This window comes from Pseudophryne corroboree, unplaced genomic scaffold (assembly GCF_028390025.1).
Source record: "Pseudophryne corroboree isolate aPseCor3 unplaced genomic scaffold, aPseCor3.hap2 scaffold_1484, whole genome shotgun sequence".
Lineage (NCBI taxonomy): Eukaryota > Metazoa > Chordata > Amphibia > Anura > Myobatrachidae > Pseudophryne > Pseudophryne corroboree.
This window is the reverse complement of record NW_026968114.1, coordinates 1,651-73,739: the sequence shown is the minus strand read 5'-3', so window position 1 is coordinate 73,739 and position 72,089 is coordinate 1,651. Positions and strand designations below refer to the sequence as shown.

The following is a 72,089-nucleotide window of genomic DNA, read 5'->3' as shown; positions in this document are numbered from 1 at the left end:
GGGGCTGATGGCTCCTGATGTATGAGATACACCAGAGAGTGTAGGGAGGAGACTGCTCAGATCTCTGGGCTGGTGACACACAGTGACATGATGTGAGGGGGGAGAGCAGGAGTATAATAGGGGCTGATGGCTCCTGATGTATGAGATACACCAGAGAGTGTGGGGAGGAGACTGGTCAGATCTCTGGACTGGTAACACACAGTGACATGATGTGAGAGGGACAGCAGGAGAATAATAGGGGCTGATGGCTCCTGATGTATGGGATACACCAGAGCATGTGGGTAGTAGAATGTTCAGATCTCTGGGCTGGTAACACACAGTGACATGATGTGAGGGGGAGAGCAGGAGTATAATAGGGGCTGATGGCTCCTGATGTATGAGATACACCAGAGCGTGTGGGGAGGAGACTGGTCAGATCTCTGGGCTGGTAACACACAGTGACATGATGTGAGGGGGAGAACAGGAGTATAATAGGGGCTGATGGCTCCTCATGTATGAGATACACCAGAGGGTGTGAGGAGGAGACTGGTCAGATCTCTGGGCTGGTAACACACGGTGACATGATGTGAGGGTAGAGCAGGAGTATAATAGGGACTGATGGCTCCTGATGTATGAGATACACCAGAGAGTGTGGGGAGGAGATTGGTCAGATCTCTGGGCTGGTAACACACAGTGACATGATGTGAGGGGGAGAGCAGGAGTATAATAGGGGCTGATGGCTCCTGACTCCCCTACTGGGCAGATACATTTCCCTCATTAGTCTGTACTGACAGAGGAGGGTGTAGGATAAGAGATTGTTGTAGTGACTGAGCAAGGAGAATATGTGACTCTTTTCTGTAATAAGTGTTTATTACTCACCTGTGCTGATATCTGTAGGGATCTCCTCCTCCTTACACTGCTGATCACCCTTCAGATACGTCTCTTCTTCTCCCTCTATATCTTCTGCCTTTATATCAGTCACATACGTCTCTTTTTCTCTCTCTATATCTTCTGCCTTTATATAAGTCACATACGTCTCTTCTTCTCCTTCTATATCTTCTGCCTTTATATCAGTCACATACGTCTCTTCTTCTCCCTCTATATCTTCTGCCTTTATATCAGTCACATACGTCTCTTCTTCTCCCTCTGTATCTTCTGCCTTCATATCAGTCACATACGTCTCTTCTTCTCCCTCTATATCTTCTGCCTTTATATCAGTCACATACGTCTCTTCTTCTCCCTCTGTATCTTCTGCCTTTATATCAGTCACATACGTCTCTTCTTCTCCCTCTATATCTTCTGCCTTTATATCAGTCACATACGTCTCTTCTTCTCCCTCTATATCTTCTGCCTTTATATCAGTCACATACATCTCTTTTACTCCCTCTATATCTTCTTCCTTTATATCAGTCACTTCTTCTCCTTCTATGTCTTCTGTTTTAATATCAGACAGATGTTCTACCTAAAACACAAAAAAAACCCCACTATAATGATATTTGCATACAGTCAGTTTAAACTGAGGTGAAAAATAGTTATGGTAGACTTACCGTTGATAACTCTATTTCTCCTAAGTCCACAGTATCCACAGAATATACATTTGGATATGAGGTAGCGTCAGCGGATTGGCACCAACAATCAAAAGCTTTCGGCCTCCCAGAATGCAACAGGCCATTCCCCTAAATCCCCACTATCACTGACCTGGTTTGGGAGTGTTGTGGACTCGGGGCTTCTTCCGATGACCGGGAAGAGGAACCGCCACTGGGTCGTAGTAGAGATGGCCGGATGTAGGTCTTCCTCATGCAGGACTAAGACGGCAGGCGGGAGGCCCAGAGGAATTCTTGAAGGTCTCCTGTAAGACAAGACTTGTAGAAATACTGAAGGCTGGGGTACTGAGATATTGGAGACACTGTGGTATTGGAGGCACTGAGGTGCTGGGAGTACAGGGAGTGCAGGGAGGCCCTTGGAGGCACGGAGGTGCTTGGAGGCACGGAGGTGCTTGGGGGCACGGAGGTGTTTGGAGACACCGAGGTGTTCGGAGGGATGAGGTGCTTGGAGGCACGAGGTGCTTGGAGACACGGAGGTAACTGGAGGCACGGAGGTGCTTGGAGGCACGGAGGTGCTTGGAGGCACGGAGGTGCTTGGAGTCACGGAGGTGTTTGGAGTCACGGAGGTGTTTGGAGACACCGAGGTGTTTGGAGGGATGAGGTGCTTGGAGGCACGAGGTGCTTGGAGGTAACTGGAGGCACGGAGGTGCTTGGAGGCACGGAGGTGCTTGGAGGCACAGAGGTGCTTGGAGGCACAGAGGTGCTTGGAGGCACGAGGTGCTTGGAGGCACGGAGATAATTGGAGGCACGGAGATAATTGGAGGCACGGAGATAATTGGAGGCACGGAGATAATTGGAGGCACGGAGGTAATTGGAGGCACGGAGATAATTGGAGGCACGGAGGTGCTTGGAGGCTCAGGATGCTTGGAGGCACAGGATGCTTGGAGGCTCAGGATGCTTGGAGGCACAGGATGCTTGGAGGCACAGGATGCTTGGAGGCACAGGATGCTTGGAAGCACAGGATGCTTGCAGGGACGAGGGAGCTCTGGAATCACAGCTTCCGCAGGAGAAACGAAGATACTCAGGCACCGGATCTCTGCCTGGTATCTGATTTTAAATTCCCCGCCCTAGCCTGATTGGCGGAGCAGGCAGGTGACGTCAGACCTGCTCCGCCTCCTTGCCCTCGCTTGTGATGGCGGCGTCCTTGCTTCCGGGAAGCCGCCGGAGAGCAGCGCCGACCCGCCGCTGAAGCCGGAGACCGTCAGGGGAAGAGAGGCGCCGGGCAGACCAGGCCACCCGCAGGGACAAGCGCGGTCGCCGCTGCCCGAGGTTCATGACAGTACCCCCTCCTCCAGGAGTGGCCCCTGGACACTTCCCGGGCTTAGTCGGATGTCTGGAGTGGAAGATCCGAATCAGACGAGGAGCCGTTACTTCAGTAGCCCCAATCCAACTTCTCTCCTCAGGACCATAACCCTTCCAGTCCACCAAGTACTGTAATTTTTTATGAAGATAACGAGAGTCAAGAATAGTTTTGATTTCAAACTCCGCTCCAGCTTCTGCCACTACGGACGTTGGCCTAGGGAGTGCTGAGTGGAACCGATTCAGAATGAGGGGACGGAGTAGAGAAACATGAAAGGCGTTAGGTATTCGAAGATGGGCAGGCAAACCCAGTTTAAAGACCACAGGATTTAAGACTTGTAGCACAGGGTAAGGACCGATGAACCTTGGAGCGAATTTCATGGTGGGCACCTTCAACCGGAGATTCCGTGTGGACAGCCATACCCTGTCCCCAACTTTATATTGAGGTGCGGCTTGCCGTTTCTTATCTGCGAAGAACTTGTACCGAACAGAAACCTGCTTAAGATTAGCATGAACCTTTCTCCAAATTTGTCCAAAGTGTCGTAGAGTGGACACTACAGCAGGAACCTCTATTATCGGAAGGCTTGGAAATTCCGGAACACGGGGATGGAACCCGTAGTTGACGAAAAATGGTGATTCCCCAGTGGAAGAATGAAACAAATGGTTATGGGCAAACTCCGCCCAAGGCAACAACTCCACCCAGTTGTCCTGTGAAGGAGAGAGATACAAACGAAGAAAAGTCTCTAGATCTTGATTGACTCGTTCCGTTTGCCCATTAGTTTGGGGATGATAAGCAGACGAAAACTTAAGTTTAATGTGTAGAGTTGAACAAAGGGCTTTCCAAAACCTGGCGGTGAACTGTACTCCACGGTCAGAAACAATCTCTTGTGGCAACCCATGCAAACGAAAATGTTCTCGGATAAACAATAGAGCCAGTTTCGGTGCTGTCGGGAGACCAGTCAAGGGCACAAAGTGTGCCATCTTCGAAAAACGGTCAACGATAACCCAAACGGTGTTGCAACCCTTGGAACAGGGCAAGTCAGTGATGAAGTCCATGGAAATGTGAGTCCATGGTCTCACAGGGATAGGCAGAGGACGAAGTAACCCTGCAGGAGGCAGACGAGGAGATTTATGTTGTGTACATTGGGGACACGAATTAACGCAATCTTGTACATCCTTCCTCATGGTGTTCCACCAGTAAGACCTTTGCAGAAACTTGTACATCTTCTGAGCGCCGGGATGACCGGAAAACTTGGAGTTATGGGCCCACAGTAGTATTCCTGGGCGGAATCTAGCTGGCACGGACATTCTTCCAGGAGGAGGAGCTGGAGTAGTTAAAGCAGCAGAGACAGAAACTGGATTCAGAATTAAACCCCGCTCCGGAGGTTCATCCTCGTCTGTGGGAACTTGTGAACGAGAAAGCGCATCTGCTTTAACATTGAGAGTCCCGGCCCGGTACTTGATAATGAACGAGAATCGGGAAAAGAAAAGTGCCCATCTCGCCTGGCGAGGATTCAAGCATTGTGCGGATTTGATGTACAGCAAATTCTTGTGATCCGTGTAGATGGTAAACACATGTTTAGCCCCTTCTAGAAGATATCTCCATTCTTCCAAGGCAGATTTGATTGCCAAGAGTTCCTGGTCTCCAATAGTGTAATTTCGTTCGGCTGGAGAGAATTTACGAGAATGGAAGCCACACGGATGTAATTTTTTATCAGAGGAATACTGGGAGAGAACAGCCCCAACCCCGACTGAAGATGCATCAACTTCTAAGAAGAAGGGTTCCTCGAAATTTGGTTGTTGGAGAACTGGAGCCGTCATGAAAGCTAACTTTAAGCGAGAAAAAGCTACAATGGCTTCCGGAGGCCACAAACTAGGATTAGAACCCTTCCTCGTCAGGGCAGTAATGGGCGCAACAATGGTGGAGAAACCCTTAATGAATTTCCTGTAGTAGTTCGCAAAGCCCAGGAACCTTTGTATTGCTTTCAGGGAAAGAGGCTGAGTCCAGTCACGAATGGCCGACAACTTTTCCGGATCCATGCGAAGCTCCGTCCCCGAGATGACATAACCGAGGAACGGAATAGATGTTACTTCAAAGGTACATTTGGAAAGCTTGGCGTAGAGATGATTCTCTCGTAAACGGTGTAGCACCTCTTTGACTTGAGTCCTGTGTTCGACAAGATTCTTGGAAAAAATCAGTATGTCGTCCAGATATACCACAACGCTCTGATACAGCATATCACGAAAGATTTCGTTGACGAACCCCTGGAAAACCGCGGGAGCATTACTAAGACCAAACGGCATCACCAAGTATTCGTAATGCCCATCTCGGGTATTAAAGGCAGTCTTCCATTCATCCCCCTCTCGGATGCGTATAAGATTGTAAGCTCCTCTCAAGTCGAGTTTTGAAAAAATGCGGGCACGACGAACCCTATCAAATAACTCTGTGATTAGTGGCAAGGGGTATTTATTCTTAATAGTAATGTCGTTTAGGCCGCGGTAGTCGATGCATGGTCTCAACCCCCCGTCCTTTTTCTTCACGAAAAAGAAGCCTGCACCGGCAGGGGAGGAAGAGGGGCGAATGAATCCCTTGAGCATATTGGACTTAATATACTCCGACATGGCTTGAGTCTCGGGAAGAGACAGAGGATATGTGCGACCACGAGGTGGCGTCTTCCCTGGGACAAGGTCAATAGGGCAGTCCCAAGGCCTGTGAGGTGGTAACAGGTCAGCAGCTTGTTCCGAAAATACGTCCTTGTACCCTTGATATGCCTCCGGAATGTGCTCTTCATCCGTTTTGGAGGTAACACGGAGCGGACAAACAGGAGTAAGACAATTAGTGTGACAAAAGGGACTCCAGGACAGAATTTGTGACGACTTCCAGTCGATGTGGGGATTATGACTTTTCAGCCAAGGCATTCCAAGAACCAGATCATGAGGCATTTCTGGGATTACCAAGAGTTCCAAATCTTCCTGATGTAGAGCCCCGACCTGCAGCTTAACTGGCCCCGTGCGCCACATTATAAGACCTTTGGAAATTCTAGTCCCGTTGATAGCCGTCAGTGAAATTGGCCGCTCAATAGGCCGTAACTTTAAACCCAAACTTTGGGCACAGAAAGAAGAAACGAAGTTCCCTGCAGCTCCGGAATCCAATAGGGCTTCACAAGACCTGGAGACTGAATTGGAGACTAGAGTTACTGGAAGCAAGCAGTCCGAAGTTGGAGAAGCTTTTGTCGTAACTCCCAGCTTGACTCCTCCGGAACAAGCTAGGCCTGCCCGTTTCCCGGACGGGCTTTACAAGATTTAAGAAAATGATCTGCGGCTCCACAGTAAAGGCAGAGTTTACCCTCACGACGACGCTGTCGTTCTTCCGGAGACAGTCGGGAGCGGTTAATTTGCATGGGCTCATCTGAGCTGGGTGAGGCCACCGGCCTAGGAGTAGGATTCCGGAACCTGGAACGATCCGAACGGCTACGTTCTCTTCCACGCTCCTGCATCCGAAGATCCACCTTGACGCAAAGGGAAATCAAATCTTCTAATGGATCCGGCAGATCTCTAGTAACCAGCTCATCTTTCAGCCGGTCGGAAAGACCGTTCCAGAAGGCAGCTCTCAGGGCGTCATTATTCCAGCGTAGTTCGGAAGCAATGGTCTGGAAATGAACCACGTACTGGCCCACGGAACGGGCGCCCTGCCGAACACGGAGCAAATCGGAAGAAGCAGTGGTCATTCTGCCGGGCTCGTCGAAAATCCTTCGAAAGGACGAGATGAAGTTGGTGTAGTTGGAAACCATGGGATCAGATCGTTCCCATAATGGAGACACCCAATCCAAAGCAGAACCTTCCAACAGAGAAATAATATATGCTACCTTGGACCGGTCTGTAGGAAAGTTGTGTGCAAGTAGCTCGAAATGTACCTCGCATTGGTTCAAGAAACCACGACAATTTTTGGGATTCCCATTATAGCGGGACGGAGTAGGCAACTGAAGGCGTGGAGTGACACCGGCCGATGGTTGAACATTGCTGGCAACGGCAACTGGTGCGACTACTGGAACAGGTGCCGGAATTACTGAGGCCAGAGACGCCTGAATCTGATCCAGACGCCCGGACAACTGCTGGAGGTACTGCATCACCTGGCCTTGCGCTGCTTCCTGACTTTGCACTCGAGAAGCCAGGTTCTGAATGGCACTCGAGTCCGTGTTCCGATTCCCCGAGTCCATGTGGCCTGAGTATACTATCACTGACCTGGTTTGGGAGTGTTGTGGACTCGGGGCTTCTTCCGATGACCGGGAAGAGGAACCGCCACTGGGTCGTAGTAGAGATGGCCGGATGTAGGTCTTCCTCATGCAGGACTAAGACGGCAGGCGGGAGGCCCAGAGGAATTCTTGAAGGTCTCCTGTAAGACAAGACTTGTAGAAATACTGAAGGCTGGGGTACTGAGATATTGGAGACACTGTGGTATTGGAGGCACTGAGGTGCTGGGAGTACAGGGAGTGCAGGGAGGCCCTTGGAGGCACGGAGGTGCTTGGAGGCACGGAGGTGCTTGGGGGCATGGAGGTGTTTGGAGACACCGAGGTGTTCGGAGGGATGAGGTGCTTGGAGGCACGAGGTGCTTGGAGACACGGAGGTAACTGGAGGCACGGAGGTGCTTGGAGGCACGGAGGTGCTTGGAGGCACGGAGGTGTTTGGAGACACCGAGGTGTTTGGAGGGATGAGGTGCTTGGAGGCACGAGGTGCTTGGAGGTAACTGGAGGCACGGAGGTGCTTGGAGGCACGGAGGTGCTTGGAGGCACAGAGGTGCTTGGAGGCACAGAGGTGCTTGGAGGCACAGAGGTGCTTGGAGGCACGAGGTGCTTGGAGGCACGGAGATAATTGGAGGCACGGAGGTAATTGGAGGCACGGAGGTAATTGGAGGCACGGAGATAATTGGAGGCACGGAGGTGCTTGGAGGCTCAGGATGCTTGGAGGCACAGGATGCTTGGAGGCTCAGGATGCTTGGAGGCACAGGATGCTTGGAGGCACAGGATGCTTGGAGGCACAGGATGCTTGGAAGCACAGGATGCTTGCAGGGACGAGGGAGCTCTGGAATCACAGCTTCCGCAGGAGAAACGAAGATACTCAGGCACCGGATCTCTGCCTGGTATCTGATTTTAAATTCCCCGCCCTAGCCTGATTGGCGGAGCAGGCAGGTGACGTCAGACCTGCTCCGCCTCCTTGCCCTCGCTTGTGATGGCGGCGTCCTTGCTTCCGGGAAGCCGCCGGAGAGCAGCGCCGACCCGCCGCTGAAGCCGGAGACCGTCAGGGGAAGAGAGGCGCCGGGCAGACCAGGCCACCCGCAGGGACAAGCGCGGTCGCCGCTGCCTGAGGTTCGTGACAGTACCCCCTCCTCCAGGAGTGGCCCCTGGACACTTCCCGGGCTTAGTCGGATGTCTGGAGTGGAAGATCCGAATCAGACGAGGAGCCGTTACTTCAGTAGCCCCAATCCAACTTCTCTCCTCAGGACCATAACCCTTCCAGTCCACCAAGTACTGTAATTTTTTATGAAGATAACGAGAGTCAAGAATAGTTTTGATTTCAAACTCCGCTCCAGCTTCTGCCACTACGGACGTTGGCCTAGGGAGTGCTGAGTGGAACCGATTCAGAATGAGGGGACGGAGTAGAGAAACATGAAAGGCGTTAGGTATTCGAAGATGGGCAGGCAAACCCAGTTTAAAGACCACAGGATTTAAGACTTGTAGCACAGGGTAAGGACCGATGAACCTTGGAGCGAATTTCATGGTGGGCACCTTCAACCGGAGATTCCGTGTGGACAGCCATACCCTGTCCCCAACTTTATATTGAGGTGCGGCTTGCCGTTTCTTATCTGCGAAGAACTTGTACCGAACAGAAACCTGCTTAAGATTAGCATGAACCTTTCTCCAAATTTGTCCAAAGTGTCGTAGAGTGGACACTACAGCAGGAACCTCTATTATCGGAAGGCTTGGAAATTCCGGAACACGGGGATGGAACCCGTAGTTGACGAAAAATGGTGATTCCCCAGTGGAAGAATGAAACAAATGGTTATGGGCAAACTCCGCCCAAGGCAACAACTCCACCCAGTTGTCCTGTGAAGGAGAGAGATACAAACGAAGAAAAGTCTCTAGATCTTGATTGACTCGTTCCGTTTGCCCATTAGTTTGGGGATGATAAGCAGACGAAAACTTAAGTTTAATGTGTAGAGTTGAACAAAGGGCTTTCCAAAACCTGGCGGTGAACTGTACTCCACGGTCAGAAACAATCTCTTGTGGCAACCCATGCAAACGAAAATGTTCTCGGATAAACAATAGAGCCAGTTTCGGTGCTGTCGGGAGACCAGTCAAGGGCACAAAGTGTGCCATCTTCGAAAAACGGTCAACGATAACCCAAACGGTGTTGCAACCCTTGGAACAGGGCAAGTCAGTGATGAAGTCCATGGAAATGTGAGTCCATGGTCTCACAGGGATAGGCAGAGGACGAAGTAACCCTGCAGGAGGCAGACGAGGAGATTTATGTTGTGTACATTGGGGACACGAATTAACGCAATCTTGTACATCCTTCCTCATGGTGTTCCACCAGTAAGACCTTTGCAGAAACTTGTACATCTTCTGAGCGCCGGGATGACCGGAAAACTTGGAGTTATGGGCCCACAGTAGTATTCCTGGGCGGAATCTAGCTGGCACGGACATTCTTCCAGGAGGAGGAGCTGGAGTAGTTAAAGCAGCAGAGACAGAAACTGGATTCAGAATTAAACCCCGCTCCGGAGGTTCATCCTCGTCTGTGGGAACTTGTGAACGAGAAAGCGCATCTGCTTTAACATTGAGAGTCCCGGCCCGGTACTTGATAATGAACGAGAATCGGGAAAAGAAAAGTGCCCATCTCGCCTGGCGAGGATTCAAGCATTGTGCGGATTTGATGTACAGCAAATTCTTGTGATCCGTGTAGATGGTAAACACATGTTTAGCCCCTTCTAGAAGATATCTCCATTCTTCCAAGGCAGATTTGATTGCCAAGAGTTCCTGGTCTCCAATAGTGTAATTTCGTTCGGCTGGAGAGAATTTACGAGAATGGAAGCCACACGGATGTAATTTTTTATCAGAGGAATACTGGGAGAGAACAGCCCCAACCCCGACTGAAGATGCATCAACTTCTAAGAAGAAGGGTTCCTCGAAATTTGGTTGTTGGAGAACTGGAGCCGTCATGAAAGCTAACTTTAAGCGAGAAAAAGCTACAATGGCTTCCGGAGGCCACAAACTAGGATTAGAACCCTTCCTCGTCAGGGCAGTAATGGGCGCAACAATGGTGGAGAAACCCTTAATGAATTTCCTGTAGTAGTTCGCAAAGCCCAGGAACCTTTGTATTGCTTTCAGGGAAAGAGGCTGAGTCCAGTCACGAATGGCCGACAACTTTTCCGGATCCATGCGAAGCTCCGTCCCCGAGATGACATAACCGAGGAACGGAATAGATGTTACTTCAAAGGTACATTTGGAAAGCTTGGCGTAGAGATGATTCTCTCGTAAACGGTGTAGCACCTCTTTGACTTGAGTCCTGTGTTCGACAAGATTCTTGGAAAAAATCAGTATGTCGTCCAGATATACCACAACGCTCTGATACAGCATATCACGAAAGATTTCGTTGACGAACCCCTGGAAAACCGCGGGAGCATTACTAAGACCAAACGGCATCACCAAGTATTCGTAATGCCCATCTCGGGTATTAAAGGCAGTCTTCCATTCATCCCCCTCTCGGATGCGTATAAGATTGTAAGCTCCTCTCAAGTCGAGTTTTGAAAAAATGCGGGCACGACGAACCCTATCAAATAACTCTGTGATTAGTGGCAAGGGGTATTTATTCTTAATAGTAATGTCGTTTAGGCCGCGGTAGTCGATGCATGGTCTCAACCCCCCGTCCTTTTTCTTCACGAAAAAGAAGCCTGCACCGGCAGGGGAGGAAGAGGGGCGAATGAATCCCTTGAGCATATTGGACTTAATATACTCCGACATGGCTTGAGTCTCGGGAAGAGACAGAGGATATGTGCGACCACGAGGTGGCGTCTTCCCTGGGACAAGGTCAATAGGGCAGTCCCAAGGCCTGTGAGGTGGTAACAGGTCAGCAGCTTGTTCCGAAAATACGTCCTTGTACCCTTGATATGCCTCCGGAATGTGCTCTTCATCCGTTTTGGAGGTAACACGGAGCGGACAAACAGGAGTAAGACAATTAGTGTGACAAAAGGGACTCCAGGACAGAATTTGTGACGACTTCCAGTCGATGTGGGGATTATGACTTTTCAGCCAAGGCATTCCAAGAACCAGATCATGAGGCATTTCTGGGATTACCAAGAGTTCCAAATCTTCCTGATGTAGAGCCCCGACCTGCAGCTTAACTGGCCCCGTGCGCCACATTATAAGACCTTTGGAAATTCTAGTCCCGTTGATAGCCGTCAGTGAAATTGGCCGCTCAATAGGCCGTAACTTTAAACCCAAACTTTGGGCACAGAAAGAAGAAACGAAGTTCCCTGCAGCTCCGGAATCCAATAGGGCTTCACAAGACCTGGAGACTGAATTGGAGACTAGAGTTACTGGAAGCAAGCAGTCCGAAGTTGGAGAAGCTTTTGTCGTAACTCCCAGCTTGACTCCTCCGGAACAAGCTAGGCCTGCCCGTTTCCCGGACGGGCTTTACAAGATTTAAGAAAATGATCTGCGGCTCCACAGTAAAGGCAGAGTTTACCCTCACGACGACGCTGTCGTTCTTCCGGAGACAGTCGGGAGCGGTTAATTTGCATGGGCTCATCTGAGCTGGGTGAGGCCACCGGCCTAGGAGTAGGATTCCGGAACCTGGAACGATCCGAACGGCTACGTTCTCTTCCACGCTCCTGCATCCGAAGATCCACCTTGACGCAAAGGGAAATCAAATCTTCTAATGGATCCGGCAGATCTCTAGTAACCAGCTCATCTTTCAGCCGGTCGGAAAGACCGTTCCAGAAGGCAGCTCTCAGGGCGTCATTATTCCAGCGTAGTTCGGAAGCAATGGTCTGGAAATGAACCACGTACTGGCCCACGGAACGGGCGCCCTGCCGAACACGGAGCAAATCGGAAGAAGCAGTGGTCATTCTGCCGGGCTCGTCGAAAATCCTTCGAAAGGACGAGATGAAGTTGGTGTAGTTGGAAACCATGGGATCAGATCGTTCCCATAATGGAGACACCCAATCCAAAGCAGAACCTTCCAACAGAGAAATAATATATGCTACCTTGGACCGGTCTGTAGGAAAGTTGTGTGCAAGTAGCTCGAAATGTACCTCGCATTGGTTCAAGAAACCACGACAATTTTTGGGATTCCCATTATAGCGGGACGGAGTAGGCAACTGAAGGCGTGGAGTGACACCGGCCGATGGTTGAACATTGCTGGCAACGGCAACTGGTGCGACTACTGGAACAGGTGCCGGAATTACTGAGGCCAGAGACGCCTGAATCTGATCCAGACGCCCGGACAACTGCTGGAGGTACTGCATCACCTGGCCTTGCGCTGCTTCCTGACTTTGCACTCGAGAAGCCAGGTTCTGAATGGCACTCGAGTCCGTGTTCCGATTCCCCGAGTCCATGTGGCCTGAGTATACTATCACTGACCTGGTTTGGGAGTGTTGTGGACTCGGGGCTTCTTCCGATGACCGGGAAGAGGAACCGCCACTGGGTCGTAGTAGAGATGGCCGGATGTAGGTCTTCCTCATGCAGGACTAAGACGGCAGGCGGGAGGCCCAGAGGAATTCTTGAAGGTCTCCTGTAAGACAAGACTTGTAGAAATACTGAAGGCTGGGGTACTGAGATATTGGAGACACTGTGGTATTGGAGGCACTGAGGTGCTGGGAGTACAGGGAGTGCAGGGAGGCCCTTGGAGGCACGGAGGTGCTTGGAGGCACGGAGGTGCTTGGGGGCATGGAGGTGTTTGGAGACACCGAGGTGTTCGGAGGGATGAGGTGCTTGGAGGCACGAGGTGCTTGGAGACACGGAGGTAACTGGAGGCACGGAGGTGCTTGGAGGCACGGAGGTGCTTGGAGGCACGGAGGTGTTTGGAGACACCGAGGTGTTTGGAGGGATGAGGTGCTTGGAGGCACGAGGTGCTTGGAGGTAACTGGAGGCACGGAGGTGCTTGGAGGCACGGAGGTGCTTGGAGGCACAGAGGTGCTTGGAGGCACAGAGGTGCTTGGAGGCACGGAGATAATTGGAGGCACGGAGATAATTGGAGGCACGGAGATAATTGGAGGCACGGAGGTAATTGGAGGCACGGAGATAATTGGAGGCACGGAGGTGCTTGGAGGCTCAGGATGCTTGGAGGCACAGGATGCTTGGAGGCTCAGGATGCTTGGAGGCACAGGATGCTTGGAGGCACAGGATGCTTGGAGGCACAGGATGCTTGGAAGCACAGGATGCTTGCAGGGACGAGGGAGCTCTGGAATCACAGCTTCCGCAGGAGAAACGAAGATACTCAGGCACCGGATCTCTGCCTGGTATCTGATTTTAAATTCCCCGCCCTAGCCTGATTGGCGGAGCAGGCAGGTGACGTCAGACCTGCTCCGCCTCCTTGCCCTCGCTTGTGATGGCGGTGTCCTTGCTTCCGGGAAGCCGCCGGAGAGCAGCGCCGACCCGCCGCTGAAGCCGGAGACCGTCAGGGGAAGAGAGGCGCCGGGCAGACCAGGCCACCCGCAGGGACAAGCGCGGTCGCCGCTGCCCGAGGTTCGTGACACCCGCCTCATGGCTCAGGTAATTCAGTTGTTTTCCAAAGCTCAAGGCAGAAGCATCATAGAGAGCCCTAATCAGGTGAGAAGAACACACATATACACCCTTCCCTACAAGAAGGAAGAGGTTAGTAGGTGAAAGGATCCTCAAATTAGGTGCGTCAGGGTGGGATCCCTGTGGATACTGTGGACTAAGGAGAAATAGAGTTATCAACGGTAAGTCTACCATAACTATTATTTCTCCTGCAGGGTCCACGGGTTATCCACAGGATAACATTGGGATGTCCCAAAGCAAATTTAGTGGTTGGGACGCTCCTGATTGAACAGGAGAATCTTTTGCCTAAATTCAGCGTTCTGAGGTATCAAAGGCATAATGTCTAATGAATGTGTTAATGGAAGACGATGTGGCTGCCTTACATATCTATTTAGGTGAAGCACCATGTTGTGTTGCCCATGACGGACCTACCTTACGAGTAGAGTGAGCAGAGATATTAGCCGGAATAGGGAGTTCATCTTGAGAAACTTCATCCGAAGCCACCTCGCCAGTGTCTGCTTGTCAGCAGGCCATCCTCTCTTGTAAAATCCGTAGAGAACAAAGAGAGTGTCTGTCTTTCTGATGGTCCTGATATGATCCACGTAGATCCTTAAGGCACAAACTATGTCCAATGATGCATCTTCCGCAGAAAAGTCCGTCCCTTGGAAGGCCGGGACAACAATTTCTTCGTTAAGGTGGAATTTAGACACCACCATAGCAAGATAACAAGATTTGTTTCTAAGAACCGTTTATCTGGATGAAAAATCAGAAATGGAGGACGACATAATAATGCCCGTATCTGACACTCTTCTAGCTGAAGCAACAACCAGTAGAAAGAGAGCTTTAGCTGTCAACCATTTAAGATCCACCTGCTTTAGTGGTTCAAACGGAGCAACTTGAAGTGCCTTTAGGACTAAACTTATATCCCAAGGCACTGCAGGGAGGTTGGATGTGAAGCGTTTCCTGGAAGAAAGTGCAAACATCCTGTAGGTTAGCAATTTTCTTTTGGAACCATACAGTCAATGCGGACACCTGCACTTTCAAGGAAGCCACATGTGGTCCTTTGTCCATTCCTGCCTGAAGGAATGTTAGGACTCTGGAAACTCTGAAAGACCAAGGGTCAAATTTCCGGTCACTGCACCACTGAATATAGGCTTGCCATATTCGGTGATAAATGCGAGCTGAGGAAGGTTTCCTTGCTCTAAGCATTGTTTGAATTACCTGTTGTGAGAATCCTCTTGCTTTCATAATGGAAGTCTCAAGAGCCACGCCATCAAAGACTGTCGATCCACATGTTTGTGAAAAAAAAGACCCTGAGACAGCAGATCTGGACGTTGAGGGAGTAGAAATGAAGCATCCATCGACATCCTCTGCAGATCTGTGTACCAATGTCTTCTGTGCCAAGCCGGAGCTATTAGTATCACGGCGCCCTTTCCCTGTTTTGCCTATCGCATCACCCTAGGTAACAGGGCGATTGGTGGAAACACATAGGCCAGACGAAATTCCCATCTCACTGACATCCACAAAGGTCGTCCTGGGATCCTTTGTTCTTGACCCGTACGCGTGAACTTTATTCTTCTGACGGGATGCCATGAGATCTATCTCCGGTAACATCCATTTGTCTACCAGAATCTGGAACACCTCGGGGTGTAAGGCCCATTCGTTTGCATGAATGGCATGTCGACTGAGAAAATCTGCTTCCCAATTTAGGACTCCCGGAATAAACACTGCAGACAAGGCTGGATGATGAAGTTCTGCCCACCTTAACGTGCGGCTTACATCCTTCACTGCTTTTTGGCTACGACTTCCTCCTTGATGATTGAGGTACGCTACTATTGTTGCACTGTCCGAGCGAATTTGAACTGGTTTCCCTTGAAGAATGTCCTTTGCCTGAATGAGTGCTATATAAATGGCCTGAAGTTCCAATATATTTCTTGTCAGGCAACTGTCTTTCTTGGTCCACTGCCCTTGGAAGCAACTTCTTCCTGACACTGCTCCCCAACCCTGAAGACAGGCATCTGTTGTCCGAATTTCCTAATATGATATCCAAAAGGGTCTCCCTTTGTCCAGATGGGTTGTCTGTAGCCACCAGGCTAATGACCTCCTTAATTCCAGAGGAAGGACTATAGTCTGAGTTTTTATTGTCTGATGAAAACCATTCCATTTGGAAAGGATCAGACGTTGTAGAGGCCTCGAATGGAACTGAGCATACTTCACCATGTCGAATGTCAACACCATCAAACCCATCACACGCATTGTGGATACCCTTTGACTGTGTAGTAGCTCCTGAATCCTTTACTGAATTTTGTACGTTTTGTTCAGAGGTAAAATTATTCTCTGAAGACCCGAATCCAACACAGCCCCCAAGTGAGTCATCCGCTGTGACGGAACCAGGGACGACTTTGCCCAATTTATGAGCCAACCGTGTCTCTGTAAACAAGCTATCGTCTGTTGCAGATGACACTGAAGCAATTCCTCAGATTGTGCCAGGATTAATAGGTTGTAGAGGTATGGAAAACTCCTTATCCCTTGTCGACGGAGATAAGCCGCCATTACCACCATTATTTTGCTGAATACTCTGGGAGCTGTGGCCAGTACAAATGGTAGGGCCTGAAACTGAAAATATTGCTGGAGGATAGCAAACCTGAGATAGCACTGATAGGACAGTGCTATAGGAACATGCAGGTAATCATCCTGGATATCTAGAGATACCATAAAATCCTTCAGCTCCATGGCCAAAATAATAGAACGTAAAGTTTCCATATGAAACCGAAGCACCCAAATGTACTTGTTCAGCATCTTGAGAATGAGTATGGTCAATCTCAAGTTTCTGTTTCTGAACTAGAAACAGGTTGAAATAAAAACCTTGTCCTCGTTGTGCAGGGGAACTGGAATTATCACTCCTGACTGAATCAACTCCTGAAATAGCCCTGGTCTTTGTTTCCAATGAAGACGGGCTGGTACAAAAGAACCTTTGTGGAGGGTGTTTCTTGAAAGCAAACGCATAACCGTGAGATACCGCTTCTTGCACCCAGGCATCTGTGGTGGACTGCTTCCAGACATGTGCAAAATGAAGAAGTCTGCCTCCCACCCTGGGGTCCTCTCCAGGTGGAGGACCACACCATCAGGCTGATGGCTTATCTTCTGACTCTGGTAGCCCAACGCTTTTTAGTTTTCCCAGACTTGTCAGATTGGGACTGTTTAGCATAACCCTTTCCTTTTCCTTGAGTCCAAAAGGGCAGAAAAGCTGGAAACCTAGGTTTGGATTTGTGTGTGGAAGGAAACTTCACTTTCTTGGAGTCTGCCTCCGACTACAAAATAATGTTTAATTTTTTACCAAAAAGAATATCTTCAGTAAAAGGCAAAGACTCTAGAACCTCCTTGGACTCTGAGACAGCTTCCCATGTACGTAGCCAGACCGCTCTGCGAGCTGCTACTGCTGAGGCTGATGCCTGAGAGACAATAGTACCCATGTCCAAGGCTGCTTCTTCCATAAACATAGCCGCCTGTTTAATATGTGCAAAATGGGATTTTTGCTCTCTAGATGCCAATGAGAGATCATCCTCCAATGCATCAGCCCAGGCTGCCACTGCTTTTGCCATCCAGGCTGAAGCCATGGCTGGTCTTATGACTGCCTCAGACAGGAAGAAAATGGTTTTAAAAAACCCCATCTATTTTCCTATCCATGACATCATTTAATGATGTTGAAGGCAGAGGTAATGTAGATTTTCGCACCAGTTGAACGACGTGTATCAACTTTGAGAGCCACCTCTCTTTTTAAACAGTCCCCACCTGGAAGAGGATAATTGGATTTCCTTTTCTTTGGAATTCTAAACTTCTTACTGGGTGTTACCCAATCCTCTTGCATAATTTCCGTCAGCTGCTCTGACCCAGGAAATTCGGTCCTGTTTTGGGACGTTTAAACACAGGTGCCTTGAATTTTAACAAAGGCTCTGCTGCTTCTTCTAAGGATAGAAAGGCGTTCATAGCACTAATTAGCTCAGGTTTGTCCGCTGGGCTGAGACCTTTATCCTCATCTCTGTATGCAGACCCAGAGTGCGATGAGTTCTCATCCTCCGAAGTATCCCCATCTGGAACATGTGTAGACTGTGAAGATGTTGTTTCATGTCTATGTGATTTACTTTCCATCAGCCTTTCAGCCTGTTTTTGTTGAAAGGCTGCAAATACCTGTACTGATATGATAAACCCCAGGTGGAATGTTGCATGTAAGGGTTAATAGGATAACCTAACCCTGGTATGGGAGATGGCATTATCCTCTCAGCTATACTGGGTAATGACTGTGCAAACGTAGCACATGGGGGTTCCATTTCAACCTGTGCCTGCTTTGGTGAGAGCTAAAACAATTTGCACATAATCCATTTTGAACCAAATCCTGAGAGGTTAACCCAGCTTTACAAGACAAACATGAAATTAGTGTTGGTGCTGCTGTGGAGAGTGTATCCTCCTCACACTTGCCTCTTTTAGACATGATAAACAAATCACACACCTGTACAGTGTTATCTACACAATTTGTGACTGAAATCACTTTAAAACTTATTAAAGTGACATACAATCCTATCCCTCCCTGCTTTGCACCAGCATTGAGGATTGAAATACACAGAAAACTGACAGAATTATAGTAAAGTCAGCAATCATACAAGCAATCAGTCACAGGTTATACTTCGGTATAGTAAGCAATATGAGCACATATTCAACTACAGATACATTTCAGGTATATAGGAGAAACATTACTGCATTACCTTATATAGGACTTTAAACGTATTCTCGCACAGCGAAAGAAACAGCAGCAATAGTTTACAGACTCATATGCATCAAGAACTTACAGTATCCAAATATTCGTACTCAAAGGTAAATAGAGACTCAGTGCTGTATCACCTGGCTCAGGAGAGTGGGATACAGGGAGACTTCACCCCGCTTCCAGGATCGATCAATACGTTAGTGAACGCTGAGTGGATCTAGACGCTATTAGTGACCTACAGTGAACACAGACGCCCAAATGAACACCGACGCACAAGTCACACAGCCGCCTAAACTGCGACTGGGTCCTTTAGATACACAGCGTCTCAGACGGAAGCGGGAAATCAATTCATGGTGGGAAACTCGGAGGAAACTGGTCATGAACTGGGAGAGTGTCTTACTCCCCACTGCTGACATCAACCCCAGGGATCCCGGCCTCATATTACTCCTGGAGCCTATAATACCTGAGGCCTAGCGCTGGTGCACCCAGGGTGGCAGCATGTTTGGTAGTCTCCTCCCAAAACAGTGCGGCTGTGTCTCGCGTTTCCCCGCTTAACAGAACCGATGCCTTACCTATTCCCTGTGCTCCGGGTACAGCCTGGTAACGTCTGCTGCACTTGCTAGTACATCCTACACAGACACCCGCCGAAACAGCACTGTACTCATGGGTAAGCGTTTTTGAGACCCGGCGGGAATTGTTGGAGCGACTCTTTCTAAGGTACGAATCACTCAAAAAAGAGTAAAACTCTAAAAATAAAAAAACAGAAGCCCTCTGACCATGGTCCGGCTCCAGCCGCACCAAACAAAAAACTGATTTGCCTGAGCTAGGAGGCGGGGATATAGGAGATAGAATAGGATATAGGCCCATTGCATTCTGGAAGGCCAAAAGCTTTGATCGCTGGTGCCAATCCGCTGTCGCTACCTCATGTCCCAAAGTTATACTGTGGATAACCTGTGGACCCTGCAGGAGAAAGTATAACATCAGTGCATAATACACACACAGCGTCTTTACAGATCAGAGGGACAGTAACTTTGGTATATGGGTCAGACCCTAAATCCCACCTACCTGATCCTCCTGTGGGATCCTGTGATTCTCCTCTGTACAATCCTGGGAATACAGAGGACGGGGACATCTCTCTGGGGTATCTCTGTTACTGGGCCCATCTGTAAGAGACACAAAGTGACTGAGTACAGCATATATATGTGATTATCAGATGATGTGTGTATACAGGGACCCCCATACCTGCTCTCCCCTGTACAATACATGACAGTCTCCTCTTACCCAATGATGTGAGGGGCCGGTGATTCTCCATTATCATGTCCTTGTACACACCCCTGTGTTCCTCTATATACTCCACCTCCTGCATGGAGACATAGACAGTGACATCCTGACACCTTATAGGTACCTGACACACACAGTGATACAGTCATTACCCAGACACATCCCCCGGTGTTACTGTATAATGTCCCATTCCCAGCAGTCACCTCTCCAGTCATCACCCAGACACATCCCCTGGTGTTACTGTATCTTGTCCCATTCCCAGTAGTCACCTCTCCAGTCATCACCCAGACTCGTCCCCTGGTGTTACTGTGTAATGTCCCATTCCCAGCAGTCACCTCTCCAGTCATCACCCAGACACATCCCCTGGTGTTACTGTACAATGCCCCATTCCCAGCAGTCACCTCTCCAGTCATCACCCAGACACATCCCCTGGTGTTACTGTATAATGTCCCATTCCCAGCAGTCACCTCTCCAGTCATCACCAACACACATCCCCCGGTTTTACTGTATAATACCCCATTCCCAGCAGTCACCTCTCCAGTCATCATCAAGACACATCCCCTGGTGTTACTGTATAATGCCCCATTCCCAGAAGTCACCTCTCCAGTCATCACCCAGACACGTCCCCCGTTGTTACTGTATAATGCCCCATTCCCAGCAGTCACCTCTCCAGTCATCACCGAGACACATCCCCTGGTGTTACTGTATAACGCCCCATTCCCAGCAGTCACCTCTCCAGTCATCACCCAGACACATCCCCCGGTGTTACTGTATAATGCCCCATTCCCAGCAGTCACCTCTCCAGTCATCACCCAGACACATCCCCTGGTGTTACTGTATAATGCCCCATTCCCAGCAGTCACCTCTCCAGTCATCACCCAGACACATCCCCTGGTGTTACTGTATAATGCCCCATTCCCAGCAGTCACCTCTCCAGTCATCACCCAGACACATCCCCTGGTGTTACTGTATAATGCCCCATTCCCAGCAGTCACCTCTCCAGTCATCACCCAGACACATCCCCTTGTGTTACTGTATAATGTCCCATTCCCAGTAGTCACCTCTCCAGTCATCACCCAGACACATCCCCTGGTGTTACTGTATAATGCCCCATTCCCAGCAGTCACCTCTCCAGTCATCACCCAAACACATTCCCTGGTGTTACTGTATAATGCCCCATTCCCAGCAGACACCACTCCAGTCATCACCCAGACACATCCCCTGGTGTTACTGTATAATGCCCCATTCCCAGCAGTCACCTCTCCAGTCATCACCCAGACACATCCCCTGGTGTTACTGTATAATGTCCCATTCTCAGCAGTCACATCTCCAGTCATCACCCAGACACGTCCCCTGGTGTTACTGTATAATGTCCCATTCCCAGCAGTCACCTCTCCAGTCATCACCCAGACACATCCCCCGGTGTTATTGTATAATGCCCCATTCCCAGCAGCCACTTCTCCAGTCATCACCCAGACACATCCCCTGGTGTTACTGTATAATGTCCCATTCCCAGCAGTCACCTCTCCAGTCATCACCCAGACACGTCCCCTGGTGTTACTGTATAATGTCCAATACCCAGCAGTCACCTCTCCAGTCAGCAGCTGAATCGTCTTGTTGGTGAGTTCCAGGATCTTTTGGTTATTGTGTCTCATGTATCAGTGAGTGAGGTGGAGGCACCGTGATGGGGCTCTGCTCAGTCCTCCTAACACAATGCGATCGGATGTCTTCTTTACCACTGTTTAACCCTGTGAAATAGGGGAGACATCAATATCACTGTAAATACTGCCAGATCCCCTCACCTCCCTGTATTATAACTATAGATATAAGTGATATCACTGTGATGCTCCCAAATCCCCTCACCTCCCCAGTCACGTCCCTGTATTATTACTATAGATGTAAGTGATGTCACTGTGACACTCCCAGATCCCCTCACCTCCCCAGTCATGTCCCTGTATTATTACTATAGATATAAATGACGTCACAGTGACACTCCCAGGAGTGTGATATACAATTTCTTCCTACTGCTCCAATTATCTTCTGTTACACATGCCAGGGATATTATGGTCTCTGCTTTAATATATCCTAAAATTTTAGCAAAATTTTCAATCCCCACAATTACATATAATAAAATTAATAGTAATAATAATAATAATAATAATGATACTAAAGGCTGCACCCCAGTATAAAAATAATAACAGATGTCTTTAAAAGCAGGATACCTCAGACCATTCCTCCTGTATTGTAGGACATCACCATCACTCCCAATGTATAATAACAATACCAGGACACCACAAGTTGCTGTTCCTGTATAATAATAACAGTACACAAAAACCTGCTCCCTCTGTATAACACTAATAACAACAGGACACCACATTCTGCTCTTCCTTAATAGTAATAATAAAATGACATGACAGGCTGCTCCGCCTGTATAATAATAATAACAGGACACGACAGGCCGCTCCCTCTGTACAATACCAGGACACCACAGGCCGCTCCCCCTGTATAACAACAACAACAGGACACCACAGGCTGCAACATATGCATAATAATGATAATAATAGGACACCACAGGCTGCTCCCACTGTATAATACTTATAATAATAATATTATTAATAATAATAATAATAATAATAATAAGACACAACAGGCTGCTCCATCTGTATAATAATAATAATAATAATAATAATAATATTATTAATACCAACAGGACACCATAAGCTGCTCCTCCTGCATAATAATAATAGTAATAATAGGACACCACAGGCTGCTCACCCTGTATAATAATAATAGGACACCACAGGCTGCTCACCCTGTATAATAATAACAGGACACCAAATGCTACTCCTCCTGTATAACCATAACAACAGGACATCACAGGCTGCTTCTCCTTAATCATAATAACAGGATACCACAGGCTGCTCTTCCTGTATAATATTAATAATAAGAGGATACCACAGGCTGCTCACTCTGTAAAATAATAATAAAAATAATAACAACAGGACACCACAGGATGCTCCTCCTGTATAATAATAATAATAATATAAATAATAATAATACACCACAGGCTACTCCTCCTGTAAAAAATAATAATAACTGGACACCACAGGCTGCTCCCCCTGTATAATAATAATGACAGAACACCACAGTCTGCTCCCCCTGTATAATAATTATAACTGGACACCACAGGCTGCTTCTCCTGTATAATAATAATAAAATAATAATAATAACAACAACAGGACACTACAGGCTTCTCCCCCTGTATAATACTAACTGGACACCACAGGCTCCTCTTCCTGTATATTAATAATAATAGGACAGCACAGGCTGCTCCCCCTGTATAATAATAATAACAGGACACCACAGACTGCTCCCCCTGTATAGTAAGACGCAATTACCTGATCTCTACGGACACTGGGAGGCTGCAGCAGTCGATGAAAACTCACTTCCTGTATGTGGAACGCACAGTAAGGAAGTAAGTCGGAACGCACAGACCGGAAGTAGGGCATGATTGGCAACGGCTGCTACCTGGTTACTGGACCCTCCCCTCCTCCACCCACCCACAGTTCCGTACTTTGTAATGACAATTACAACACATGTCCTCAGTGGAGGAGGCCGGCGGCCATTTTCTTGTAGACCAGTCCGGCAGCAGCAATTGGTTCCCTGGCCGTGCAGTGACGTCAGGAGCGGCGGCCATTTTCCCCTGGTCTGAGCTCCGCCTTCCTTCTATCATTCCCACAAGGCAGCAGGAGCAGAGAGCAGCCATTGCTGTGTCTGGCAGCAGGTAATGATATTATTATTATTATTCTATAGGCTGAGCAGCTCTGGTGTCAGGTTCTGTACTACAGGGAGAGCAGCCTCTGGTGCCTTGTTATAGTGCAGCTGGAGCAGCCTCTGGTGCTGCATTATCCCTGTACAGGTGGCTGACACTCTAGTGTCCTATTACTGTAATACAGGTGGCGCAGACCCCGCCGTTACCGTAATACATGTGGCGCAGACCCCACCGTTACCGTAATACAGGGGGCGCAGACCCCGCCGTTACTGTAATACAGGTGGCGCAGACCCCGCTGTTACCGTAATACAGGTGGGGCAGACCCCGCCGTTACCGGAATACAGGTGGCGCAGACCTCGCCGTTACCGTAATACATGTGGCGCAGACACTGCCGTTACGGTAATACAGGTGGCGCAGACCCCGCCATTACCGTAATACATGTGGCGCAGACCCTGCCGTTACGGTAATACAGGGGGCGCACACCCCTCCGTTACCGTAATACATGTGGTGCAGACCCCACCGTTACCGTGATACAGGTGGCGCAAATCCCGCCGTTACCGGAATACAGGTGGAGAAGACCCCGCCGTTACCGTAATACAGGTGGCGCAGACCCCGCTGTTACCGTAATACAGGTGGCGCAGACCCCGTCGTTACCGTAATACCCAATGCCGTTACCGTTATACAGCTGGCGCAGACTCCACCGTTACCGTAATAAATGTGGTGAAAAACCCGTCATTACCGTAATATAGGTGGAGCAGGCCCCACCGTTACCGTGATACAGGTGGCGCAGACTCCGCCATTACCGTAATACAGGTGGCGCAGTCTCCACCGTTACCGTAATACAGGTGGCACAGACCCCGCCGTTACCGTAATACAGGTGGGGCAGACCCCTCCGCTACCGTAATACAGGTGGTGTAGACCCCACCATTACCGTAATACAGATGGCGCAGACCCCACCGTTACCGTAATACAGGGGGAGCAGACCCCGCCGTTACCGTAATACAGGTGGCGCAGTCCCTGCCGTTACCGTAATACAGAGGGCGCACATCCCGCCGTTACCGTGATACAGGTGGCGCAGACCCCCCGTTACTGTAATTCTGCGGGACATTACAGGTGTTGTATTAATATTCAGGGGAGCTGTATTAAAATACAGGAGAGTGGCATGTGTTGTCCTACTCTACAGGGGGAGCGACATGGGGCATCCTCCTATACAGGGGTAGTGGATGATGACATCCTACTATACAGGGGGAGCAGCCTGTGTTTCCCTTTTATACAGGGGAAGTGGCCTGTGGTGTCTTGTTACTATTATTATATAGGGTGAACGACATGTATTGTCTTTCTATACAGGAAGAGTGGTCTGTGTTGTAATAATACAGGGGTCGCATCCTGTACTGTCATAGTATACAGGGGGAGTGGCCTGTGTTGTCATAATATACAAGCAGAGGGGCCTGTGGTGTCTCGTTACTATTATTATATAGGGTGATCGGAATGTATTTTCTTTCTATACAGAAGGAGTGGCCTGTGTTGTCATAATATACAGGGGTAGCAACCTGTGCTGTCATAATATACAGGGGTAGCTTCCTGTGTTGTCATATTATACAGGGGTAGCTTCCTGTGTTGTCATAGTATATAGGGGGAGCGGCCTGTATTGTCATAGTATACAGGGGTAGCTTCCTGTGCTGTCATAGTATATAGAGGGAGCGGCCTGTATTGTCATAATATACAGAAGGAGTGGCCTGTGTTGTCATAATATACAGGGGTAGCTTCCTGGGCTGTCATAGTGTACAGGGGGAGCAGCATGTGTTGTCATAATATACAGGGGTAGCTTTCTGTGCTGTCATAGTATACAGGGGGAGCGGCCTGTGTTGTATTTATTATTTATTAGCAGCTTCTTGTATAGCGCAGCATATTCTGTTGCACTTTGCAATTAGAACAACAGTAATAGAACAAAACTGGGTAAAAACAGACAGACATAGAGGTAGGAAGGCCCTGCTCGCAAGCTTACAATCTATGGGGGAATAGGCATTGATACACAAGGATAGATGCTACCTGTTGCATAATGGTCCATCAGATTGCTAGGTTCTTAATGGGTAGTATGATATGATCACCCAGCGATGAGATGAGGTATAGATTGAGAACAACAGAGGACCCAAGACTGAGCCTTGCAGTACTCAAACTGATTGAGGTAGAGAAGAAAAGATAGAATCAGAGAAGTGAACACTGAAAGAGCGATTAGATGAGAACCAGGAGAGGGCTGTGTCCTGAAGACCTAGGGATTGTAGTGTTTGTATGAGAAGACAGTGGTAGTGTCAAAAGCAGCAGAGAGATCTAGAAGAATGAGTAGTGTGTAATGGGCTTTCGATCTAGCAGTGACTGGATCATTCACTACTTTGGTCAGTGCAGTCTCTGTGAAGTGTTGGGCATGAAAGCCTGACTGAAGTGGGTCCAATAAATTGTGGGAGTTAAGAAAGTGTGTGAGGCGAATGTAGGCAAGTCTCTCAAGTAGCTTGGAGGGACATGGTAGCTGAGAAATGGGACGGTAGTTAGAGAGTGTGTTTGGGTCAGAGTTGTGTTTGTTTAGTAATGGGAGTAATCACTGCATGCTTAAACAGAGAAGGAAAGATACCAGTAGAGAGAGAGATTACAGATTTTAGTTAAGGTTGGGATAAGCACAGGAGACAAAGTTTTACTGACTTGTGAGGGTATAGGATCAAGAGGAGAGGTAGTGGAGTAGGAGGATGGAAAGAGTGTTGATACTTCATCTTCACTTGTGGGATCAAATGAAGAGAAAGTGCCAGAGGGTTCAGGTAGGGAATTGAGCAGGTCACTGGCTGAGGAAGAGCATACCATTTCATCTCGGATTTTATCACTCTTATCCTTGAAGTAGGAAGCAAGTTCTTGTGCACTGATAGTAGCTAGTGGGGGAGGTGTGGGAGGGTAAAGAAGTGATTTAAATGTATTAAAGTCGGGGCGTGGCTTGGACAGGCATGGAGTAGCAGTGGGAAGATTTAGCTCTCCATAAAAATCCTGTCTAACAATCCGTTTATCCCCTAACCCGTGGCTCCTGTGACCTGCCAGCTGGCACAAGAAGTTGTACTGCCCCTCTACATACCCGCACTGGTCCGGTGTGCAGCGCGGCTCCCTGCATCTAACACCTCCGGCGTGCCGCCCTGGCTCCCTGCTTCTCTGCGAGACGGCACGTGACGGCGCTTGTAGCGGCGGACTTGCTTTGATCCTCCGGCCGGGGGACCGAGACAGGGGAGGCTCTGACTGGCGGGCATATCGCGGCAGCACTTGCCTGGAATCCCGCGGAGGTGCTGCGGACGGGTGAGTGCGGGCAGGAAAGCCCGCGAAAACCGCCATCTTGCAGGCTCACATTCTTCTCCCTGCACCTGATATCCTCTCCGTCCTGAGGTGCCGTGCGGCGGAGTGAGCTGCGGCTGGGGCTGCCCCTCTCTCTCCCTCCTGGGCTTAATAGATATATACAGAGAGATTCCCTGTGTGTGGTTCCTCCCCACATATACTAAGAAATACATATAGCTGCAGAGAAGGGAGAGGTGAAAAAAGGAGAAAGGGAGAATACTCTCTGTGAACGCTTCCTGCATCTCTGCAATAGCCACACTTGTGCCCATAAATCAGCTTCCATGCAGGAATACTCCTTGTACACAGAATACTCTGCAGTGTGCCCATAAGCATACTCTGCTCTGCTATATTATTGTTTATCATATCTGCCTGACCCAGGCGGCCCCCTGTGCTGACCCCATACTGATTGGAGACTTTTTTGCTGTAATATCCTGACTCCGCGCCCAGTGCTGCAATGGTGAAAGGAGGTCATAACGCGGCTAACGCCGCTGCGAAACTAGAGAAATATGCTAGGTCGCAGCCCTCTCATTCGACAAAGCAGGGTGACACTGACCCATCCTCGCCTGCGACAGAGGTTGCCGCCTCCGATCCCGCTGAGCAAGTTCACTCTACCCAGCAAATACTACAGGCCATCTCTGCGTCTGAACAGAGGGTCACAGACAGAATTGGGCAGGTGCAGGCGGACGTCTCTCTGCTTAGACAAGATCTACAGAAAATCCGGGAAAGAGTGGGTGAAACTGAACATCGGATATCGACTCTGGAAGATAATACGTCACCCCTACAGACGAAAGTGGCCGACCTGTCTACCCAGATGGTATCTATGCAGGCTAAAATTTCCGATATAGAGGGGAGACTGCGGCGCAACAACATTCGTTTTGTTGGGCTCCCTGAAAGAGCGGAAGGCACCTCCCCGGAATTATTTCTGGAAACTTGGCTTATTGGTGTATTGGGCAGGGAAGCATTTACCTCTCAATTTGCAGTGGAAAGAGCACACAGACTCCCGCCTAGGATGCCGCCACCCGGGGCTCCGTCTAGAACATTTATTGCCCGTTTCCTACATTTTAAGGACCGTGACGCTATACTCCGTCTGGCCCGGACGCAGGGCCCTCTCCAACTGGATGGACATAATATATCCGTTTTCCCCGATTTTGCTCTGGAGGTGCAAAAGAGTAGATCACAGTTTCTGCATATCAAACGTCAGCTCCGTGATCGTAATATACAGTACTCTATGCTGTTTCCGGCCAGGCTGCGAGTGGTGTCCGCTAACACCACTCACTTTTTTTCAACTCCTCAAGATGCTGCTGCATGGCTGGAACGACAGCCTCACCCTCCTTGATGACGTGTTACTGCACAATTGTTGATTTATTGCTCTCTTAATGCTAAGCCTAATTGTCTCATATTTTTCTTATTATGATAGTCACACTGTGGTTCATATGCAATGCTTTGATGGGGCAATGTCGGGCAGCCTAATATCGATGTTGGTTCTCGTGTTTTCCCCCTTTTTTTTTTTTTTTTTTTATGTTGGGGTACGCTGCTAGATATGTTTTTTCAGGGTTAGGGCACTACTTCTATCGGTATTCTGTGGAGAGCCTATGCCGAAGATAGTGTAGGGGCTTTACTTTGGGTTCTTGGTTAGGCCCCTATCCCTTAGTTTAGTTAATTTGGTGGGAGTTATGGGATCCAGGTATACCTTAAGTTTCCAAGGTGATACAGGGTGGGTGTGGGGGGGGGTTAGTTTGTTTTTTTTCATGCCATCAATTTTTGCTTATGTGTGCGCTCTGTTATGCTGCGATGTTTGCGAACGATATTGCTTTGATTTCCTCTGTTTCCAGGGACATGGGGGGACTGGGTGTCCCTATTCACGGCCTGCACTGCTCTGCGACCCGGGCTCTGATATTTGTCTCTCTTTTATATCCTGCCACCCTTTTCTCACCTACTTTCTATGTCTGCTGTTTCTAAGGGGCTTCGTCTGCTCAGCTGGAACGTCAGGGGTTTGAACGAAAAGATTAAGAGATCGTTGATCTTGACTCAGGTTAAAAAATACCAGGCAGACATAATTTGTCTTTCTGAAACCCATTTGTTTGGAAGTAGGGTGTTGGCACTTAAGAAACCCTGGATTAGTCATGTTTACCACTCCACTTTCTCAGGTAGCGCTAGGGGTGTCTCTGTACTAATTAGAAAATCTATACAATTTCACCTAGACGTCTGTGAAACAGATCAATATGGCAGATACGTCTTCTTGCGCGCACATATTAATCGTAGACTATTCCACATTTTGGCTGTCTATGTTCCCCCGCCATATAACAATGAGGTTCTGCGTCATGCTGCCCGATTTCTAGCCCAATCCCCTGCTACCCCAGTGATATGCTTGGGGGATTTTAACAATGTGATGGATCATGCCCTGGACAGATGGAGAGAGTCGGTTGCTTCTCCCTCCCCTTCTGTATCCCCTACTCCATTTGCACGACTGGTGGGGGAACTGGGGTTGGTGGATGTATGGAGGAGTCGCAATCCCACGGCTACTCAGTTCTCCTGCCACTCCGCTACCTACCATGCCTTCTCTCGCATTGATTTGATCTTGATTTCTCCTGACTTGTCCCCTGATGTGTTGGCGGTGGACTATCTTCCTAGGGGTATATCGGATCACTCTCCTGTATCACTTACAGTTAGTGTTGGTTGGGAGCGCGGTGCAAAAATGTGGAAACTTAATCCCTTCTGGTTAACCTTAATAGGGGAGGGTGCGGATTTGGTGGATGCCTGGGAGGGGTTCCAGGTTTGTAATCTGTCTTGCACCGAACTGGCGGTCAAACATGACGCTTTCAAAGCGTTCCAGCGGGGCTCCTTTATAAAACGAATATCTGAGGTTAAATTATCTAGTAAAAAGGAGGAAATAAGACTGGAGGCCCTATGTCAGCAATTGGAATCCCAATATATAGCTAACCATTTACGTTCTGATGAACTGTTGTGGCGAGACGCGCAAGGAGAGTGGTCCGATTGCTTATTTGAGAAGTCCAGGCGTAGACTCCTTTTTGCGGGACATGCACACTATTTTCAGGCGGAGATGAATGGCAGTTATTTAGCTTTTCTGGCTCGGTCAGAATCTACTAGAACAATGATTCAATGCGTGAGGAACTCTGACAACCAAATGTGTTACTCTGGCTCGGCGGTGTCTGAGACATTTCGTAGTTACTATTCCTCGCTATATACATCCCGAGCCACTTACTCCAATGATCAATTGAGGGACTATTTGGCTCGGTTGGATTTGCCCCGTCTGTCCCGGGAAGACTCTGGGGCTCTAGATGCACCAATTACTCTGGAGGAGGTGAACGCTGCGATCCTGTCCCTCCCAGCGTCTAAGGCACCGGGTTGTGATGGACTTCCGGGTGAAGTCTATAAGAAATTTAGCAGCTTTTTTGCCCCCTATCTTTTACAATTATTTGACCTATTGTTGGAGGGCGGGACTCTCCCTCGCTCTATGGCTGAGGCAAATATAATTGTCTTGCTGAAACCGGGGAAAGACCCCCTACGCCCCGAATCTTACAGACCTATTTCCCTCCTCAATACGGATGTCAAGATACTAGCAAAGATCTTGGCATCTAGATTGAACTTAGTTATTACAACAATCATTCACCCGGACCAGACGGGATTTATGCCAGGTAAATCAACTGCCCAAAATTTACGTAGACTGTTTTGTCATCTGCAGAGGCGTGATCTGGGGGAGTTGGATGCGGTGGTGGTGTCTCTAGATGCAGCCAAAGCATTCGACTCAGTGGAGTGGACATATTTGTGGGGGGTACTGGAGAAGTTTGCTTTTGGCCCTCGTTTTATTAAATTTCTCCAGTTATTGTATTTTTTGCCTGTGGCCCGTGTGACGGCCAATGGTTTCACGTCGGAGATGTTTGCGTTGGAGAGGGGCACTCGACAGGGTTGCCCCCTATCCCCTGCGCTGTTCGCTATTGCCGTGGAACCGTTGGCCGCCTTGCTGCGATCTAATGACGAGATTAGGGGTATTAAGGTTGGGGATCATGTGGATGTTGTGGCCCTGTATGCAGACGATATGCTCCTTTTCTTGCAGGACTCTGAGGACTCCTTGCAGGCTTTGCTGCGGGTAGTGGAGGAATTTGGAGTATTTTCTGGTTTACTGATCAACTGGGATAAATCGCATATTTTTCCCTTGTCTGGTTTTCTCCCTGAAAATACCCGGGGGGCGTACCCCTTGCAGTGGACGCTGCGGTTTAAATACTTGGGTATCTGGATCACCCCTATGGCACGTAGCTATGTGGCCCAAAATATCGACCCCATTACGATGTTATTTAAAGAAAGGGCTCATAGCTGGAAAAAGCTACCACTGTCTATCCTGGGTCGGGTTAATTTATTCAAAATGATAATGCAGCCAAAGTTCCTATATGCCCTACATAACTCTCCGGTCTACCTCCCGAAAAAAGTCTTCACTGTAATTGAGGGCGTTATGTCCTCATTTATATGGGGTAATAAACCAGCAAGAGTCTCTATTAAAACGCTGAGTAGACCACAACTCTCGGGGGGTGCGAGTCTTCCCAATTTGAGACTATATTACGTAGCAGCACAAATGTCCCAGCTTGGTGAATGGACTGGAGATTCCTTGGATCCAACAATGGGGGGTCTTCTGGCTGAGCGGGCGAGGTGCTCTCCTGCTTTCTCCTTTTCTCCTCTTCAACTCCTTCTTTCTGGCCGTGCGGCTTCTGGTTTGCCTCCCTTGTTACGCCAAGCCTTGCTAATCTGGCGCTATGCACATACTCTATATGATTGGGAGGGGCAAGATGCCAATACTCCGCTATGGTTTAATAGTACCTATTCAGAGCTGTACAAGATATCTCCAGATAATATTTGGATAACTAAGGGTGTAATATCTCTAAAACAACTCTACCAAGATGGAGTGCTCAAGTCTTTTCAGCAATTGAAACTCGAATTTGATATACCTAATACTGCCTTGTTTCGGTACTTTCAACTTAGACATGCTGTGCAGACCCAGTTTCCTCACGGCCCACCTCCAATTGCAGATTCACCCGTTAAGTCGTTGCTCACTTCTCTTAGTCGAAGGGGAAAAATATCTGTCATATATACTGCTTTGAATAACAAATATGGTCATGATCATTTGAATACACTTCGCATCAAATGGGAGACTGATTTGGGACCTCTATCCCAGTAGCAGTGGATCCAGATCCTGGGCTCCATTAAATATACTACGCCATGTATACGATATAAACAAGTCTTTTTTTACATTCTGCACAGGGTGTATCGAACTCCTGTCACTATGCAGAAGGCTGGTCTTAGAGATAACGCTTGCTGCCCCAGATGCCGGGAGACCGATGCCGGATTCTGGCATTTGTTATGGGACTGCCCTGCAATTTCCCTTTTCTGGTGTAAGGTATGGGGTGATATAACCATGACTGCCCCATCCCTCCCCGTGTTAGACCCCGGCCTATGCCTGTTTGGATTAGATCTTGAGGAAACACACTCTGTGGTAATGTACAGGTATGTCCTGTGTCTTACTACGCTGGCGAGGGTTGTCATTGCCAGGGTTTGGTTCTCAGCTGACATGCCTAGGGTGGAGCAGTGGAGGGCATTAGTAAATTCAGTAATACGACACGAGAGATATATGTATAAGATAAGGGGTTCCTCCTCTCAATTTACAGAGAAGTGGGACCGCTGGTGCAGCACAAGGCTGGCCAGACCGACACTGGACACCTAGTCCTTCTTTACACAGATATCGTTTGATAAGAAACCCTAAGTGAATATAATTGACGCACACTACATGTTGAACTTTAACATATATAATTTTATTGATGGCAATTGTTACAGTCAATAGAATGCTGATGTTTGTTTTGAGTTATGTATAAATGTCAAAAAACCAAATAAAAAAAGTACTTGATTTAAAAAAAAAAAAAAATGTATTAAAGTCACGGGGTTGGTGGCATGAGAAGAGATGAGAGATTGGAAATATGTTTGTTTGGCAGTGTCCAGGGCCTGATGATAGGAGTGGTAGGTGGTCTTATATGTGAGGAAGTCACTTGGATTCTGAGATTTACGCCACTGACGTTCTACTTTACGTGACAGTTTTTGTAGGTGTCTTGTTGATTTAGAGTGCCATGGTTGGCATCTAAGCCTACGTGGAGTGTGATGGGTAACTGGAGCCACTTCATCAAGGGCACTCTCTAGGGTCTTGTGCAGGTGGGATACAGCAGTGTCAGGTGTGGTAAATGTAGAGATTGGTGAGCGCAGTTGTTGCAGAGAAGTGGAAAGTTGTTGAAAATGTATATTGTTAGTATTTCTGCGGGTTAGAGGAGGCTTGCTAGGTTTTAGTGTCATAGAATTTAGAGTAATAGAAGAGATTGTGAAGGTTATCAGGTTGTGATCAGAGAGAGGGAAAGGAGTGTTAATGAATTCAGAAACTGAGCAGAGCCTGGTGAACACAAGATCAATGCAGTGGCCCTCCAAGTGAGTAGAGGACTCAGACCATTGGGTGAGGCCAAGAGAGGAGGTTAGAGAGAGGAGTTTGGAGGCATGAACAGATTGTGGACTGTCAAGAGCTATATTGAAATCGCCCATAATGATGGTGGAGATGTCAGAGGATAATATGTGTGGAAGCCAGGCAGAAAAATCTTCTAGAAATTGTTCTTTGGGTTGCCCAGGAGGGCGATAGATAGCTGCAACATGCAGAGAGAAGGGGAGGGGGGGGGGGGGGAGGATCCTGATAGAGTGAACTTCAAATGATGTGAATGCGATTGATGGAACTTAAGGTAGTGTATGTGAAAAATTGGGACAGTAAGATTCCAACCCCACCACCTTTACTATTACCAGGCCTGGGGGTGTGTGTGAAGTGGACAGGGGAGGCCGTGTCTGATTGTGTGAGCCATGTTTCTGTTATAGCCAGCAGATAAAAGTTGTGAGATATGAAGAGGTCATGGATGGATGGTAATATGTTACAAACAGAGCGTGCATTCCATAAGCCACATTTTAGTGACTTGGAAGGGGATGGGAGACTCGTGATATTTATGAGGTTAGATGGAGTTCTATGTTGTTTTGAGATAGCTGAGTGTGAGAGGGACAGGTGGTTGGGGCCTGGATTTGGTGATATGGCACCAGATAATAAAAGCAGAAGAGTGAGATAAATATTGGTGGATGTTTGCGAATGTTTATTCTGGTGGCCAATTGTGGTTGTCATAGTACTTGCAGAGAAGTAAGTATAAATCTCATGAGTGGTTAGAAGAGGGGAGTGGAGAATAGAAGCTGTAATGTGCACAGAGGGGTGAGTTTTAGGGTGAGTGTAAAAATGTTACATTTGGTGAGAATTCCATGAATTGAAATAAGAAACAGTAGTTTGATGAACATGCTGTGGTCGTTTGTGAGATAATTTTGGGTTAAGTGGTGTAGGAATAAGTTGTTTAAGTAAGTTACCTTTCCTTGATGGTGCTCAATGTTTGTTCAGCTGTTTTTTTAACTGTTCGGATAACACACTTCTTAATTCCACACTTATTAAATTCCACGCAAGCGACCCCCAGCAAGCTGACCCCTTGACATTACACAGTGACACCAGGGGACGTGCGTGGGTGATGACTGGAGAGGTGACTGCTGGGAATGGCGCATTATACAGTAACACCAGGGGACGTGCGTGGGTGATGACTGGAGAGGTGACTGCTGGGAATGGGGCATTATACAGTAACACCAGGGGATGTGTCTGGGTGATGACTGGAGAGGTGACTGCTAGTAATGGGACATTATACAGTAACACCAGGGGATGTGTCTGGGTGATGACTGTAGAGGTGACTGCTGGTAATGGGGCATTATACAGTAACACCAGGGGACGTGTCTGGGTGATGACTGGAGAGGTGATTGGTGGAAATGGGGCATTATACAGTAACACCGGGGGAATGTGTCTGGGGGATGACTGTATCACTGTGTGTGTATAAGGTGTCAGGATGTCACTGTCTATGTCTCCATGCAGGAGGAGGAGTATATAGAGGAACACAGGGGTCTGTACAAGGACGTGATGATGGAGAATCACCGGCCCCTCACATCACTGGGTAAGAGGAGACTGTCATGTATTGTACAGGGGAGAGCAGCTATGGGGGCCCCTATATACAAACATCATCTGATAATCACATATATACACTGTTCTCAGTCTTTGTGTGTCTCCTACAGATGGGCCCAGTAACAGAGATACCCCAGAGAGATGTCCCCGTCCTCTGTATTCCCAGGATTGTACAGAGGAGAATCACAGGATCCCACAGGAGGATCAGGTAGGTGGTATTTAGGATCTCCCCAATATACCAAAGTGACTGTCACTATATAATGTGTAGAGAAGCTGTGTGTCTTATACACTGATATTATACTGTTTCACCTCAGTTTAATCTAACACTATGCAAATGCCATTGTATTATTTTTTGGTTATTTAGGAAGAACGTTTGTCTGATATTAAAACAGAAGATAAAGAGGGAGAAGAAGAGAAGTATGTGATTGATATAAAGGCAGAATATATAGAGGGAGAAGAAGAGACGTATGTGACTGATATGAAGGCAGAAGATATAGAGGCAGAAGAAGAGACGTATGTGACTGATATGAAGGCAGAAGATATAGAGGGAGAAGAAGAGACGTATGTGACTGATATGAAGGAAGAAGATACAGAGGGAGAAGAAGAGACGTATGTGACTGATATGAAGGCAGAAGATATAGAGGGAGAAGAAGAGACGTATGTGACTGATATGAAGGCAGAAGATATAGAGGGAGAAGAAGAGACGTATGTGACTGATATAAAGGCAGAAGATATAGAGGGAGAAGAAGAGACGTATGTGACTGATATAAAGGCAGAAGATATAGAAGGAGAAGAAGAGACGTATGTGACTGATATAAAGGCAGAAGATATAGAGGGAGAAGAAGAGACGTATGTGACTGATATAAAGGCAGAAGATATAGAGGGAGAAGAAGAGACATATGTGACTGATATGAAGGCAGAAGATATGAAGGGAGAAGAAGAGACGTATGTGACTGATATAAAGGCAGAAGATATGAAGGGAGAAGAAGAGACGTATGTGAGGGGTGATCAGCAGTGTAAGGAGGAGGAGATCCCTACAGATATCAGCACAGGTGAGTAATAAACACTTATTACAGAAGTCACATATTCTCATTGCTCAGTCACTACAGCAATCTCTTATCCTACACCCTCCTCCGCCATCAGCCTTGTTCTCAGTTGGGTGTTTCTAACACAAGGCTATCCATGACAAATATCACATGTAGAGAGTTATTACACACTTATTATAATGTTATTAAAAGTAACAAGCAGAAGTTTATTATTAGTGATTATATATAAATGTGTATATATGTATGTATGTATGTATATAATATAATTAGTATTGTTTTTTGTGGAGTGCCTAATTTATATGCATTTTGTTAGATGATGCAGGTATGAAATATTTCCTGCTATACAGTAGACCTGAGCTCACCAAATACAATTCATATAAGATTCAGAAATAAAATGAAATTTGAATCTAGAACTTCAAGTAAAACAGATTAAAAGCTTATCACAAGTACATATCTGTATAATCATAAGACAAGCGTTTTGCACTTGTTCTCACCCTTGCATGGGCGGGCTCGTTCTTATCCACTCCATTTCACTCTAAATCCAAATTGCATGTCACCAACGCGTTTCATCAATAGTGACTTCTTCAGGGGTGTTTTCTGTTAAAGGCTTTATCCTCAAATATCAATTGTGTAGACTTGAAATAATTGTGTAACCTTCAGACAGTAATTGTGGACTTGTTCATGATGAACACATTCCTAATTACTTGTGAATAATAGTTCCTGCTCTGTGCAGTTCTGAGGTTATGACTTTAGGGAATGTAATGGTCAGATCCAATATTGCTCAATCTAAGGTCTCCCAGTAGCCTTACTACATACATAAATGTGTCTTGCACTCACTATTTTAACTAACAATAATAAACAGTGGAGTTTTAGTTCATGTATTGCTCAATGCATTTAAGCCTGCAGCCCCCGACAAGGGACCCCACTACACTGCAGGTCCTACTCTATTGCTCAAAATAATTACCATAAAAATAGCTATCTCATTAGTGTTAAACTTTAGGTGTGCTCTCAGCGGTGGAACAGTGGCCGAAAGGCTTGGATTGGTTTTTAGAGCACCAGTCTGACGTGCCACCACATCTAACGTGGCCCTCCAATTCACCAGATCTGGGACTGTGGGACTGTTTGGCTGGGTCCGGCATTGTTTTTTTGGTGCAGTTCCTGATGCGTTTGGAACGATTGGTGGTTGCTGGGCGCCTTAAATGCCTGTGATCCTGATTTCGCCCACTGTTCCGCCGCTGAGATTCTTGGTGTCCATGCTTCTTCCTCTGTAGATTGATACTACTCACTGTCTACGAGGGATCACCAACAAACAAATGCCGCCACCTCCTCCAGGCTATTGCCATGGTCTCGGCCAAAACCAATGGCTCCCCTTTGCCAGTCACATCACGTGCACGACCCATGGTTCCATCTAAAAAAGAAACAATGGTGGTCATTCCGAGTTGATCGCTCATTGATTTTTTTTCGCAACGGAGCGATCAATCGCTAACGCGCATGCGCAATGTCCGCAGTGCGACTGCGCCAAGTAAATTTGCTATGCAGTTAGGTATTTTACTCACGGCATTACGAGGAATTTTCTTCGTTCTGGCAATCGTAATGTGATTGACAGGAAGTGGGTGTTTCTGGGCGGAAACTGGCCGTTTTATGGGTGTGTGTGAAACTGCATACAGTGATCGCGCCGAGCAGGAAAAATTGTGGGTCCCGGGGACCCCTCACTTTAAAAAATTGGGGTCCTACTTCACAGTTTCTGGGTCCCATAGCAATGTATGCTTTTGAGCTCCCCTTATGCCTCTCCACATAGCATTGAACCACCCAACATGGTTGATAGCAGTTATGGCAGTATTGGGAGGCAAGTAGGGGGTTAGGTGCAGGTAGTGCTGTAGGCAGTGTTAGGGGTAGGGAGGCATCAGTACCCAGGATTTGGTGCTTCCTGCTCCCCGTCAACTTTTAAGATCAGCTTCTCCGTGTCCTTCTTGAAGCCCTACCGCTATAACACGAGGTGTGTGCGTATGCTGGGCACTGTTTGAGTATGGGGTTGGTGAGTATGCTGGGCACTGTTTGAGTATGGGGTTGGTGAGTATGCTGGGCACTGTTTGAGTATGGGGTTGGTGAGTATGCTGGGCACTGTTTGAGTATGGGGTTGGTGAGTATGCTGGGCACTGCTTTGGTTTGGGGATTGTTTGTGTGTATGCTGAGCATTGTGTGGGTGTGGCAATTGTGTCTATGCTGAGCACTGTGTGTGGATATTGGATTTTATGTATGCTGGTCACTGTGTATGGGGGGATGTATCCTGGGCACTGTGGGTATTGAGTACCCATATACTAGGCGCTGTGTGTGCCAGGGTTGGGGTGTATAATGAGCACTGTGTGGGTATGGGTTGTGCGTATGATGGCCACTGTGCAGGTGTGTGGGTATAGAGGGTGCTATGAGCATTGTAAGTGTGTATAATGAGTACTGTGTGGGTATAGAGTGTTCTGAGAGCTGTGGGGGGTGTATAATAGGCACTGTGTGGTATAGGGGTGTGCAGATGATGGTCACTATGGGGGTGTGAATAATGAGCACTATGTGGGTATGGGGGTGTTTATAATGGGCACTGTGTGGGTATGTGGGGTAGAATGGGTGCAGTAGAGGTGGAAGGTGGTAGGATAGGTGCAGTACTGGTAGCAGGATGGGTGCAGTAGTGGTAGGAGGTAGGATAAGTGAAGTGGTAGCAGGATGGGTGCAGTAGTGGTATTATGTAGGATAGGTGCAGTAGTGGTAGCAGGGGGTAGGATAGGTGCAGTAGTGGTAGCAGGGGGTAGGATAGGTGCAGTGGTGGTAGCAGGGGGCAGGATGGGTGCAGTAGTGGTAGCAGGGGGCAGGATGGGTGCAGTAGTGGTAGCAGGGGGTAGGATAGGTGCAGTAGTGGTAGGGGGTAGGATAGGTCCAGTAGTGGTAGCAGGGGGAAGGATAGGTGCAGTAGTGGTAGCAGGGGGAAGGACAGGTGCAGTAGTGGTAGCAGGGGGTAGGATAGGTGCAGTAGTGGTAGCAGGGGGTAGGATAGGTGCAGTAGTGGTAGGGGGTAGGATAGGTGCAGTAGTGGTAGCAGGGGGTAGGATAGGTGCAGTACTGGTAGCAGGGGGTAGGATAGGTGCAGTAGTGGTAGCAGCGGGTAGGATAGGTGCAGTAGTGGTAGCAGGGGGTAGGATAGGTGCAGTACTGGTAGCAGGGGGTAGGATAGGTGCAGTAGTGGTAGCAGGGGGTAGGACAGGTGCAGTAGTGGTAGCAGGGGGTAGGATAGGTGCAGTAGTGGTAGCAGGGGGAAGGACAGGTGCAGTAGTGGTAGCAGGGGGTAGGATAGGTGCAGTAGTGGTAGCAGGGGGTAGGATAGGTGCAGTAGTGGTAGCAGGGGGTAGGATAGGTGCAGTAGTGGTAGTAGGGGGTAAGATAGGTGCAGTAGTAGTAGCAGGGGGTAGGATAGGTGCAGTAGTGGTAGGGGGTAGGATAGGTGCAGTAGTGGTAGCAGGGGGTAAGATAGGTGCAGTAGTAGTAGCAGGGGGTAGGATAGGTGCAGTAGTGGTAGCAGGGGGTAAGATAGGTGCAGTAGTGGTAGTAGGGGGTAGGATAGGTGCAGTAGTGGTAGGGGGTAGGATAGGTGCAGTAGTGGTAGCAGGGGGTAAGATAGGTGCAGTAGTAGTAGCAGGGGGTAGGATAGGTGCAGTAGTGGTAGCAGGGGGTAGGATAGGTGCAGTAGTGGTAGCAGGGGTAGGATAGGTGCAGTAGGGGGTAAGAAAGGTGCAGTAGTGGTAGCAGGGGTAGGATAGGTGCAGTAGGGGGTAAGATAGGTGCAGTAGTGGTAGCAGGGGGTAGGATAGGTGTAGTAGTGGTAGCAGGGGGTAAGATAGGTGCAGTAGTGGTAGCAGGGGGTAAGATAGGTGCAGTAGTAGTAGCAGGGGGTAGGATAGGTGCAGTAGTGGTAGGGGGTAGGATAGGTGCAGTAGTGGTAGCAGGGGGTAAGATAGGTGCAGTAGTAGTAGCAGGGGGTAGGATAGGTGCAGTAGTGGTAGGGGGAAGGATAGGTGCAGTAGTGGTAGCAGGGGGTAAGATAGGTGCAGTAGTGGTAGGGGGAAGGATAGGTGCAGTAGTGGTAGGAGGTAGGATAGGTGCAGTAGTGGTAGCAGGGGGTAGGATAGGTGCAGCAGTGGTAGCAGGGGGTAGGATAGGTGCAGTAGTGGTAGCAGGGGGTAGGATAGGTGCAGCAGTGGTAGGGGGTAGGATAGGTGCAGTAGTGGTAGCAGGGGGTAGGATAGGTGCAGTAGTGGTAGGGGGCAGGATGGGTGCAGTAGTGGTACCAGGGGGTAGGATAGGTGCAGTAGTGGTACCAGGGGGTAAGATAGGTGCAGTAGTGGTGGTAGCAGGATGGGTGCAGTAATGGAAAGGGGCAGGATAGGTGCAGTAGTGGTAGCAGGGGGTAGGATAGGTGCAGTAGTGGTAGCAGGGGGCAGGATGGGTGCAGTAGTGGTACCAGGGGGTAGGATAGGTGCAGTAGTGGTACCAGGGTGTAAGATAGGTGCTGTAGTGGTGCTAACAGAGGGCAGGATGGGTGCAGTAATGGTAAGAGGCAGGATGGGAGCAGTAGTGGTGGTAGCAGGGGGCAGGATGGGTGCAGTAGTGGTAGCAGGGGGCAGGATGGGTGTAGTAATGGCAGCAGAGGGTAAGATAGGTGCAGCAGTGGTAGGGGGCAGGTTGGGTGCAGCAGTTGTGGTAGCAGGGGGCAGGATGGGTGCAGTAATGGTAGCAGGGGGTAAGATAGGTGCAGCAGTGGTAGGGGGCAGGTTGGGTGCAGCAGTTGTGGTAGCAGGGGGCAGGATGGGTGCAGTAGTGGTAGCAGGTGGAAGGATAGGGGCAGTAGTGGTGGTAGCAGGATGGGTGCAGTAGTGGTAGGGGGTAGGATAGGTGCAGTAATGGTAGCAGGGGGTAGGATAGGTGCAGTACTGGTAGCAGGGGGTAGGATAGGTGCAGTAATGGTAGCAGGGGGCAGGATGGGTGCAGTAGTGGTAGCAGGGGGAAGGATAGGTGCAGTAGTGGTAGCAGGGGGTAGGATAGGTGCAGTAGTGGTAGCAGGGGGGTAAGATAGGTGCAGTAATGGTAGCAGAGGGTAAGATAGGTGCAGCAGTGGTAGGGGGTAGGATGGGTGCAGTAGTGGTAGCAGGGGGTAGGATAGGTGCAGTAGTGGTAGCAGGGGGTAGGATAGGTGCAGTACTGGTAGCAGGGGGTAGGATAGGTGCAGTAGTGGTAGCAGGGGGTAGGACAGGTGCAGTAGTGGTAGCAGGGGGTAGGATAGGTGCAGTAGTGGTAGCAGGGGGAAGGACAGGTGCAGTAGTGGTAGCAGGGGGTAGGATAGGTGCAGTAGTGGTAGCAGGGGGTAGGATAGGTGCAGTAGTGGTAGCAGGGGGTAGGATAGGTGCAGTAGTGGTAGTAGGGGGTAAGATAGGTGCAGTAGTAGTAGCAGGGGGTAGGATAGGTGCAGTAGTGGTAGGGGGTAGGATAGGTGCAGTAGTGGTAGCAGGGGGTAAGATAGGTGCAGTAGTAGTAGCAGGGGGTAGGATAGGTGCAGTAGTGGTAGGGGGTAGGATAGGTGCAGTAGTGGTAGCAGGGGGTAAGATAGGTGCAGTAGTAGTAGCAGGGGGTAGGATAGGTGCAGTAGTGGTAGCAGGGGGTAGGATAGGTGCAGTAGTGGTAGCAGGGGTAGGATAGGTGCAGTAGGGGGTAAGATAGGTGCAGTAGTGGTAGCAGGGGTAGGATAGGTGCAGTAGGGGGTAAGATAGGTGCAGTAGTGGTAGCAGGGGGTAGGATAGGTGTAGTAGTGGTAGCAGGGGGTAAGATAGGTGCAGTAGTGGTGGCAGGGGGTAAGATAGGTGCAGTAGTAGTAGCAGGGGGTAGGATAGGTGCAGTAGTGGTAGGGGGTAGGATAGGTGCAGTAGTGGTAGCAGGGGGTAAGATAGGTGCAGTAGTAGTAGCAGGGGGTAGGATAGGTGCAGTAGTGGTAGGGGGAAGGATAGGTGCAGTAGTGGTAGCAGGGGGTAAGATAGGTGCAGTAGTGGTAGGGGGAAGGATAGGTGCAGTAGTGGTAGGAGGTAGGATAGGTGCAGTAGTGGTAGCAGGGGGTAGGATAGGTGCAGCAGTGGTAGCAGGGGGTAGGATAGGTGCAGTAGTGGTAGCAGGGGGTAGGATAGGTGCAGCAGTGGTAGGGGGTAGGATAGGTGCAGTAGTGGTAGCAGGGGGTAGGATAGGTGCAGCAGTGGTAGGGGGCAGGATGGGTGCAGTAGTGGTACCAGGGGGTAGGATAGGTGCAGTAGTGGTACCAGGGGGTAAGATAGGTGCAGTAGTGGTGGTAGCAGGATGAGTGCAGTAATGGAAAGGGGCAGGATAGGTGCAGTAGTGGTAGCAGGGGGTAGGATAGGTGCAGTAGTGGTAGCAGGGGGCAGGATGGGTGCAGTAGTGGTACCAGGGGGTAGGATAGGTGCAGTAGTGGTACCAGGGTGTAAGATAGGTGCTGTAGTGGTGCTAACAGAGGGCAGGATGGGTGCAGTAATGGTAAGAGGCAGGATGGGAGCAGTAGTGGTGGTAGCAGGGGGCAGGATGGGTGCAGTAGTGGTAGCAGGGGGCAGGATGGGTGTAGTAATGGTAGCAGAGGGTAAGATAGGTGCAGCAGTGGTAGGGGGCAGGTTGGGTGCAGCAGTTGTGGTAGCAGGGGGCAGGATGGGTGCAGTAATGGTAGCAGGGGGTAAGATAGGTGCAGCAGTGGTAGGGGGCAGGTTGGGTGCAGCAGTTGTGGTAGCAGGGGGCAGGATGGGTGCAGTAGTGGTAGCAGGTGGAAGGATAGGGGCAGTAGTGGTGGTAGCAGGATGGGTGCAGTAGTGGTAGGGGGTAGGATAGGTGCAGTAATGGTAGCAGGGGGTAGGATAGGTGCAGTACTGGTAGCAGGGGGTAGGATAGGTGCAGTAATGGTAGCAGGGGGCAGGATGGGTGCAGTAGTGGTAGCAGGGGGAAGGATAGGTGCAGTAGTGGTAGCAGGGGGTAGGATAGGTGCAGTAGTGGTAGCAGGGGGGTAAGATAGGTGCAGTAATGGTAGCAGAGGGTAAGATAGGTGCAGCAGTGGTAGGGGGTAGGATGGGTGCAGTAGTGGTAGCAGGGGGTAGGATAGGTGCAGTAGTGGTAGCAGGGGGCAGGATGGGTGCAGTAGTGGTAGCAGGGGGTAGGATAGGTGCAGTAGTGGTAGCAGGGGGTAGGATAGGTGCAGTAGTGGTAGCAGGGGGTAGGATAGGTGCAGTAGTGGTAGGGGGTAGGATAGGTGCAGTAGTGGTAGTAGGGGGTAGGATAGGTGCAGTAGTGGTAGCAGGGGGTAGGATAGGTGCAGTAGTGGTAGTAGGGGGTAGGATAGGTGCAGTAGTGGTAGCAGCGGGTAGGATAGGTGCAGTAGTGGTAGCAGGGGGAAGGATAGGTGCAGTAGTGGTAGCAGGGGGTAGGATAGGTGCAGTAGTGGTAGCAGGGGGTAGGATAGGTGCAGTAGTGGTAGGGGGTAAGATAGGTGCAGTAGTAGTAGCAGGGGGTAGGATAGGTGCAGTAGTGGTAGCAGGGGGTAGGATAGGTGCAGTAGTGGTAGTAGGGGGTAGGATAGGTGCAGTAGTGGTAGCAGCGGGTAGGATAGGTGCAGTAGTGGTAGCAGGGGGAAGGATAGGTGCAGTAGTGGTAGCAGGGGGTAGGATAGGTGCAGTAGTGGTAGCAGGGGGTAGGATAGGTGCAGTAGTGGTAGGGGGTAGGATAGGTGCAGTAGTGGTAGTAGGGGGTAGGATAGGTGCAGTAGTGGTAGCAGGGGGTAGGATAGGTGCAGTAGTGGTAGCAAGGGGGTAAGATAGGTGCAGTAATGGTAGCAGAGGGTAAGATAGGTGCAGCAGTGGTAGGGGGTAGGATGGGTGCAGTAGTGGTAGCAGGGGGTAGGATAGGTGCAGTAGTGGTAGCAGGGGGCAGGATGGGTGCAGTAGTGGTAGCAGGGGGTAAGATAGGTGCAGTAGTGGTAGCAGGGGGGTAAGATAGGTGCAGTAGTGGTGGTAGCAGGATGGGTGCAGTAGTGGTAGCAGGGGGTAAGATAGGTGCAGTAGTGGTAGCAGGGGGGTAAGATAGGTGTAGTAGTGGTAGCAGGGGGTAAGATAGGTGCAGTAGTGGTAGCAGGGGGGTAAGATAGGTGCAGTAGTGGTAGCAGGGGGGTAAGATAGGTGCAGTAGTGGTGGTAGCAGGATGGGTGCAGTAGTGGTAGCAGGGGGTAAGATAGGTGCAGTAGTGGTAGCAGGGGGTAAGATAGGTGTAGTAGTGGTAGCAGGGGGTAAGATAGGTGTAGTAGTGGTAGCAGGGGGCAGGATGGGTGAAGTAGTGGTAGCAGGGGGTAAGATAGGTGCAGTAGTGGTAGCAGGGGGCAGGATGGGTGCAGTAGTGGTAGCAGGGGGTAAGATAGGTGCAGTAGTGGTAGCAGGGGGTAGGATAGGTGCAGTAGTGGTAGCAGGGGGTAGGATAGGTGCAGTAGTGGTAGCAGGGGGTAGGATAGGTGCAGTAGTGGTAGCAGGGGGTAGGATAGGTGCAGTAGTGGTAGCAGGGGTAAGATAGGTGCAGTAGTGGTAGCAGAGGGGTAAGATAGGTGCAGTAGTGGTAGCAGAGGGTAAGATAGGTGCAGCAGTGGTAGGGGGCAGGATAGGTGCAGTAGCGGTAGCAGGGGGTAGGATAGGTGCAGTAGTGGTAGCAGGGGGTAGGATAGGTGCAGTAGTGGTAGCAGGGGTAAGATAGGTGCAGTAGTGGTAGCAGGGGGGTAAGATAGGTGCAGCAGTGGTAGGGGGCAGGATGGGTGCAGTAGTGGTAGTAGCAGGGGGCAGGATGGGTGCAGTAGTGGTAGCAGGGGGTAAGATAGGTGCAGGATGGGTGCAGTAGTGGTAGCAGGGGGCAGGATGTGTGTATTAGTAGTTGGGAGTGGAACGGACGCTGGGGGAATAAGATGCAGCGTAACAGGACGCGCCCCAGTTTCCCGCTTGCACCTTCACAGGTATAATGTGCAGGTATTGGCCATTAAATACATATAGGAAAGGCCCGCCCACACGTTCATGAAACGAAAGATTTAACACCATTCCCCCAGGTCGCATTTTTTATCTCTCGTGATAGCCACCTGCATGTTTGTGAAACTGTAGATTGATCACTCGCTAGTAACCACCCGCATGTCTGTGAACCATCAAATTGTCTCGTTGATCTCAGACCCCGCACTCTCTTCATGAGCCCGCCCGCAACGCTCTGACCTCTTGATACTTTGCGGTAGCCTCGACCGCACTGACATGTTCCGCTGGCCCCAGCTCATGTTCTCTGCAGCAGACCCACTGGGCTGCCCGTGGTGAAGGCGCTCCTCTCCTTCTCCTCTGCTCCCTCCAGCATCTTCCATACCCGTCATCGTGATATCCCCGCCCGGTTGCCAGCTGCACATTCAATGGGTTGGAGGCAGGGTAGGGAGGAGGGACAGACGTCTGAGGTGGCGCTTGCATTGGGAGACGCTACCGGCAGCGATTGGATGTTGAGAAGCTGCCGGCGGCTATTGGCTGGTGAGGCAGGGCTTGGTGATTTCTCTTGGCTGTGAAGCGACAGTCAGCGAAAAACAGCGCGTCCTGCTGGACCCGCTCACTTTTAAAATCCGAGTCCTTCTCTGCCCATAGCGCGTAAAAACGCTCCAAAGCGCGTATTTTGCGATCACTGTGCATATTTCTCCCTCACTCCCTGTCAGCCGCCATTACACGGAGCAGCGCTGTTCCTGGGACTGCTGGGGCAAATCCTCCTCTGTAAAGCCGTCTGATCGCCAGCGCTGTGCATATTACAGGACACTTAAGTATTCTACCTGTCACTGGGACAGTGTTAGATAAGAAAGAGTGCATACAGTCAGGGTTGTGCGGTACAAACTCCCTGTGATATACATCCAGTACCTACTGTGCATTGTTATATCTACTGTTTACATATATAGCTCTACTGAGTATTACTTTGTATTGCTAGTCCGGTGCAGTTTTATGTGGTATAATTCCTGCATGGTACGCTTGTGTCTATATATGTGTGTGTGTGCATGTAGCTGCTGCGTGGCTGACATCTTGGATATTTCCCTCGGCTTGCTACTCCTATATTCTGTAACCTGAGAGCTCAGAGTGTCAGGTTTTCTGAATAATATAGGTATTTCACAAGATATACTTGCTGTGTATTTTTCTTTGTGATTTATAGTCACTTTATATATTTATATACATATATCTCTTGGTTCCCGGTTTGGGCTGACAGGATAGTCACCCTGCACTGGGAGTTCTTGCTAGGTATTTCGCTGCTATGATTGTACCAGGTTGCCTGATATTGTGCTTATTATTATTATGTCAGCTACACGAGGCATCGACGCTGGGGCTTCTCCCACATTGCATGGCGGTGATGCTGCAGACACTTTGGAGGAATATATGGCAGCAGAGAGTTCAGGTTCAGGGGGTTCCTTACCCCCCTGTGGGTCTGTAGCGCCGGGAGCAACTAATGACCCACCTTGGGCTACCTTTTCCACGTTGTTACATACGCTGGTAACTAAACGGGCGCCCCCTGTGGGACCACCTGTGCCAGTGCAGCAGTTTATGGTCCCTGCAGTCTATATGCCATGGGCGGATCGAATCTCAACTCAGTTACAGCACTTGAACGATCACTGACTAGATCTAAATCTCACTCTCGCCCACCTAAGACGCCTTCTAAACGGGTTATTACCTCCTCCCAATCCACCGCTGTCCTGTACACATCCTCTGAGGAGGATGGTGCATATACTGATCCCACAGACACTGACTCAGATGCTTCTGATGGGGTAGGAAAGTCTATGGTGGATGTCCCTGATTTGTGGAGGCTTTCGGGCTCATTCTTCAGGTCTCTGATGAACCTGGGCCTGTGGCTGTCTCTAAAAATCCGGACAGATTTAAACGTATGAAAATGGTTAAACAGGTTTTACCTCTTTTTCAACACTTGGCTGACATACTTCAGGAATCCTGTGAAAACCCGGGAACAAAATTCACACTGCATAAGAGACTGTTGGCTCGCTATCCTCTCTCTGCAGAGCTATGTAAAAATTGGGAAATTCCTCCGCCTGTAGATTCTCATGTGGCACGCATGGTAGTTTCCTCTGCTCTGCCAGTAACTACCGTCACCTCTCTGAGGGCACCGACGGATAGACGTGTGGAGGGTTGTTTGAAAGCGATTTACACCCGAACGGGGGCTGTGCATAGGCCAACCATTGCAGCAACATGGGCTGCTAAAGTTGAGGCGTGGGCTCCAGAACTAGAAGCGGAGCTGCCTTCTAACGCATCTGAGCATGCTCGACAATGTCTCTCTTATATTGCCACGGCTTCTCGGTACCTTAAGGAGGCGGCCTCCGATGCCGGGGTGCTGGCGGCCAAGGCTACTACTACGTCCGTCTTGGCCAGACGTATCCTTTGGTTGAGATCCTAGTTGGTGGATATGGATTCCAAGAAAACCCTGGCGGTGCTTCCTTTCAAGGGAGACATTCTCTTTGGAGACCTCAATAAGATTGTGGCTGATCTGGCTTCCGCACAAACAGCCTGCCTACCTAGTACTGCTCCGAAGGCTAAAAGTACTTTTCCCTCATCCCTTTCATCCTCCAGGAAAAGCAAAAGGTCAGGCATACCCGAAACAAGCTTGTGCTTCCAAACCTGCCAAGCCCAGACCTAAGCGGGCCTGCCCGTCAGCCTGCTTCCAAGACTGACAAGCTGGCCGCATGATGGGGCGGGCCTCCCCCTGGGGGATCCCAGAGTAGGGGACCGACTTCTAGGTTTTGCCCAGGAATGGTTGAAGACCACTTCAGATGCCTGGGTCTGGGAATTTGTCACTCGAGATTACGCCGTATCCTTCAAGAAACATCCCCCTCAATGATTTTGCCTGACAGATGTCCCTCTGGATCCGGTAAAAGCAAACACTCTTCATTAGGTAGTACATTCCCTCCTGACTACAGGAGTGGTGGGTACAGGTGCCTCTGACTCAGAGGCAAGGGGTACTATTCACCACTGTTCCTAGTCCCGAAACCGAATGGGTCCTCTCTGCCCATTCTCAATCTCAAGGCATTAAACAAGTATGTGGAAGTCTCCAAGTTTCGTATGGAAACTCTCCGCTCTATTGTTCTGGCCTTGGAGCCTGGGGACTATATGGTCTTCCTGGACATACAGGATGCCTGCCTCCATATTCCTATTGCACTGTCACATCAGCAGTGCCTGCGGTTTGCAGTGGGCAACCTCCATTACCAATTTCGGGTGTTGCCTTTTGGTTTGACAACGGCTCCTCGTGTTTTCACCAAAGTTATGGCGGTGATGACGGCTGCACTCCGCCGTCAAGGAGTCAGGATCCTGCCGTATCTGGACGATTTGTTGATCCTAGCAAATTCTCCAGAAGTTCTCCTGTGCACCTGGGAGCGTTATTGGACACTCACAACCAGCGGTTGTTCTTGTCTCAGGAGAAAGCCCTGAAACTTCAGGATAAGATTCGTTGCTTCCTATCCGCAAGTGTCGATACATTCGGCAATGCAAGTACTAGGTCTCCAAATATAATTTTCAATATACACTCAACGTTACTTGAGTGTATATGAATATTTGATCGGGCGCACAAAAGCAAATATATCTACCTGTAAACACACGGAAAAAAGGTTTTATCTTTTGTCAATACATATAATAAATAGCTTCCAATAGCAGCTCCTATGGGACAACTGGATGTCAAGATAAGATAAATATATAAATCTCTGATAAACTAGAGACAAACATAAGGAGCGCTGGTTTAAAATTCAATTCATAAATTTAATATCAATTTAAACACACATAGTATAGTAAAAACTCAATTGAGTATCTATATAAGCTGACGCTTCAATAAGCTCATAACAGTGCACATAACTGTATTTAAAAGTTCAAAGATAGATTCCAATCATGATCTACAGCAACAGAAATCAGCTGGTAATTGTCGGTCAAAGCTTAATTAGCAATCCAGGGTTCCTTTTATCTGCCTTTCAGTTGTAATTATGTCCTCCAAGTGCGCAGATGATTAGAGAGCATAGAATGGTTTTATGATAATTCAGATTAGACCTCTATAGCAGTTCAATTATCCGTTTAGTATAATCACACAGACAATGCAGAAGATGGAATTACCAGACCAGGCTGTCACGGAAATTTCTCCACCAAATTGCTAGTATTTTTCAAGCTGACACTGCATGGATACTTAACGGTGTTGGACCCAGCGGTCAGGATGTCCCGGGAGGGCTTGCCGGATATGGCGGTCACGGCGTTCGGTCCTCACAACTGGTAGACGCACTGAAAGGTTTGCACACGGAGGAAACGAGTGGCAGGGAACCAGGCTGACTGTAGCATACACGGTGCACAATGGAGCGTCCTCTACGCGTTTCTCCGCTCTAGTGGTAAGCGGTTTCCTCAGGAGGTTAATACAGGTGTCCATAGCAGGTATGCTTATAAAGTCCATTCAGCCAATAAGAAAGTCTCATTCGTTTGGACTACACCTGTATTTAATTGATGCACCAGCTTAATTTATTCAGAGGAAATAAACCTATCTATCTTTATAGGGAAAACTCTATCAATCGATAAAACATGCTTAAGGGAGATTACATGTATCTAAATTCTTTGTTGACACATCAATAATTGCATACAGGTATATAAATTATAGTATTCTACATAACAACATTTCCTTATTTCATTATTATTTAATTTATGGCATCACAGAGAACATAAGTATCATTTAAACAGAAAATGCCTATAGCACTCCTAATATTACTAAGAGCTTTGGTTTAAGCATAAGTTTCAATAGCTCATCAGGTAAGTTCTAGGACTCCAGCTCCCAAGGTCACAGGATCGAGCCACAGCGAGACCCACAACAAAATCAGATCACAACCTTAATTTATATAGTTATTTACTTTAGCTTTTTTAAGTAGACAATATTTCAACATTGCCAGACCTAGACTAATAAAGTTTTTTTATATATATAAAAAAAAAATTTTTTTTATAAAATATATATATATATATATATAACCAGACACCCACAAGAAAAAAGTAATAGTATTCTATAGATACATAGTCACACAATATTGGGCCATAGACTAATTTGTCATATGTTGTTCATTTCAATGTTTTCGTTCAAACCCATTGGAACAAGGGTATTGAGCGAACAGATCCAATACGCCTCTCGCTTGCAGAGGCGATTGAACCTATTGCCACCTCTTGGGGTCTCTTCTATGTGCTCAATGCCCTTAATAGAGATAACCTTAATGTCCCCCTCATGTGATTGAACCACATGTCTGGGCACACTGTGCGTGAGTGACTTCTTGTTAATTAGTCTTCTATGTTCTAAGAACCGTGTGTTGAGTGACCGGGTAGTACGACCTACATACTGCAGGCCACATATGCAAGTTATTACATATATAACATATGTGGTCTGACAGGTAATGGATCCGATAATACTAAATTTATAATTCCCAGTGTCTTTCGGGGCTGAAAAGTCATGGCTCTCTGAATCAATGAATCTACAGGTGATACATCTGGGTTTAAAACATTTCTTACATTGTCCTCTCTGTGCCTGAGATATATGAGGCTTCTTAGTGCAGTAAGTAGAAATGGGTTTGAAATAACTGGGTGAAAGATGGTTTTGTAGGTTATTAGCTCTTTTGAAAACTATTCTAGGTTTATCATTCAAACACCCTGATAGCACCTTGTCCATCTTTAACACAGAGAAGTTTTTTGTCAGGATATCTCTAATCTTATTTGATGAATTATTAAATCTTGAAATAAAGAGTGGTTCATTATTTTCTGATATATAACTGATCTTCTTTTTTTCAGATTTATCTAGTAGAGTCTCCTGCCTACATTGTTTTGATACCTCCTCATAAGCCAAATCTAGGAGAAATTTCGGATAGCCTTGATCCAAAAGAGATTGTGTCAGTTCCCTACTTTGGATAATAAAATCATTCTCATTGGAACAGTTTCTTTTAATCCTCAGATACTGGCTTTTGGGGATATTATTGACCCAAGGTTTATAGTGGCAGCTTGTGTATCCCAAGAAAGTGTTACAGTCAACCTTTTTTCTAAATGTTTTAGTTTGAATAGGTCTCATGGTGTCGGCATTCGACATGGTGGAGTACGCTCAATTCCATTCTCGCTCTCTGCAGAGGCTGATTCTTGCCAAGTGGGACGGCCTTCCTCACCGGATCAGATCTCAAATGATATCTCCTTGTCTCTGGAGGTCTGTATGTCACTGAGCTGGTGGCTTCAGGACCAACGATTGAGCAGGGGTCGTCCCTTCTGGATATCCAGCTGGGTCCTGCTGACGACTGATGCCAGTCTGAGAGGTTGGGGCGTGGTGTTGGAGCAACACTCCCTTCAGGGTCGGTGGACCAAGGAGGAGTCTCTCCTCCCGATCAACATTCTGGAAAAGCAGGCAGTGTCCAATGTACTGAACCTGGCCCAGTATTTGGTACAGAACAGGCCTGTTCAAGTACAGTCGGACACCGCCACCACGGTGGCCTACATAAATCATCAAGGCGGCACTTGAAGCCGCATGGCAATGAGGGATGTATCATGGATTCTTCAGTGGGCAGAACGCCATCTGCCAGCCATATCCGCAGTGTTCATTCCGGGAGTCCTCAACTGGGAAGCCAACTATCTCAGTCGTCAGGACGTACACGCCGTAGAGTGGAGCCTTCATTCGGTAGTATTTCAACTCATAGTGGACAAGTGGGACCTACCAGATGTAGACCTGATGGCGTCTCGACACAATCACAAGGTTCCGGTCTTCGGAGCAAGGCCGAGGGATCCTCAAGCAGCGTTCGTGGATGCTCTGGCAATTTCATGGAACTTTCGGCTGCCGTACATGTTCCCTCCGGTGTCACTCCTGCCCAGAGTAATATGGAAGTTCAAGCAAGAAGGAGGTGTTTGTACACGTGTGGTGAAAATGTCTGAGGTTGAATGCTCTTCCCAGGAAGAGCCTGTACTGGGAGCACAGATAACATTAGGGGTGGCCCCGTCGACACAGCCGACTCCTGACTGGGCTAATAATGTCTTGAATGCTTTAAATGTGAATATGGCTCTTATTAATAAGAGGTTGGATAAGGCTGAGGCTCAGACCCAAGCTTATAAGAAATCTGTGGATGATGTATTGTCTCAGGTTCAGGACTCTGCGGGGTCACGTAAGCGTACATTTGACCAGTTAGCTGATGCCAATACCGACACGGATACTGACTCCAGTGTCGATTATGCTGATTCTAGATTGGATCCAAAATTAGCTAAGAGCGTTCAGTACATGATTGTTGCTGTTAGAGATATTTTACATATAAAAGACGACCCGACTGTTCCTGATACTAGAGTCTGTATGTATAAGGGGAAGAAAACTGAGGTAACATTTCCCCCTTCTCATGAACTGAACGCTCTTTTTGAGAAGATATGGGACACTCCTGACAAGAAATTTCAGATTCCCAAAAGAATTCCAGTGGCATATCCTTTCCCCACTGCTGATCGGGAAAAATGGGAATCGGTCCCTGTGGTTGATAAGGCCCTGTCGCATTTATCAAAACAGGTGGCTTTATCGTCCTCTGGTACAACGACCCTTAAAGACCCTGCGGATCGTAAGCAGGAAGCTACTCTTAAATCCATCTATGCGACCACGGGTACACAACTCAGGCCGGTCATTGCTTCTGCGTGGGTCAGTAGTGCTATTGAGAAATGGGCAGATTCCTTGTTAACGGATATAGATACCCTAGACAGAAACAGCATAATGCTGACGCTGGGTTACATCAAGGACGCTGGGAGCAAAAGCCAATGCAATGGCGGTAGCTGCTAGGCGAGCATTGTGGATTCACCAGTGGAATGCGGATTCTGATTCCAAAAGAAATTTGGAATCTTTGCCTTATAAAGGAGGTGCGTTGTTTGGGGACGACCTTACAGACCTCGTCTCTACAGCTACCGCAGGAAAATTGTCATTTTTACCTTATGTTCCCCCAAAACATAAGAAAATGCATTATTATCAAATGCAGTCCTTTCGGCCCAATAGATACCGAAGAGGAAGAGGCTCTGCCTTCCTTGCTGCTAGAGGCAGGGGAAGAGGTAAAAGAAACCCAGGCTTCTCTGCCTCCCAAGAACAGAAGTCCTCCACGGCTTCTGCCAAGTCCACCGCATGACGCTGGGGCTCCCCTGCGGGAGTCCTCGCCGGTTGGGGCACATCTCAAGCTCTTCAGCCAGGTCTGGGTTCGCTCGGGCCTGGAACCTTGGATTTAAAAAATTGTGTCACAAGGGTACAAACTAGAATTTTAAGACATTCCCCCTCGCCTATTTTTCAAATCAGCCTTGCCAGCTTCTCTGACTGGCAGAGAGGTAGTGTGCGACGCAATACAAAAATTGTGTCAGAACCAGGTCATTATCACAGTTCCCCCTGCGCAACAGGGCCAAGGCTTTTATTCCAGCTTATTCGTGGTTCCGAAGCCGGACGGCTTGGTCAGACCGATCCTCAACCTAAAAGACCTAAATTTCTTTCTGCAGAAATTCAAATTCAAGATGGAGTCTCTCAGAGCAGTGATCTTCAGTCTGGAGGAAGGGGACTTTATGGTCTCCTTAGACATAAAGGATGCCTACCTACATGTTCCCATTTATCCTCCTCATCAGGCCTTCCTGCGCTTTGCGGTTCAGGATGGTCATTACCAATTTTCAGACGTTGCCGCTTGGGCTGTCCACGGCTCCGAGGATTTTCACCAAAGTGATGGCGGAGATGATGATTCTTCTTTGCATGCAAGGTGTCATGATTATCACATACTTGGACGATCTCCTGATGAAAGCCAGATGCAGGGACAAGTTATTACAGAACATTGCACTGTCCCTGAAGGTGTTGCAACAACATGGCTGGCTACTCAACCTGCCGAAATCTCCGTTGATCCCTACGACCCGCCTGTCGTTTCTGGGGATGAATCTGGACAGAGAGTTTTTCTTCCAGAAGAAAAATCTTGGGAACTTCAGACTCTGGTAAAACAAATCTTAAAACCAACCAGTGTCGATCCATCAATGCACTCGCTTGCTGGGAAAGATGGTGGCGGCCTATGAGGCCATTCAGTTTGGCAGATTCCATGCCAGAGTATTCCAGAGGGACCTGTTGGACAAGTGGTCCGGTTCCCACCTACACATGCAACGGACGATAGTCCTGTCCTCAAAGACAAGGATATCACTCCTGTGGTGGCTGCACAGTTCTCACCTCCTCGAGGGATGCAGGTTCGGAATTCAGGATTGGATTCTAGTGACCATGGATGCAAGTCTCCGGGGTTGGGGTGCAGTCACACAGGGAAAACTTCCAAGGAAGATGGTCAAGTCAGGAGACTTGTCTCCACATAAACGTTCTGGAATTAAGGGCCATTTACAACGGCCTTCTACAAACGGAACGCCTTCTTCAAAGTCGACCCGTCCTCATCCAGTCGGACAATGTAACAGCAGCAGCTTACATCAACCGCCAGGGCGGAACAAAAAGCAGAGCAGCAATGGCAGAAGCCACAAGGATTCTCCGCTGGGCGGAGAAACATCTAAGCGCTCTGTCAGCTATCTTCATTCCAGGAGTGGACAACTGGGAAGCAGACTTCCTCAGCAGACACGATCTCCATCCAGGAGAGTGGAGACTTCATCCAGAAGTCTTCACAGAAGTGACAAGTCGCTGGGGTACTCCCCAAGTAGACATGATGGCGTCTCGTCTCAACAAGAAACTCCAAAATTATTGCGCCAGGTCAAGGGACCCTCAAGCCATAGCGGTGGACGCTCTGGTGACACCGTGGGTGTTTCAGTCGGTATGTGTTCCCTCCACTTCCTCTCATTCCGAGAGTGTTAAAAATTATAAGAAGAAGAAAGGTTCAGACGATCCTCATTGTTCCAGATTGGCCAAGGAGGGCTTGGTATCCTGATCTTCAGGATTTACGCATAGGAAATCCCTGGACGCTTCCTCTACGAGAGGACCTGTTACAGCAGGGGCCATGTCAGTATCAAGATTTACCGCGGCTACGTTTGACGGCATGGCGGTTGAACGCCAGATTCTAACCCAGAAGGGTATTCCCAGTGAAGTCATTCCCACTCTTATTCAGGCTAGAAAGGGTGTTACGTCAAAACACTGGCCCTCATTCCGAGTTGTTCGCTCGGAGTTTTTCATCGCATCGCAGTGAGAATTCTCTTAGTGCGCATGCGCAATGTTCGCACTGCGACTGCGCCAAGTAACTTTACTATGATGAAAGTAAGTTTACTCACGGCATTTTCATCGCTCCGACGTTCGCATTGTGATTGACAGGAAATGGGTGTTACTGGGCGGATGCACGGCGTTTTAGGGGCGTGTGGCTGGAAACGCTACCGTTTCCGGAAAAAACGCAGGAGTGGCCGGAGAAACGGTGGGAGTGCCTGGGCGAACGCTGGGTGTGTTTATGACGTCAGCCAGGAACGAAAAGCACTGAACTGATCGCACAGGCAGAGTAAGTCTGAAGCTACTCAGAAACTGCTAACTCGTTTGTAATCGCAATATTGCGCGTACGTCGGTCGCAATTTTAAGAAGCTAAGATTCACTCCCAGTAGGCGGCGGCTTAGCGTGTGTAACTCTGCTACATTCGCCTTGCGAGCGAACAACTCGGAATGAGGGCCACTATCACCGTATTTGGAGGAAATATATTTCCTGGTGCGAGTCCAAGAAGGCTTATGCGGAAAAATTTTTACTTGGACGTTTTCTCCACTTTTTACAAGCTGGAGTGGATGCGGGCCTTAAATTAGGATCCATTAAAGTACAGATTTCTGCATTGTCAGTTTTCTTTCAGAAACAATTGACCTCACTTCCTGAGGTGCAAACGTTTGTAAAGGGGGTGTTACACATCCAACCTCCTTTTGTGCCTCCTGTGGCACCTTGGGACCTTAACATGGTGTTACAGTTCCTTCAATCTCATTGGTTTGAACCTTTACGAAAGGTGGATTTGAAATTCCTCACTTGGAAAGTGGTCATTTTATTGGCCTTGGCATCCACACGGCGGGTGTCTGAATTGGCGGCCTTGTCTCACAAGAGCCCTTATTTGATCTTCCATGAAGATAGAGCAGAGTTGAGAACTCGTCAACAGTTTCTGCCGAAGGTGGTTTCCTCTTTTCATATAAACCAACCTATTGTGGTGCCAGTGGCTACTGACACTTTAGCGGAGTCAAAGTCTCTGGATGTGGTCAGAGCTTTAAAAATCTATGGCCCTCATTCCGAGTTGTTCGCTCGCAAGGCGAATGTAGCAGAGTTACACACGCTAAGCCGCCGCCTACTGGGAGTGAATCTTAGCTTCTTAAAATTGCGACCGACATACGCGCAATATTGCGATTACAAACGAGTTAGCAGTTTCTGAGTAGCTTCAGACTTACTCTGCCTGTGCGATCAGTTCAGTGCTTTTCGTTCCTGGCTGACGTCATAAACACACCCAGCGTTCGCCCAGGCACTCCCACCGTTTCTCCGGCCACTCCTGCGTTTTTTCCGGAAACTGTAGCGTTTCCATCCACACGCCCCTAAAACGCCGTGCATCCGCCCAGTAACACCCATTTCCTGTCAATCACAATGCGAACGTCGGAGCGATGAAAATGCCGTGAGTAAACTTACTTTCTTCATAGTAAAGTTACTTGGCGCAGTCGCAGTGCGAACATTGCGCATGCGCACTAAGAGAATTCTCACTGCGATGCGATGAAAAACTCTGAGCGAACAACTCGGAATGAGGGCCTATGTCGCCAGAACGGCTCAGATTAGGAAAACAGAGGCTCTAGTTGTCCTGTATGCTCCCAACAGGATTGGGTGACCTGCTTCCAAGCAGACCATTGCCCACTGGATCTGTCATACGATTCAGCAGGCTCATTCAACGGCTGGATTGCCGTTGCCAAAATCGGTAAAGGCCCATTCCACTAGGAAGGTGGGCTCATCCTGAGCGGCTGCCCGAGGGGTCTCAGCATTACAGCTTTGCCGAGCTGCTACTTGGTCAGGGTCAAACACTTTTGCTAAGTTTTACAAGTTTGATACCTTGGCCGATGATCTAAAATTTGGTCAATCGGTGCTGCAGAGTCATCCGCACTCTACCGCCCATTCTAGAGCTTTGGTATAACCCCATGGTTCTATTGATGACCCCAGCATCCTCTAGGATGAAAGAGAAAATAGGATTTTAATACAATGGAAGAAATTGCGGTGTAGATCCTCTCCTGGGTGCGCACTAGTTCTAGCAGCTCAGTAACGTGTAGTGATAACTCAGAGGTGACTCCCTGAAACAACCTCCACCCTAACAGATAGGATACATGCAAAAACAAAAATGGTACCAATACATACAACCAAGCGCATTACAATTGGGAGATTTTGTAGTCAAACGCCCACTGTACTTAATTATTCATTCCCATGAATTTGGAACAGGTATCCAAAGGAAAGAAATGGAAAGTGCATATAGTGAAGCACACTAAAACAAATTTATTCACAATCACATCAGATAAAAAGACAGCATAAAGTGCAAATGTATATGGTGGCAGATAAAAAAAACCCCACAGAAATAGTCGTAACAGCAATTACTGATATAACACAAAATGCAATGTGTATAATGGCAGTGGTAATGGCAGTAATTAACACAATGGCAGTGTGTTAAACCACAGATGGTCTGTTCAGCCAGGGAGTCCAATCTAGATAGTTACCGGAAATCGGTGCAGAATAAGCATGTAGGTTGAAATGTTTATCCACGGCAACCACGGCACTTCTTTCACCTTTCGTCCGGTACACAGTCCGAGATTTCCCAGGGTCAGTCAAATGGATATAGCCCTTTTTTTGCTAGTTGGGTGTTATGCACACCAGTGCCTGCAGGAATGTACTGGTGTCTGAACGGAGAGGGATGCAAAACAAATGAACTCACAGACAGACTGGGGAATATGACATTACGTACACAGAAGGTGATAGGGTAACAAAATAAACACAAAGTGAACAGAGAAGCCCAGAGGCTAAGAAACTGGGTGTCTCCCTAGTATTAGAAATGCTCAGATGGAATGAAGCGAGATGTTGTGTTTTAATACGTAGAGAACCCGAAATGCTGTTGCTAAGGGAAACAGCAAAACCCTAAAGGGTTACCAACGGGTGTGGCAGTAAACTCCTTGGTCAGAGATGGAATAATAGACACAAGGAGAGTCTCCACAATCCTAGTCCTCACTTGCAGTGCACTGGTTCAGCTTACTGCCACTAAGCTGACACCTGAACACCTTGCACAGTGAGAAAGGATTTTGGCAGGCAAGTCTGAGAATACAGCCGCAAACTTGCTAAGTTCACAGAGTAGCAAAAGAACCCCAGCAAGTTAAACGACTGACTCCAGTCTTGCTGCTAGGTCTGGATTGGCAGAGTGTAGTACCAAATCCCAAGGCCAATTTGCAGTAAGCAACAAACAAATACAAAGTTACACAGTACGGGCTAACTTTCAGAAACTGACTAACCAACAAAGATTCAGCAGCATCTGCTTAACCTGAGAAGAGGGTTTATAAAGCAGGTGCTGTCCACGCCCCACTCAGACCTCACAGACTGTGAGCACAAAAACCAGCACCGGATCCCCTGCCGTGCACAGAGCCTGTAACCACTGCACAGCAAAAGACCCGAACCGGAGTATCAGCTGCGCTCAGGTTACTCCGCTAGCACTTGTCTCCCAGTTGCCATGATGACGTGGCAGCACAGGACAGGAGACCCTAACAGTACCCCCCTCTGACGAGGGGTCAAAGAACCCCTACCACCGGGTTTATCGGGGAACTGCGAGAAGAAAGAGCGTATCAGTCTGGGGGCATGAAGATCACAACTGCGCACCCACGACCGCTCCTCCGGACCATACCCCTTCCAGTGCACCAAAAATGACAGCCGACCCCGAACCATCTTGGAGTCAAGAATCCTTTCAACAACAAACTCCCTCTGGCCACGTATCAGAAGAGGAGAAGGTCTTCCACTGGAAGAAGGATTACTAATCGCCCGTTTTAAAAGGGAACAATGAAATGTTTTATTGATACCCAAAGAACGGGGCAGATCTAACTGAAATGCCACCGGATTGATAACCCTGGTGATCTTATAAGGGCCGATGAACCAGGGGCCTAACTTATGAGATGGCTGTCTCAACTTCAAATTCTTGGTAGACAACCAGACGAAGTCTCCTAATTTGAAGCTGCAGGGTCTTTTCCGCTTATCAAAATCCCTTTTGGTCACTAATGACACAGACACAAGGGCTTTCTTCACTTTCCTCCAAATACCTCTAAGGACCGAAACCACAGAGGAACCACCAGGCGTGGAATCCAGGGGGTCAAAAGAATTGGCCTTAGGATGATGCCCATACACACAAAGGAAGGGAGAGATCCCTGTAGCAGAGTGAGCCGCGTTGTTATAGGCAAACTCCGCCATGGACAGATGAGCAACCCAGTCAGTCTGACACTTGGAGACATAACACCTGAGGAACTGCTCCAAGGACTGGTTCACCCTTTCAGTCTGCCCATTAGACTGCGGATGGTAGCCTGACGACAAGCTGACAGAAATATGGAGATCGGAACAAAATGCCCTCCAGAATTTGGCCCCAAACTGGGATCCGCGGTCAGAGACCACATCAAGTGGCAACCCGTGGAGGCGCACAACATGCAGCATAAATAATTCAGACAGGCGTCTGGCCGATGGCAGCCCAACCAGTGGAACGAAGTGCGCCATTTTCGAAAACCTGTCAACGACAACCCAGATGGCTGTCATCCCCGAGGATTTGGGCAAGTCCACCACAAAATCCATTGAAATGTGGGTCCATGGCTTAGATGGAATAGAGAGTGGATGTAATGGGCCAACAGGAACCCCTCTAGGAGTCTTATTTCGGGCACAGATGTCACATGCCCGAACCCACTGATCCACATCCTTAGCCACCGAGGGCCACCACACCGCCCTAGATAGCAACTCCCGAGTTCTGGCAATACCCGGGTGACCTGCCCACTTCTTCTTGGCATGGAATTCCAGGAACACTCGCTGTCTTAACCTAGGAGGCACAAACAAAAGACCTACCGGAAGGTCTGGAGGAGCCTGCTCCTGTGCTCTAAGGACTAATGACAAGAGGTCCTGGGTAATGCCCACTTTAATACATGATGGGGACACAATGGGCAATGGCTCCTCTGTGGTCTCCTGGATTGGAGCAAAACTCCGCGAGAGCGCATCAGCCTTGATGTTTTTTGACCCAGGGCGATATGTTATCAAAAAATTAAAGCAAGCAAAAAACAAAGCCCATCGTGCCTGCCTGGCATTGAGACGCTTTGCTGACTCTAAATATGCCAAATTCTTATGGTCGGTGAGAATTGAGACCACAAACTTAGCCCCCTCAAGCCAGTGTCTCCACTCCTCGAGTGCATCCTTAATAGCCAACAATTCCTGGTTACCCACGTCATAATTCATCTCGGCAGGCGAAAATTTATGGGAAAAGTAAGCACAGGGATGAAGGCGATTATCAGACACTCCCATCTGAGAGAGCACTGCCCCAATACCCATCTCAGAGGCATCCACCTCCACCACAAAAGGACGCTCTGGATCTGGGTGTCGCAGCACCTTGGCCGAGACAAATGCCCTTTTGAGACGGGCAAAAGCCGCTTTGGCCTCACAAGACCAGTGAGCAACATCCGCCCCTTTCTTAGTGAGTGCCACCAAGGGCGCCACTATAGATGAAAATCCAGCGATAAATCGTCTATAAAAATTCGCAAAGCCCAGGAAACGCTGAAGCGCCTTCAAACTAGTGGGCTGCACCCAATCCAGGACTGCCTGTACCTTGGAACCCTCCATTTAGAAACCTTCTGGGGAGATAATATATCCTAGAAATGCGATTTGCTGAACTTCAAATTCGCACTTCTCCAGCTTTGCCCCAAGCCGGTGGTCTCTGAGTTTCTGGAGGACTAAGCGTACATGCTTCCGATGTTCCTCCAGGGAATGGGAGAAGATTAGGATGTCATCTAAGTATACAACTCAGAATCTACCCAAATATTCCCTGAGCACATCGTTCATGAAATCCTGGAAGACTGCCGGGGCATTACAGAGCCCAAAAGGCATCACCAAATATTCATAATGCCCTGAGTGGGTATTAAAGGCAGTCTTCCATTCACCCCCCTCTCTTATTCGGATTAGATTGTACGCATCGCGTAGGTCAATCCTAGAAAAAATGGTGGCAGTACGAAGCTGGTCAAACAAGACCGAAATGAGAGGCAGTGGGTATGAGTTTTTAATCGTGATACGGTTCAACGAACCGTCCTTTTTACCCACGAAGAAGAACCCCGACCCAACTGGAGACTGTGAAGGTCTGATAAATCCCTTAGCCAAGTTCTCCTGAATGTACTCTGCCATAGCCTGAGTCTCAGGACGTGACAGGGAGTACAACCTGCTCTTGGGAAGCTTAGCATTCGGCAACAAATCAATGGCACAGTCATAGGGGCGATGGGGAGGTAGTACCTCTGCAACTTTTTTGGAGAACACGTCCGCAAAATCTGCATAACATCCTGGCAATCCTGGCAAACTTAGCTGCGAAAGCCTGACTGGAAGGCTCAAGCAACTCCTGAAACAATCCGTACCCCAACTAAGAATCTCCCCAGAGACCCAGTCAAATTGAGGATTGTGGGCCCTTAACCAGGGTAACCCCAACACCAATGGGGCAAAAGTACAGACAGTCACATAAAAGGACAATTCTTCAGAGTGTGTGGCTCCAATAAACAAAGAAATCTGGATAGTGCAAGAGGTAATTTTACCCTGGGATAATGGTTCCCCGTTTAACCCACAGATCTCAATTTCTGATGCCAGGGGTACTAAGGGAACAGAGTGTTTCAGGGCGAATTGGCGGTCCATAAAAACCCCGTCGGCCCCACTGTCCACAAAGGCCTCAGTCTTGACAGTTTGACCGAGGATCTACAAGGTCACCGAAATTATAAAAGTCTTCTTGGGAAATTCTGACTTCTGGCCTGACAGGATATTTCCCATCACCCTCAGGCCCTGAAGTTTTCCGGCTTTTCTGGGCATGATACTACCACATGACCTTTATTCCCACAGTACAAACACAACCCCTGCTGTCTCCTCCGCGTCTTCTCACGCGAGGAGAGGCGAGTAGCCCCAATCTGCATAGGCTCCTCGGAAAATTCCTCAGAGTCTGAGGTTCCCTTGGGAAAGAAGGAAACCTCAGTCTCCCTTTCAAGCCTACGCTCTCTCAGCCGTCTATCTACCCGGATGGATAACTGCATGAGCTGATCCAAGCTATAGGGCAAGGGATATTGTACCAGTTGGTCTTTTATCTGGTTAGAAAGACCTCTTCGGTACTGGTGTCTCAGGGCTGGGTCATTCCACTGGGTATCATGGGCCAACCTCCGAAACTCCGTACAGTAAACCTCAACTGGCCTTCGACCTTGCTTAAGGATCGAAATCTGAGCCTCGGCTGAGGCCGTCTTGTCAGGGTCATCATACAACATGCCCAGTGCCGTAAAAAAAGCATCAACACTTTTAAGCGACGGACAGTCAGCCTGCAACCCATATGCCCAGACCTGTGGGTCTCCTTGTAGCAAGGAAATCATATGCCCACCCGCTGAATCTCCGACCCAGAAGACTGAGGCCTAAGCTGGAAATATAGCTTGCAGCTCTCCTTGAAACAAAAGAACTGCGAGCGATCTCCAGAAAAACGATCTGGGAGATTTACTTTCGGCTCCTTAACCCCTGAAGGTGATGCTGCTGCGGGAGCTCCACCAGCGGCCTGGGAGGTGTGCATTTTAATGGACAAATCATTAAATTGTCTAGTCAAGACCTGCACCTGATCGACCACCTGTTGCAAAGTATTTTGAGGGGTATGCTCCATATTCCCACAAAATTTCAACAGGAGTATTTGGGCTGCTGAATATGTTATGCACACCAGTGCCTGCAGGAATGTACTGGTGTCTGAACTGTTATGCACACCAGTGCCTGCAGGAATGTACTGGTGTCTGAACGGAGAGGGATGCAAAACAAATGAACTCACAGACAGACTGGGGAATATGACATTACGTACACAGAAGGTGATAGGGTAACAAAATAAACACAAAGTGAACAGAGAAGCCCAGAGGCTAAGAAACTGGGTGTCTCCCTAGTATTAGAAATGCTCAGATGGAATGAAGCGAGATGTTGTGTTTTAATACGTAGAGAACCCGAAATGCTGTTGCTAAGGGCAACAGCAAAACCCTAAAGGGTTACCAACGGGTGTGGCAGTAAACTCCTTGGTCAGAGATGGAATAATAGACACAAGGAGAGTCTCCACAATCCTAGTCCTCACTTGTAGTGCACTGGTTCAGTTTACTGCCACTAAGCTGACACCTGAACACCTTGCACAGTGAGAAAGGATTTTGGCAGGCAAGTCTGAGAATACAGCCGCAAACTTGCTAAGTTCACAGAGTAGCAAAAGAACCCCAGCAAGTTAAACGACTGACTCCAGTCTTACTGCTAGGTCTGGATTGAAAGAGTGTAGTACCAAATCCCAAGGCCTATTTGCAGTAAGCAACAAACAAATACAAAGTTACACAGTACTGGCTTACTTTCAGAAACTGACTAACCAACAAAGATTCAGCAGCATCTGCTTAACCTGAGAAGAGGGTTTATAAAGCAGGTGCTGTCCACACCCCACTCAAACCTCACAGACTGTGAGCACAAAAACCAGCACCGAATCCCCTGCCGTGCACAGAGCCTGTAACCACTGCACAGCAAAAGACCCGAACCGGAGTATCAGCTGCGCTCAGGTTACTCCGCTAGCACTTGCCTCCCGGTTGCCATGACGATGTGGCAGCACAGGACAGGAGACCCTAACATTGGGTAGACGGATCCCTCTGTCTCTAATGTCCTTTTATCCATTGGATTCCTATAAACCTTTTAATCGCAGATGGACACTTATTATGAATTAAGCGAAAATGGTCGGATAGGGCGTGTATTGTCAGCCCGTTCCTAATATTTCTTACATGTTCGCTTATCCGGACCTTCAAGGGTCTCGAGGTCCTCCCTATGTAAAAGAGGCCGCACGTGCATTCTACAGCATACACCACATTCTTGGTGTTACAAGTAATGAATTCCCTCACGGTGATCTTTTTTTTTCATTTATTGTCAATACACTAATCTTGCTGCTGCCGTCACCCCTTATGGTTCGGCATCCCATGCACGTGCCGCAGCGTAAAAACCCTTTTGATTTAATAGTAGGAGGAGATTTCACTGGGGGTATTGCGCCCCTTACCAAGGCACTACTGATGTTAGGTGCCCTCCTGTATATACACTTAGTTTTTTTGGGAAGTTATCTGGTTTGTTTGTTTGTTCTGGTTACACACATCTAGTTGTGTTCTAGTTATGTTCAGCCTGTTGCTGACATTGTTGGTGCTGTTGGCTTGTGTTCTATGGAATGCCACGTTGTACGGCATGGTTCTGGTGTGAGCTGGTATGTATCTCACCTTAAAAATAAATCATAAATCCTTTCCTCAAAATGTCCGTCTCCCTGGGCACAGTTCCTATAACTGAGGTCTGGAGGAGGGGCATAGAGGGAGGAGCCAGTTCACGCCCTTATTAAAGTCTTAAAGTGCCCATGTCTCCTGCGGATCCTGTCTATACCCCATGGTTCTATTGATGACCCCAGCATCCTCTACGGACTCAGAGAAAAGGATTTACCGGTAGGTATTAAAATCCTATTATTTATTAGTGCGCATCCATGTCGCCTCTAGTAATCCCACACGAGCGTCCATGTCTCCTCCAGTAATCCCACATGAGCGTCCATGTCACCTCTAGTAATCCCACACGAGCGTCCATGTCTCCTCCAGTAATCCCACATGAGCGTCCGTGTCACATCTAGTAATCGCACATGAGCGTCCATGTCACCTCTAGTAATCCCACATGAGCGCCCGTGTCACCTCTACTAATCCCACATGAGCGTCCATGTCACCTCTAGTAATCCCACATGAGTGTCCATGTCACCTCTAGTAATCCCACATGAGCGTCCATGTCACCTCTAGTAATCCCACATGAGCGCCCGTGTCACCTCTACTAATCCCACATGAGCGTCCGTGTCACTTCTAGTAATACCACATGAGCGTCCATGTCACCTCTAGTAATCCCACATGAGCGTCCGTGTCACCTCTAGTAATCCCACATGAGCGTCCGTGTCACCTCTAGTAATCCCACATGAGCATCCATGTCACCTCTAGTAATCCCACATGAGCGTCCATGTCACCTCTAGTAATCCCACATGAGCGTCCATGTCACCTCTAGTAATCCCACATGAGCGTCCATGTCACCTCTAGTAATCCCACATGAGCTTCCATGTCACCTCTAGTAATCCCACATGAGTGTCCATGTCACCTCTAGTAATCTCACATGAGCGTCCATGTCACCTCTAGTAATCCCACATGAGCGCCCGTGTCACCTCTAGTAATCCCACAAGAGCGTCCGTGTCACTTCTAGTAATACCACATGAGCGTCCGTGTCACCTCTAGTAATCCCACATGAGCGTCCGTGTCACCTCTAGTAATCCCACATGAGCGTCCATGTCACCTCTAGTAATCCCACATGAGCGTCCATGTCACCTCTAGTAATCCCACATGAGCGTCCATGTCACCTCTAGTAATCCCACATGAGCGTCCATGTCACCTCTAGTAATCCCACATGAGCGTCCATGTCACCTCTAGTAATCCCACATGAGCGTCCATGTCACCTCTAGTAATCCCACATGAGCGTCCATGTAACCTCTAGTAATCCCACATGAGCGCCCATGTCACCTCTAGTAATCCCACATGAGCGTCCATGTAACCTCTAGTAATCCCACATGAGCGTCCATGTAACCTCTAGTAATCCCACATGAGCGTCCATGTCACCTGTAGTAATCCCACATGAGCGTCCATGTCACCTCTAGTAATCCCACATGAGCGTCCGTGTCACCTCTAGTAATCCCACATGAGCGTCCATGTAACCTCTAGTAATCCCACATAAGCGTCCATGTCACCTCTAGTAATCCCACATGAGCGTCCGTGTCACCTCTAGTAATCCCACATGAGCGCCCACGTCACCTCTAGTAATCCCACATGAGCGTCCATGTCACCTCTAGTAATCCCACATGAGCGTCCATGTCACCTCTAGTAATCCCACATGAGCGCCCATGTCACCTCTAGTAATCCCACATGAGCATCCATGTCACCTCTAGTAATCCCACATGAGCATCCATGTCACCTCTAGTAATCCCACGTGAGGATTCAGTGTTGATCAAGCTCCAGTCTAAGCATCCTATCTTTTTTTTGTTTTTTTTAATAAACATAAAAGCAATGATTACAGGTAAAACATGTCAGTTATAGAATTATATATTGTATCCTGTAACACACTGGGTCTTGTCTACTCATTTTATATTTATTAATGTATTTTATTTCCAGCAGATGGACACACAAGCAGGAATATCTCAGAAGGACATCTAATGTTATCCCCGGATTGTGATATAAAAGATAACAGTAGACAGAATTCTCCAGGAGATAACCCCATTACCCCAATGATACATCCAGCTATATCAGCTGGTCCCTCTGATCCTGGGAAATGTTCTCCTGATCACTCTGATATTGGTGCATCTGTTACAGCTCTGAGAGTAGATACAGTGTTTCCCTGTTCTATAGATGCCAAATGTTTTACACAGAACACAAACCTTATTACTCATCAGCCAGCTAAGGCAGGTGAGAGGCCACTGATATGTTCTGAGTGTGGGAAATGTTTTACATATAAATCAAATCTTGTTACACATCAGAGAAGTCACACAGGTGAGAAGCCATTTCCATGTTCTGTGTGTGGGAAATGTTTTACACACAAATCAGCTCTTGTTGTACATAAGAGAATTCACACAGGTGAGAAGCCATATTCCTGTTCTGAGTGTGGGAAATGTTTCGCACATAAATCAGCTCTTGTTACACATCAGAGAAGTCACACAGGTGAGAAGCCATATTCCTGCTCTGAGTGTGGGAAATGTTTTGCACAGAGATCACATTTTGTTACTCATCAGCATGCTCACACAGGTGAGAGGCCATTTTCCTGTTCTGAGTGTGGGAAATGTTTCGCACATAAATCCGCTCTTGTTACACATCAGAGAAGTCACACAGGTGAGAAGCCATATTCCTGTTCTGAGTGTGGGAAATGTTTCTCACATAAATCAGCTCTTGTTACACATCAGAGAAGTCACACAGGTGAGAAGCCATATTCCTGTTCTGAGTGTGGGAAATGTTTCTCACAGACATCAGCTCTTGTTACACATCAGAGAAGTCACACAGGTGAGAAGCCATTTTCCTGCTCTGAGTGTGGGAAATGTTTTGCACAGAGATCACATTTTGTTACTCATCAGCATGCTCACACAGGTGAGAGGCCATTTTCCTGTTCTGAGTGTGGGAAATGTTTCGCATATAAATCAGCTCTTGTTACACATCAGAGAAGTCACACAGGTGAGAAGCCATTTCCATGTTCTGAGTGTGGGAAATGTTTTTCATCGAAATCACATCTTGTTACACATCAGAGAAGTCACACACGTGAGAAGCCGTATTCCTGTTCTGTGTGTGGGAAATGTTTCTCACAGACATCAGCTCTTGTTACACATCAGAGAAGTCACACAGGTGAGAAGCCATTTTCCTGCTCTGAGTGTGGGAAATGTTTTGCACAGAGATCACATTTTGTTACTCATCAGCATGCTCACACAGGTGAGAGGCCATTTTCCTGTTCTTAGTGTGGGAAGTGTTTCGCATATAAATCAGCTCTTGTTACACATCAGAGAAGTCACACAGGTGAGAAGCCATTTCCATGTTCTGAGTGTGGGAAATGTTTTTCATCGAAATCACATCTTGTTACACATCAGAGGAGTCACACAGGTGAGAAGCCATTTTCATGCCGTGAGAGAAATAAATCCGCTCTTGTTGAACATATTAGACATTACCCAAGTACGGAACTATTTAAATCTTCTGTAGTATAATTATCACTGTCATGCAATGTTCCTCAAGGGTCAATCCTATCTCCTATGCTTTATAAAATATACATGCTACCACTGGGTGATATAATCAGACATCATGGCCTGGTCTACCACTGCTATGCTGATTACCTGCTTTTTGCTCCATGTACTGAGAACCTAATACCAATCCTAAATGGTTGTCTAGCTGAGCTCCAGGGGTGGATGATGCCAGTTGGCTGTGATTCAGTCTTTGTGAAACATAATAGAAGCTCCCCAACAAAGGACAAGACTACAGCTTTACCAACCATCTGGATTTATGCTTTGGTGTTCAGAATTGCAAAACACTGAATCTTTGTGTTGTCCTGGTATGTGGCTGACACAGACATCAGGTATCTGCCACATACAAATCCTCATTCTTCCATCTGTGGACCATAGCCAGAATCAAGCACTTGATTTCCTCAGAAGTTCATAGACTACTGCAATGCCATCTACCTGAGTCACCCAGCAAAAGAATTACAGAGCTTGCAGCTAGTACAGAATGCAGCAGCCAAGCTGTTACCTAACCCGTTCCTGCCGCATAACACCCATTCTCTACTCCCTTCACCGGCTGCCTGTAAGATGACAAATCTGTTTCATAATTGGCTAACTGACCTTCCCAGCCCAACATTACATGGTCCAAGGTACTAGAAGCAGCTCCTGCCTCCTTACTGCCCTGCTTGCTTGCTTCTACAGATGAAGGACTGTTACCAGCAGTACCAAGAATCTCCTGTCATTCATTTAAGGGTTGAATGTTTAGTTTTGCAGCCCTGACCATGGAACTCACTGCCTTGCACAGTCCAAGAGGCCTCCACTCTAGAGACCTTCACAAGCAGACTGGTGACTGTTACTCACGCTTTTCATTAATGTACCTCTATTTACTTCCTAAATAATACATCCCAAATGCTTAGGTCTTTTTTCTGCTGTTTATTTTGTATCTTGTGCTTTGTGTAAATGTGAATGTCTAATACCAGTTTCCACAATCTGTATTGCTGCACGACAATATGGCGACCATTGGAACGTGTTTTCACTTCTTCTAGTTTGCCTAACTTGTTGCTGACACTCATCTTGATAAGGAGTGTTGAGTGTTTTCTGATACAAGATCCTATCCATATATACCCTGTACATTACCATGTGCATTAGAGTCACCCAGGTTCCATCTGCAGTGGTTTGTTGTATGTTACATCTATATGGTGCGGATACTCCCCTGTATGATTTCATAATAAAAGCTTTTGTTTGCATCTAATTATTACATTAAAGCTTTTATTTTTTTATCTGTTTTATATTCCCGTCAGAGTAATTACACCATAATGTCTAATCTCGGAGTGGACCCCAGAAGATGTAAAGAAACCGTGTAAGTTTTCCATCATTCTGTTTCGTGTAAGCATACAGGTAAGTGATGGCACGGTGGTCACTGTCCGTCACATTCAGGTGGTATAATGGAAGTGTACAGAAATGGGTTCTCTGTTAGTCTGAGGCGGGGTGTGCTGCTGGTAATGAGGGGTGTCCCACCCCCCCTTAAATGGTTAGTATACAGATGTGGATAAATCCACAGGGAACCAGAGCTCATACCCTATTTGTAGTGGTGAATTATACGGTTATAAAGTTAAACTAGAAACAATAATGAAAAAGCAGGTAATATACTTAAGGTTGTTTATTCTAAGATGCTGAGATACTTTCTTTCCCAAAAGGTATAAATTCGGTTTAAAAGTCAATCAATGATTGGAGCACGCTCCTGGTGTGAGCTTAAATTCTGAAGTGCAAGGTTCAATTGAAAGAACAAATGCTGTAATCTTTGTAAGTCGAGAAAAAGAAAAATGCCACAAAAAAATAATAATGATAATATGTACTAAAGTCCAAACGGTTTACAAGTCTATACAGACTGCGGCGTCCCGCTAATCTGTGCTCTGAAGTGAAGGATTCTCTTGTGAAGTGATGAACAGTTCACAGCGGTAGTGTATGCTTTGGTTAGAGTGGAGAATAAGGACCCTGGACTGGCGCTATTCCTCCTGCAGCACGTCCCACAGTAGAGCGCCCTAATCAGGCCCTCTCTGCGGGGCCGCTGACCTGGGGTGTGCGCCTGTCATGGAGGCGAAGTGGACCCTGCCGGAGCTCTCCGAGCGGCTGGCCGCGCCTCTCCTCCTCCTACAGGGACTTACCTTCACCCTTCCCCTCCGCCTTCCACTCTACGCTGTCTCGGGCTTCTTCCGTCGCCTGGCAACCGGTTGCATCCGGAACTCCGGATCACGTGACCAGATGGTTTGCGGAAAGGATTAGCAGTACTGTCCTTCTTTGCAGTGAACATTCATCCTCAGTCCAATGTAGTATAGATGGGTAGCTCCAACGCATTTCGACCTGTTAGGGTCTTCCTCTGGGAGTCATTTGTGTGTTTAGGTTGCAGGAATTTAAGGTGTCCTGATAGGGTGGGATCAATTCCCATTGGTCCTCTGATCTGGCTTTGTGATTGGCTCACAGCTTGTCAATCGAAGTTTATGGGAGGATGTGACATCATCACAGTGCTTAAGAGTGTGCCCAGTATTAAAAATAGGAAAATAATGGAAAAATATATCCGTAGTGAAAAGGATATATATAAAGTTACAATATAGCAGTTATATGAATCAATCTTGCAGAATGGTGTTAATGCTCAAAATAATGAACCTTGGGATATTTTGATGCTATGTTCAAATGCATGAGAATAATGATTAACCCTCTACAGCATTAACCAATGCCTGCCACTACTTTGGTGTAAGATATCATAGAATAGTGAATGTAGCTGCTGTTGCATTGACTTGAAATGGGATATGTCTTCATTTGCATATGACAGACCTAATTTCGTTGTCCATGTTGAGCCCTTTGGGGGCCAGTGTCCCTAAATTAATCATCATGCACAGTTCTTCCTTATTGATTCTGGAGATGTAATCACCTCCTCTCCAGTTCTTTTTGACCTCTTTTACACCAGTGAACTTAAGTAGAGCAGGGTTTGAGTTGTGAAACTCTTTGAAATGTTGGGATAATGGGTGGTCTTCTGTGCCATTCCTAATGTTGCGTACGTGTTCCCCAATTCTGACTTTCAGTGGTCGTATTGTTCTTCCTATGTATTGTTTAACACATGGGCATTGGAGGATGTATATAATGCCCTTGCTGTGGCATGTCAACCTATCCCTTATCTTATACTCATGTGTATTCGCCTCAGATATTATGCTATATGTTGGTGTAGTACTCCTGGAATTGGTTACCTTACAACCTACACATGAGAACTGTGCATGATGATTCAAAGCCAGATCAGAGGACCAATGGGAATTGATCCCACCCTATCAGGACACCTTAAATTCCTGCAACCTAAACACACAAATGACTCCCAGAGGAAGACCCTAACAGGTCGAAATGCGTTGGAGCTACCCATCTATACTACATTGGACTGAGGATGAATGTTCACTGCAAAGAAGGACAGTACTGCTAATCCTTTCCGCAAACCATCCGGTCACGTGATCCGGAGTTCCGGAAGCAACCGGTTGCCAGGCGACGGAAGAAGCCCGAGACAGCGTAGAGTGGAAGGCGGAGGGGAAGGGAGAAGGTAAGTCCCTGTAGGAGGAGGAGAGGCGCGGCCAGCCGCTCGGAGAGCTCCGGCAGGGTCCACTTCGCCTCCATGACAGGCGCACACCCCAGGTCAGCGGCCCCGCAGAGAGGGCCTTATTCGGGCACTCTACTGTGGGACGTGCTGCAGGAGGAATAGCGCCAGTCCAGGGTCCTTATTCTCCACTCTAACCAAAGCATACACTACCGCTGTGAACTGTTCATCACTTCACAAGAGAATCCTTCACTTCAGAGCACAGATTAGCGGGACGCCGCAGTCTGTATAGACTTGTAAACCGTTTGGACTTTAGTACATATTATCATTATTATTTTTTTGTGGCATTTTTCTTTTTTTCGACTTTACAAAGAGTACAGCATTTGTTCTTTCAATTGAACCTTGCACTTCAGAATTTAAGCTCAAACCAGGAGCGTGCTCCAATCACTAATTGTCTTTTAAACCGAATTTATACCTTTTGGGAAAGAAAGT

The 72,089-nt window shown here is 48.1% G+C and overlaps 2 protein-coding genes across 3 annotated transcripts in view; one reads left to right on the top strand and one right to left on the bottom strand.

Moving 5' to 3' along the window:
- Positions 1-2,154, bottom strand: part of LOC134998288 (zinc finger protein OZF-like) — a 17,565-nt gene extending 15,411 nt beyond the window's left edge. For both annotated transcript variants that reach the window (XM_063951347.1, XM_063951348.1), the window contains exon 1: positions 859-2,154. In XM_063951347.1, the coding sequence (XP_063807417.1) occupies positions 859-1,351 (493 nt within the window). In that variant the 5' untranslated portion in view covers positions 1,352-2,154. The remainder of the gene's footprint in view (positions 1-858) is intronic.
- A 32,668-nt stretch (positions 2,155-34,822) lies between these two features.
- Positions 34,823-69,275, top strand: LOC134998289 (zinc finger protein ZFP2-like). The gene is made up of 4 exons (XM_063951349.1): positions 34,823-34,895; positions 35,014-35,111; positions 35,268-35,955; positions 66,450-69,275. Exons 1-4 carry the CDS (start codon positions 34,862-34,864, stop codon positions 67,772-67,774), a joined length of 2,145 nt encoding a protein of 714 aa, XP_063807419.1. The 5' UTR covers positions 34,823-34,861; the 3' UTR covers positions 67,775-69,275.
- Positions 69,276-72,089: the final 2,814 nt, after the last annotated feature.

Excerpts from the sequence above, each read along its gene's own strand:
- LOC134998289 (XM_063951349.1), top strand. The coding sequence starts at position 34,862 with ATGATGGAGAATCACCGGCCCCTCACATCACTGG. Across the intron at positions 34,896-35,013 it reads CCGGCCCCTCACATCACTGG|ATGGGCCCAGTAACAGAGAT; the intron begins GTAAGAGGAGAC and ends TGTCTCCTACAG. Across the intron at positions 35,956-66,449 it reads CCCTACAGATATCAGCACAG|CAGATGGACACACAAGCAGG; the intron begins GTGAGTAATAAA and ends TTTTATTTCCAG.